The sequence below is a fragment of the Plecotus auritus genome, assembly GCF_963455305.1.
Source record: "Plecotus auritus genome assembly, chromosome: 1".
In the NCBI taxonomy this organism is placed as follows: Eukaryota; Metazoa; Chordata; class Mammalia; order Chiroptera; family Vespertilionidae; genus Plecotus; species Plecotus auritus.
In genome coordinates, this window is record NC_137770.1 from 116,322,616 (window position 1) to 116,382,589 (window position 59,974).

A 59,974-nucleotide genomic window follows, 5' to 3' on the forward strand; every position below is an offset into this window, starting at 1 on the left:
AAATTTATTTTCTCCTCTTAATTTGTCTTATGTCAATTTAATTTTAGACCAGCCAAGGAACCTAGAAGAGAAGAAGGGGAAAATTCTCTTCTCCTGCATGAATTATATGTCAATAAAGCTGTTATTAAAAAAGAGAAGGAAAGGAAAAAGGGCTGAGGCCCATGGGTGACTCCCATCCTTCCTTCTGCCTCAGCGTGCTGGTGTCTTCTTCACTTGATGGAGAAGCGTAGCTGTGCCTGGATATGCTCACAGTGGGCGTGCTTCATGGTCAGCCGGTAGATGAGGGTTAGGTCCACTTTCACGCCTGGTAGCACACTGACCTCCAGCTGCTGCAGCAAAATGGCCAGAAAAAGGAAGACCTCCCACTTGGCCAGGACCTCCCCTATGCCCCGGCTCTTGCCCATGCCAAAGAGCATCACCTTCTCACTCAAGGTCTTGTTGATGGCAGTGCCATCAGCAGTGAGGAATCGCTCTGGCCGGAACTCAGGTGGGTCCCCCCACAACTTCCTGCAAGAGAACCAGAGGAGCTGGCATCTTTGGACTGGGAAGCCCTGGGAGGACAGTCCTGGGTGGAGATGTCTGAACAGGCTTCTGTTGATACCACCAGTGTTAGAATAGATGGCAATAAGAGGAGAGTGGGGGAAAGGGACCAAACTGTACTTTAATGCTTGTTTCTTTTACATAGCTCTTTCTAAAATGATCAGCCTTGAAAATAGTGCTTTTTAATATTAAATTATCTTCATTCTAATTAATATAAAAGGGGAATCTATATGATATCCTGATTTGTGCTTATTGTTTTAGAGTAATTGTTTTTTAATTTATTAACTCTAGAGAGAGAGGGAGGAAGGGAGAGAGAGAAAAACATTGACTTTTATTGTTCCACCCTTTCATGTACCCACTGTCAATTCCTTTTTGTGCCCTGACCAGGGATCAACCCACAACCTCAGCAGATGGGATGATGCTCCAACCATCTGAGCCACCTGGCCAAGGTGGAGTAATTATTGATAACATCCCACACTCAGAAGTATCCCTGTTTGGATGGTAAATTATATGGTCCCCCTACCTATAGACTAAAGTGTGATTTTCCATACAGAGGTCGCTAAGCCACTCACATCAGAATCACCTCAATATTCCACCTTAGCTACCAAAGTGGAATCTTGAGGAATGGCATGCCATAATCTGTAACCAACATCCTGGTTAATTCTTTTTTTGTTGTTGTTGTTTTGTTAATCCTCACCTGAGAATATATTTTCCCATTGATTTTTAGAAAGAGTGGAAGTGAGGGAGAGAAGGAGAAAAGAGAGAGAGAGAGAGAGAGAGAGAGAGAGAGAGAGAGAGAGAGAAACATCGATGTGTTTCACATTGATTGGTTGCCTCCTGCATGCACCTGACTGGGAACAGGAATCAGCCCTGCAACCCAGGTACGTGCCCTTGACCAGGAATCAAACTGGTTGCCCTTCGGTGTTTGGGCTGATGCCCTAACCACTGAGCATACCCATCCAGGGCCCTTGTTAATTCTTATTGCACTAAAGTTTGAAAAACATAGACCTAAATTTTGTCACCTAGAGAAAACTATACAGCAATTGAGTCACCATTCCTTTATTATATAACCATTTCCTAGAGGGACAAACAGCCTTCCTGACTGCTGAACTGCATACATATTTTAGTGGGGGATGTGTACTCACTGATCATGATTGACGTGCCACTGGTTTATGAAGACATAACGTTCTTTGGGGATGTAGAAGTCATTCAGTGTTGTGTCCCTTGTTGTACTGCAGAGGAAAGAGGGCTCTGTCAGGCTCAGGAGCTAGAAAACCGGGGTACATCTCTGGGTGCTTCTTTTTTTTTTAATTTTTTTAAAATATATTTTATTGATATTTTACAGAGAGGAAAGGAGAGGGATAGAGAGCTAGAAACATCGATGAGAGAGAAACATCGATCAGCTGCCTCCTGCACACCTCCCACTGGGGATGTGCCCGCAACCAAGGTACATGCCCTTGACCGGAATCGAACCCGGGACCCTTCAGTCCGCAGGCCGACGCTCTATCCACTGAGCCAAACCGGTTTCGGCTCTGGGTGCTTCTTGATCCTACCTCTAGCCCACCCAAATAGCCTGCCCACCACTGGAAGGAAATGTCAGAAGGGAAGGGGGGAAATTATCCTCCCCCTTCCTTGGCTCCTGTTTTTCCACTTCAACAAGTGTGTACTACACTTCTGTTTGTGCCCAGGTATGCACTTGCCCATTCTCTGGAGTACTGGGGAGTTCCCAACCTGGCTGCGGAGCCAGGACTCTCACTCTGGGAATAAATAGATCAACATGTGGGCAGAGGAAGTGTTCACTATCTCTCTTAACATTGTTAAAATCCCAGGACACAATCAAGGACCAACGGCTGTAAGTCCTACAAGATTTCAGAAACAAAACTGCTCTAGCTAGATGATTCAAGAAAGGTTCTAGAGGAGAGGAAGTTTTGTCAGGATTGACCTTGGGCAGGGATAGGATTCTGGTAGCCAGAGAAGAGATTACAAGGCATTTCATGCAGAAGGCCCAGCATAAGTAAATTGGAGGCTGGCTAAATCATGCTTATAAAAGGGCCAGACTGGTTACATTGAGAGTACTTGTAGGGAGAGAATGTGAGCAGAGGTGAATGAGCGCTGAGGTCAGGAGTGTGATTTCCTCCTGAGAGCTGGGTAGTTTTATCATGTTTGGACAGAACAGGGGTAGACTAAGGGCCAAGAGCCTGTGAGGAACCTGTGTCATGGTCAGAAAGGAGATGCTGAGGTCTGAGCCAGGGCCAGAGCTGAGAAACTAGGAAGAGAAGTGGGAAGGCAGAATAGGCAGGCCTCACCTGTGAGGAATGGTGAAGGGGATGAAGGAGGAGTGTCGGAAGGTCTCCAGGATGAAGGCCTCCATATAAGGCAGCTGGGGTCTGTCAGAGAGCTGGGGACACTGTGCCCTGACTATCATTGTGTCTGCAGGTCACAGAGGACAGACAAGGCTTAGGGGCTACCCTGACTGCTCCATGGCGTCCCCTATTATACCAAGTGCCACTCAATGTGGTGTCACTCTATATCTATTTACATGTTGAGACCCACTAAACCTCCCCAGCACCTTCTAGACAGGGTGGACATCATTGTATGCACAAGGTTTGCACATAACAGCTATATGTAGATTGAACAAATGATCTGGGATCACAAGGCTTCTCTATCATACCCAGTTCCTGCTGGATCTTCAGCTGTATCTCAGGATTTGTCACAAGGTACATAAGGCACCAGGAGATGGCTGTTGTGACCGAGTCAAATCCTGGCAGCGTGGGGCAAGGTGAGGAAGGAACAAGAAATCAATATTTACCAAGCACTCACCATGTATGTAACAAGCATTATCTTCCTCTGTCTCCCTCTCCTGACCTCCTGCCCCCAACCTTGAGTCACTGGTTTCATAATTAGTTGCTGGAATTATAGGGGCCTAGACTCATAGGCCAGAGAGCCTTTTATTGTTCAAATGGGGAAACTGAAATCCAGAGGAGGAGAAGGACTTAGCCGAGTTTCCCCTGGGAGTTGGTGGCACAGCCTGGGCTCAAACCCTGAATATGGGCCAGGTCTCTATGTCCTGCACCATCTGGCATGTGGTTCAATAATTATTTGATGGACTTGGGTGCTGGGAAGTGCTGTGGGTGAACAGCAGACACTGATGGCTGGAGGGGCAGGGGCCTGGCTCCTACCAGCCCCAAAAATGTCTTGATAAGGTTGACAATCTTCTCCCCGGGAATGAAGCCACTACTGGGTCTGAAATCCTTCTCTCAGTGCTTGAACAGGGCACCTGAGATACCTGAATACTGTCCTGAGGGATCACAAGTTTAGAGGCACTCCCGCACTTCCAGCCAAAGGCTGGACCTTGCCCCCATCCCATCTGGCAGACCTCTAGTCATTGGGTTAGGCTCACAGCAGGAGGGCTTAAGGTATCATTTCATGCCCCATTGACCTTTCTTCCCAATAACCCCAGGGGTCCAATTTCAAAGGAAGAGGTTAGTGTGAGTAAGGGAGGCAAAGTGACACCTGAGCTGAGTGTCAGGGTTCAGGTTCCTGCAGAACAAAAGCCTTCTCTCTCTGTGGCTTTGAGCTGCTCTGAGAAAGGGGCTATTGTTATGAGGACACTGAGACCAGAGTGGGAGAAGGACTAATTAGTTTCAATTCACATAGCTGATCCCAGGTGTCCCAGAGCCTTCCTAGGCCTTGGCAACACATCAGCTGTGTGGGTACTTTGGAGCTGGGTGAGAGAGGGCACACCCAGGCTCTGCAGGGTGCCTCCTCACTACCTGTGTGCTGGGCTCACCTTGTCAAAGTTCCGATAGTGTTTCTGGATCATTATCTGCAGGAACTGCACGAGCCTCTGGTTGAAGGCCTTGAACCTATGCAGGGTGGGGTTGGGCAGATATTTAAGGATGGGGAAGAAGTCCACGGGGTTCCCAGTGGAGGCAGACTCCACGAACTCATGGCTCTTCTTCACAAGGCTGAGCATCTCCTCACTGCTGCCCAAAACACATGGCACCAATGACATTGGCCACTGACACCACCACCTGATTATAGGGATCAAAGCACCCAGCCCCTGCCATCAGCTCCTGGAACTTGCTGATGAGGGCCTCAGCCTCCTTGCTCACATGTTCCTCTAAGCAAGAAGTCAGATCTGAAGCAGTAGAGAAATAGAGTATGAAGAAAGTCATGGGGACTCAAAAGCACAAGTTCCTTGAGGACATCTGAAAGTAAGAACACAATTTGGGTATTAAAAAACTGGAGTATGTCTACCTGTTACTTTCAAACTCACAAACCCTTTTGGACTGACTAGTTGCAGTGTGGCAGCTGGAAAGTTTTAATGGGTCTAAAACTGTTTTAGCTCCTGACACTGGGAGAAATCATGTCTGATGCTCAATCAAATCTAGATCAGCAGAGTTACTAACCACAAAAGGGCCATCATTTAGATACTAAAATTTAAAACTATTTATTTGTATATTATTTATCCAAGAGAAGCATCATGAAGAAGTACACTGAGGGAAATATTTAATGCACATTATGTGTCTTCATAAAATAAACTGAAGAAACATATCAAGAAATATAAGTAAGGTTCCAAGTTCTTCAGATATAAGGAATAATCCTTAATCTACTTTTGTTTCATGATGCTAGCTGGACTGATTCTCATCCTCTAATCACGTAAGTGTCAAGCTCATGACGACAGGATAGAAGAGTCAGGGCATTTTGGGTTAGACGCTGGCGGGCAGCCACACCGGTCCAGAGTCTGGGTTAAAGGTCATGCTCTGGCCATCAGAGATGAGGGTGAAGCTGTAGAGGTCAGGCCGGCCCTTGAAATCATCACCCTGCCGCACCAGGGCCTGCCGGATGGTGTCCAGGCCACTGAGCACCAGCACAGGTGTGCAGCCAATGCGGATCTCTAGCACGTCCCTGTAAGGTCTGGGGCTGGGAAAGCAGGAACTTTCCCGATCCCACCCCCGCTGAGTTGGACAAGCCACAGCCGTGCTAGCACCCTGCTGGACAATAAATAACCACCCGAGACTTCTCAAGGATGGCCAGAGTGTAGCTGTACCAGCTTCCCGCTCATAAATCACCCGCCACAAACTACCTCAGATAAGCTACCTCGAATAAACCTGATTGGTTCAACAGCAGCATAAAGGAACTCTGCCAGGCACAGGTGGGTGTGACACCCCCGGCCTGTGCTCTCGGACCGTGGGACCTCACCTGAGAGCTTTCAATAAACTCGATCTTTCGCTTTTATCCTGCTTGTCTTGGTCAACTTATTGGCTTCGGTCAGATTAAATCTTACATCTTTGATTAAACCTTACAGTCCCCATAATGCAGTCTCAGCCGTGACAGCGCCAGGTGTGGGTTCTTCCCCAAGGTCAGCATGTGTCCAAGCAGGGGCCAGCCCCAGGGCCCTGGGGGGACTCTTCAAGCCTTTGGAGACCCAAGGCTTCCAGGCTCTGAACACCCAGAATACTAGGCAGAAGGTGGTGGAGGCCAGGAGAAGTTCTGTGGCCAAAAGGACAATGCCATCTGTACCAACTGCAGGAGAAGAGGAAACAGGAACCAGACAGGATCAAGATAGAGCCCTTCTTTCATTCCTACTTTCCTCCTTCACTCAGTCAATAAACATTGGCACATGTTCTGTGTTTGGCTCTCAGCTGGACACCAGAAAGACTAAGTTACATGTTGCCGAGAACCAATTCCAGCATGTAATAATTACAAGAGTTTTACCAAAAGGTTGGTGAAGCTTGGGGAGCTCAACAGGGTTGAGTCACATGTAGTTTACCTGTTGGAAATGGCTAAAAGGCACTCCCCGCAAACCTGAATGGTATTGTTAGCTGCCAGACAGCTCAGGGCATTTTATTGCCTCCTGTTGGCCAAACACCTGAACAGCTGTAGGCTATTCCCCAAACTGACAATGTTGCTGTATACCCTTTGATACCGTACCCTTTGAAGTGTATATTTCCACCTTGCCTTGGGACAAATTGTACTAATAAAAGCAGGTTCCTTGGTCAAGGTGAGAGCCTTCTAGCTCCTTCAGCTGGAAGCTCCTCTGACCCCCAATGCCTTTCAAAAATATCTTTCGTCCACGGACTCCTTCTTAATCATCTACGTGCAGCCCCTTTCTCCAGAATGCTGAACCCTTTGTAAGGCTGGGAAAAAGAACCCCGGCAATTGACACCCGAACGAGGGGCTCCAACAACATATACCATGGGTCCTGCATGCCAAGAACTCACCCTTAGTGCATCACAGAATCTGAGGGCTAGAAAGTGTCTGAACTCCCAGCCATAGCTTTCCCCTCTGCCAGTCACCTCAATTTCCAATTCTGAGGCTGGAGTAGAAGCAAGTGGCCACTTCACAATGGGGAAGCACCCCCTGCAAGCCCCCAGTGTAGGGTATGTGCTGAGCATTGTGTCAAAGGGGCCCCACCAGTGCTGACTTCCTGCTGATACTGCCTCATACTCAGGAAATAGAGAGGTGTTCCTATCCAGCAAAACTGAGGGGCCAAGGTCCCAGGATTGATACAAATGGCTTGTAATTCCCCTCTCCCAGAGTAGTCTTGATCAAGATCAAGAAGGTTGCCTCCTCCGAAGATGCCCCACCCCAGTCTTGGAAGGTGAGGTTGAGCTGCAGCCAGAGGAAACCCTCCCCATTTCTTCACTTCAATCACACTAAGGGTCCTTAGAGATGGCTTACCTAAAAATGGAGAAACTGAGGTCTGGAGCTAGGCAGCAAGGACTAGAACTCAGACCTCCTATACCTCACTGAGGTTCCCCTCAATCCCTCCACTTCCACTGTTCCCAAGATATATGGTTTGGGCGGGGGGTCCCAGAGACTGGGAATGAGCCCAAGAAAGGTACCTGCAGAGGCAGGTGCTTGAGATCAGCAGGGCTGTGGGACTGGTACAGAGCTTCTGGCTCCAGGTGATGATGCCTTTTATAAACAACTATGTTGACCCAGCTGTCCTGGTCACCTGATAGCAAAGTCACTGAATAAAGTTGGAAGGATCAGACAATGATCTCTTGGCTCCACCTACTACCCAGACCCAGGGGCAGCTCTTTCAGGTCCCAGGTTGGGGGTGATTATTTCTCTCAAGGGAAAGGCAGGGTGCTGGAAGTGAGAGGCGTCTGGACTAGTCCAGCCTTCTTTCCACTGTGCCCGCAGTGAAGGGCCCTGTTGGGCACTGAGTCCAGACCAGTCAGGAGGCTCACTGTTCCTCTTCAGAAGGGTGTTCTGTAGTACCCTTCCAGCAACCTGCAAAATCAGATAAGGAATAAGAGTGTTCCAGCCACCTCTGAATTTCAGTCCAAGTCCTTAATCTGAAACCAAGGGATGATGAGAGAGGCATTCTAAAGAGAGGCTCCTCATCCTCCTCCCTCCCAGTAAGAGATGGTAAAACTGAATGAAGAAAATCCATGCTGTGGGCTGCTCCTCATGGCAATTGTCTTACACTCTTCAAAATGATCACTGTCATTAAAAAAAAAAAAGGCAAGGACCTTTTTCTAAGCAAAGAGACTAAAGATACATAACCACATGTAATATGTGAACCTCGACATTTTTGGGACAATTTAAGACACACAAACAAGAACTGGAAATGACATATTACGGAATTAATGTTCTTCAGTCTGAACATAGTATCATTATGTGGGAGAATATTTTAGATCTTCTTAGTAGATTAATGCATACTATGGTGTTCAAAGATAAGGTGCCATGATTTCTGAAACATAGTTTTAAAGAATTCTGTTTTAAAATATATATCTAGCTGTATATCTATATAGAAAGGAGAAAGAGGATAGACATGACAAATGCCAGCTCTCCGTGAACATCTGTGAAAGTATGTGGGTGTTCATTGTATTTAGGTGAAAGGCTGTGGCTTGGTAAGGAGTCCCATAGCAGTTCTCTCCTTTCCCTGGGGAAGGAAGGAGGCACCTCCCCATCTCACAAAGCCAAGTGAAGGGAGTCCCAGGAGGCCCAAACTTTAAGAGTGGAATGCCTGCTGGAAGGGGACTCCCCAGTCTTGAGTCTAAGTGGGTGGGATGCTGGTGAGGGACACTGTGGCATGTGTGTATTTAGCACACACTTTATAGCGCTGGATACTTATGGGCCCGGCGTTGTTCTAAGAGCTTTATATATATTAACAAAACATATTCTTAGTAATCCTATGGGATAGAAATTAATACTATTATCATATTAAGTGAGATAATGGAGGCACAAAGAAGTTACATTAGCAGAGCATTAGAGTTGGGATGCCAACCTTTAGAAGAATATGCTTTGGATGATATACTATGCTCCAGCCTGACACATACCCCTGGAACTGGGGGAAATGTGTGGACATAGAGACTTCACGGAACAGCATGTGAAGGTGAGGGTATTGGAGGGCAGCCTGCATGGCCAGAGCTGGGTGGCTTATCAGGATATGAGTCTCCTGAGGGCTGGGTGTACATGCTGAAGGGAGCTGGACTTCAGCTGCATGAATGAGACTTCATTGCAGAGGGAAGGGATCACCAGCAGTGACAGACCATAGGGCAGGCCCTGTGGGAATGAGCTGAGGGCAGGCAAGAATCAGCTAGAGTCCAGCAGGTACTTTAGGAACTGTGTGATGTGGAGGACATTGTTGGCACTTAATGAAAAGCCGGCACTGGAAGATCCACTACACATGAGGGCAACTTTAGCTAACAGAAGATAAATAGCACCAACCAAATAAAAAGAGATTGGCTCCTTTTCCAGCACCCTCCCCTTCCCCCTCCCTGGTAAAGAGGCCAGCAGGGCAGGGGGGAAAGTCCTGCAGAAGTAGAGAGAGCATGCCCCTCCCCTTCCCACAGGGTCAGGTCTGTGAGGACGCTGGGGACAAACCTTAACCTAGATTTGAAAAGGAAATTTTGATTTAGATTGAACTGAGCTTTTATTTCCTAAAAATGAGAAGGCTATGGGCTCAACCTATGCTGGTGTCAAGGAGCCAGGTCGGGAACCTGACAGCACCGCAGAGCATGTTTGAAGACCACAGATGAGGGGAAAGGAAAGCTGCTTTCTGTCTGTAACTCCATTGGGTTCAGCTCACTCAATAATAAAAGTCAAGGTTTGAAGTTAGACTGAGTTTTATAGAAAAATGTTTTGACATTGCTTAGTAATCATGGGTGTTTTTTTATATATCTCCTCAGGTAAGGGGGAAAAAGAAAAAATAAGCAAGTAAATCAAACTACAGCAAAGGAAACCATCAACAAGATGAAAAGACAACCTACTAAATGGGAGAAGATATTCAATAATGATACATCTAAGGGGTTAATATCCAAAATATATAAGGAACTCATACAACTTAACATCAAAACAAACAAACAATCCGATTTAAAAATAGGTAGAAGACCTGAATAGACACTTCTCCAATGAGGACATACAGATGGCTAACAGACATATGAAAAGATGCTCAACGTCACTAATCATCAATGAAATGCAAAACAACTACAATGAAATATCACTTCATACCTGTGAGTATGAATATTCCTAAAAAAGTTAAAAATAGAACTATTTATCTGAAGAAATCCAAAATACTAATTGAAAAAGGCATATGCACCCCTATGTTCATTGCAGCATTATTTACAATAGTCAAGATATGAAAACAACCTAAGTTACTAAGTAAAGAAGGTGGTATAGCCCTGGTTTGTGTGGCTCAGTCCTGGGTTTGATTCCCAATCAAGGTCATGTACCTGGGTTGCTGGTTAGCTTCGTGCCCTTGGTTAGGGTGCGTGTGGGAGGCAACCACTTAACCCGTTGATGTGTCTCTCACATCGATCTTTCTCTCTCTCTCTCTTTCCTCCTCCCTCCCTTTCTTCCACTATTTCTGAAAAAGCAATGGAAAAGGTATCCTCAGGTGAGGATTAACAAAAATAATAAAAATGAAAAAACGAAGAGATGGTATATATACATAATGGAATACTAGCCAGCCATAAAAAAGAATGAAATCTTGCCATTTGCAACAACATGGATGAACTGAGAGGGTATTATGCTAAATAAAATAAGTCAAACTGAGAAAGATAAATACCATATGATTTCACTTAAATGTGGAATTTAAGAAAAAAATAAATGAACAAATAAAGCAGAAATAAACTTAGAGAATAAATTGATGGATGTCACATTGGGGAGATGTAAAGTACAGAATAGGGAATATAGTTAATCTATCCTATATAATAAAAGGCTAATATACAAATAGACCGAACGGCGGAACAACAGGAACAACCGAACAACCGGTCGCCATGACGTGTGCTGACCACCAGGATGTGTCGGCTGTGGCAGGATGGTGGAGCAGGTGAGCAGGGGTGCCAGACCAAGGTGGGGACCCGGTCGCTGTCATTGGGGCAAGCCTCTGGTGGTTACTGAAAATTCTTTGCTCCTGTGCGCCGCGGTCCCAGCGGTACTTGCACCTGCTGCCGGTGCCAGCCCCGCTCACATCCACTGCCAGCACTGGAGTCACCACTCGCACCCACTGCCAGTGCCCAGCACTGGCCCTGATCTCTTGGCACCATCAGTGGGTGGAAGTGACGGCTTCTGGCCCCGATTGCCCCTCAGGGCTTCTCCACCTCCCCCTACTCCTGAGGGGAGATTGGGGCCAGCAGCAGCCTCTCACACCCACTGCCAGCCCCAGCCCCACGCATACCCACTGCTGATGCCCGGCGCCAGTCCTGATTGCTCAGCGCCATCAGTGGGTGCGAGCAGCGACTGCTGGCCCAAATCGCCCCTGAGGGATTCTCCTCCTCCCCCTGCTCCTGAGGAGTGATCAGGGAAGCTGCTACAGCTTGCACCACTGATGGCACTGGCCCCGCTCACACCCGCTGCTGGCACAGGCCCCAATAGCTTCATACTGTCAGCAGGTGCAAGTGGGACCGGTGCCATCAGCATGCAGGAGTGGCGGAAGTGGGAGCGGGGCTGCCGGCAGACAGGTGAATGGGGACCACAGAGGGAGGGGCTGGGCAGGGACATGGAGGATGGGCCAAGACCTGTGCCTGTGCCCACTGCAGCCTTGCGGCCCACAGTTCCTTTCAAGGTGCATGAATTTGTGCACTGGGCCTCTAGTATATATATAAAACCTTAATATGCAAATAGACCAAATGGCAGAACAACCCAACAACCGAACAACCAGTTGCTATGACATGCCAGGAGGAGCATGCAGAATATGGTGGGTGTTGGCCATGGCTGGATAGTGGAGCAGGTGAGCTGGGGCACCAGACCAAGGCGGGGCGCTGGTCGCTGTCATCAGGGCGAGCCTCTAGTGGTTACTGAAAATTCTTTGCTCCCATGTGCTGCAGTCCCGTCCGGTACTCGCAATTGCTGCTGGCCCTGATCTCCCCTGAGGGCTTCTCCACCTCGCCCTGCTCCTGAGGGGTGATCAGGGCAGCAGCTGCAGCTTGCACTGCTGACGGCGCCAGCCCCGCTCACACCCACTGCTGGCGCCGGCCCCAATCGCTTCACACCGTCAGTGGGTGTGAGTGGGGCCCACTCTGTCAGTGCATGGGAGCAGCAACAGTGGTGGGAGCAGAGCTGCTGGCAGACAGAGGACTGTGGGCTGCAGCGGGAGGGTCCAGGTGGGGTGCGGAGGATGGGCCAAGACCCGCCCCTGTGCCCAACGCAGCTTTACGGCCCACAATTCCTTTCAAGGTGCACGAATTTGTGCACTGGGCCCCTAGTAAGCTATAATAATAAAAGTGTAATATGCTAATTAGACCGGACGTCCTTCGGATGACCTTCCGGACGAATCCAGGGCTGCGAGGGCAGCCCAGATTCTGGGTGCCAGAGGCAAACCATTGCCAGCAGCCGGGGGAAGGAAGGCCTACTCTTGCACGAATTTCGTGCATCAGGCCTCTAGTATTATAACTATGTATGGCATCAAGTGGGTTCTAGACTTATTGGGGTGATCACCTAGTAAGTTATATAATGTCTAATCACTATATTATACACCTGAAGCTAATGTAATACTGTATGTCAATGGTAATTGAAAAATAAAAAAAAAACTTTTAAAAATTTACTTTCCCTCACCTCTCTCTCTCTTTCTCTCTCTCATTTTAATGAACCAAATTCATACTTTATTCAGATTTCCTTAGTTTTTACCCAATGTCCTTTTCTGTGCCAGGATCCCACCAAGAGGATAACACATTACATTAAATTATCATGTTGCTTTAGGCCCCCCTCCCCCCTAGGTTTTGATGTTTCTCAGACAATCCTTGTTTTTGATGACCTGGACAGTTTTCAGGAGTACTGGTCAGGTATTTTGTGGGATGTCCCACTGTTGGAATTTTTCTGTTGTTTCTCTCATGGTAAAGCTGAGGTTATGGGTTATTGGTAGGAAGACCACAGAAGTAAAGTGTCATTTTCATCACATCATGTCTAGGGTACATACTATCAACCTGACTTAGGACGGTTGATGTTGGCCTTGGTGGAAGCAGTGTTTACCAGGCTGTGTACTTTCTTTTGGCATGGATTTTAAAACATTAATAGATTTTGTTTTTACAGCAGTTTTAGGGTTAATGGAAAATTAAGTGGAAACTCCAGAGAGCTTCCATATATCTCCATTCCCAGCATGGTTTCCCCTAGTATTAACATCTTGTATTAGGGGAATACATTTGTTACAATTGGTGAATAAATATTCACACATTATTGCTAACTAAAGTCCCTAGTTTACATTAAGGTGCATTCTTTGTGTTACACAGTTCTAAGACATTTTTCACTTTTTTTTTTATCATGGTAAAATATAAAACAAAATTAACCATTTTTAAAAATCCTCACCCGAAGACATGCTTATTGATTTAGAGAGAGGTGAAGGAAGAGAGAAAAACATCGATGTGAGAGAGAAACAACAATCGGCTGCCTCCCATAGGCGCCCTGACCCATAACCTAGGTATGTGCCCTGACCGGGAATTGAACCTGAAACCTTTCAGTGGACAACGCTCCAACCGAACCATACTGGCCAGAGCCCATTTCAACTGTTTAAATGAATGATCCAGTGGGCAGCATGCACTCCTGTATCTGGTTTCTGTCACTTATTCCTTTTTATGAGATTCATTCATAGTGGTGGGTGTAGTTGTAGTTGTTGTATGGTGTTTTGTTATAATATGAATGCACAACAGTTTACTTATCCATTCAACTGTTGGTTGATATTTGGGTTGTTTTCCATGTTGAGCTGTGATGAGCCTGGCTGCTCTGAGCATTCTTGCATGTGTTTTGTGTGTATTTCTGCTGTGTATAGACTCAGGAATGGAAATGCTGGGTCATAGGCAGGGCCTAGCTCAGCAATAGTAGGTTCTACCAAACAATTTCTCAAAGTTGTTTAGCCAATTTTATTCCCACCAGCTGTGTATGAGGGTTCCAGTTGCTTTTCATGCTCACCACCACTGGATTATTTTCGATCGTTTTCATTTCAGCTGTTTTGGAGTATGTATTGACCATTTCCCTTTTAAAAGTTCCTCGTGTTCCCCATAAATTTCAGGATAAAAACAAAACTCCTTTTCTTAGCACTTGAAAGCTTTAACAGCTCTTGCTCATCTCTCTGGCCCTGTGTGCCACCATGTCCTCCTTGTGCCCACCTCCACTGTCCTTCTCCATGTGTTGATCCCTTTGCTTGAAACCCTACCCTGTATTCTCTGGCCAACTCCTGCTCATTTTAAACCCTGCTTAGCTGTCACCACATTGACTGGTTCAAAATCCCTCTTGTGAGTTCGTTCAGGCCCCTCACTGCCCTCCTCAACAGTACCCATCATACTGCCTCCCTTTGGACTGTGAGCTCCCTGAAGGTAGCTTCTGCTCTCCTTCATATCTCTAGTCTCTAGCACAAGGATAACACATAGCTTGTATTCAGAAAAAGACTGTTGAGTTAATTGCTGTTCATAAGTAAGAATGCTAACCTACAGAGAAGCTTTGCCAAAACTCTGCTTCAGGCATTTCCTGTATTAGTTTTATGGAAATTGCAAATAATAATTCTTATAATTAAAATTTATTGAGCATCTACATTGGGCATCTCTGTTTTAGCTTCATAGCAACCCTATGAGGTACGTACTACTATTAGCCTCATATTGTAGTTGATGAAATGGAGTCCTGGAGATATTAAGTAATTTTCCTCAGAGCCAGAATGTGGGGGAAAGGAATTCAGTGGGCATGGTGCAGGAGAGAGACACATTCAGAATTCACTATTCAGAGGCGAGGAGCCCAGGGAAAGGCAGGGTGTGGCTAAGGTTAAGATGAGAGGAAGGGTGAAGGGCACCCCTGGGTCACTCAATATATTTATTCAGTGTACATTCATCAGCCTGGCCAGGTGGCCAGATTGCAGCAATTGGCAGTCCCTCCCTCTTTTTAGTGGGGTGAGTCCTCCCCTGTGCCCTTCACCATTCCATTCTTACCTCTGTCACAGCTAGTTTTGGGCTAGCCAATCCCTAACCCAAACTCTAATCAGATGGGGGGTCCCTTGAGGACAGAAGCTGATACACATTCATCTCAGCCCAGACCTGATAGAGAGGAAGGACATTCGTGCTGTGGGAAGCATAGGTGAAAAATTAGAGCTAGGAGTCTCACAATCTATTAGGTAGGGATCTGAACTTCCGTCCTGGACTTCCAATCACCCACTGCCTGTGTCAACCAGAGGCCCCCACCACTACATCCTCAATATGACCAAATAGTTCATTTCATTTTCTTGCTCAAACGTCTTCCCTCTGGGTCATCACCCCAGCCAGAAACCTGGGAATCCTCAAAGATTGCTTCTCTGTCACCTCCCACCAAATTATCAAGATTCTGGCTCCTAAATACTTCCTGAGTCTGACCCTTTCTCTCCATTACTGTGGCACTCAGCTTCTCAGATTCTCACTTCCCACCTGGACTTTTGCAGGAACCTCCTACTTGGTCTCACTGCCTCTAGACCAGTGTTGTCCAATAGAACTTTCTGTAATGGTGGAAATGTTCTGTTTGTGCTACCTGTGGTTGTTGAATGAAATGTGGCAAGTATAAGTGACATACTAAATTTTTAATTCTATTTCATTTTAAATTTAAGTAGTTTCTTGTGGCTACTAGCTACTGATTGGCCAGCATAGCTCTAGGAGCCCTTCCCACCTCATCCCTCTCTAAACCATGCTCCACACTGCCACACAAGTGAACTTTCTGAAATTGCATTCAAAACCAAATTCAAAGTCCTAAACTCAGCATGTGAGCCATTTCCTACTCCTCCCCCCTTTTCATGCATCTTTCCACCCATCAAAAGGAATATCTTTTTTTTTTTTAATTTTTAAATCTTTATTGTTCAGATTATTACAGTTGTTCCTCTTCCCCGCCCCCATAGCTTCCCTCCACCCGGAGCCCACCCCACCCCATGCCCTTCCCCTTCCCCCACTGTCCTCATCCATAGGTGTATGATTTTTGTCCAGTCTCTTCCCACACACCCCACACCCCTTTCCCCCAAGAACTGTTAGTCCACTCCCTTTCTAAGCCCCTGATTCTATTATATTCACCAGTTTATTCTGTTCATCAGACTTTTTACTCACTTGATTTTTAGATTCACTTGTTGATAGATATGTATTTGTTCATAGTTTTTGTTTTTACCTTTTTCTTCTTCTTCCTCTTCTTAAAGAATACCCTTCAGCATTTCATATAATACCGGTTTGGCAGTGATGAATTCCTTTAGCTTTTTCTTATCTGTGAAGCTCTTTATCTCACCATCAATTCTAAATTATAGCTTTGCTGGGTAGAGCAATCTTGGTTGTAGGTTCTTGCTGTTCATCACTTTGAATATTTCTTGCCACTCCCTTCTGGCCTGCATAGTTTCTGTTGAGAAATCAGCTGACAGTGGTATGGGTACTCCCTTGTAGGTAACTAACTGTTTTTCTCTTGCTGCTTTTAATATTCTCTCTTTGTCTTTTGCCCTTGGCATTTTAATTATGATGTGTCTTGGTGTGGTCCTCTTTGGATTCCTTTTGTTTGGGGTTCTCTGCGCTTCCTGGACTTGTAAGTCTATTTCTTTCACCAGGTGGGGGAAGTTTTCAGTCATTATTTCTTCAAATAGGTTTTCAATATCTTGCTCTCTCTCTTCTTCTGGCACCCCCATAATTCGGATGTTGGTATGCTTGAAGTTGTCCCAGAGGCTCCTTACACTATCTTCATATTTTTGGATTCTTTTTTCTTTTTGCTTTTCCAGTTGGGTGTTTTTTGCTTCTTTGTATTTCAAACCTTTGTCTTGATTCTTGCGATCATCTTTTCTCCTGTTGGATCGCTGTATATTATTTTTTATTTCAGTCAGTGTATGCTTAATTTCTAGTTGGTCCTTTTTTATATCCTTGAGGGTCTCACTAAATTTATCAGCCTTTTCTAGAAAATTCTTGAAAAACCTTATAACCGTGTTTTTGAACTCTTTATCCAGTAGTTTGCTTTTCTCCATTTCTTTCATTTGTTTCTTTGTCTCCACATTTTGGCTGCTTCCCTGAGTTGATAGAGTGGCTTTGCGTGCTAGGTGTCCTATAGGGCCCAGTGGCTCAGCCTCCCCAGTTACCTGAGGTGGATACACTTGGTGCACCCCTTTGTGGGCTGTGTGCACAGTCTTGTTGCAGTTAATCTTTGATTGTTGTTGGTATCACTGGGAGGAATTGACCTCCAGGCCAACTGGTTGTGAGGATCAGCTGTGTCTACAATGGGAGAACTTTTGTGCTGGAGACACCCTTATGGGGCAAGACTTGCTTCAGTGGGGCTTTGGTGCTAACTGAGTTTGCCCCCTGAGTGTGTCCCTTATGGATCTGAGGAGTTGTAATCTGGATGGTCCTACTCTGACCCCTGGTTAGTCTGGCTCTTGGATCTCCAAGGAGGTGCTAATTTAGCCTCTGCCTGAGGCAACCCAGCAGGAGCTACGGAGAGATCTGCAGATTCCTCTTCTTTGTTTGGGTTTTGGAGGTGCCCAGATGAGGCCCAGCTGTGAAGCAATGCAAACTGCTGTGGGGCCTTGGGCCTTCTTTTGGATGTTCTGGGTCTTTCTGACTCAGCTGCAGTTTGTTAGGTAAGTTTAGAATTCAAAGGACCAGGCCATTCATATGCAAAAGCCTCTGCGCACAGCTTGGATGGGGCGGAGTCTCAGGGCGGAACAAACAGCAATGGCTTCCCTTCAGCCCTGCCCTAAGTGGCCCCCGGGGTCTCAGTGTCCCGCGGTAATCACTGCAAGCACCTCTGAGAGAAAGCCACCCTCGAGTTTCACCTGCTGCCAGACAGTCCAGTTTCTCCCTGTATGAGTCTGGGTCCCCAGAATCTCACCCAGAACTGGAGTTCAGAGCAGTCGGGAGCTTGTGTCTCCCTGCAGATTGAAAAAGCCAGCCGAGTACTCAGTTGCCAGCCCTCTCCACATGCTAGCCTCCGTACCTCTGGACTTTACTTCTGCAGCTCCTCTGAGTGTCAGTGTGCTTTTCTCTTCCCTTCTAGTTGTAGAATTTCCACTTAGCCAGCCTTCCTGTGGTTCTGGATGATGTCCGTTTTGTCTTTTAGTTGTAGTTTTGAAATGGTTGTGTGAGGCAGCAAGTTCAGTTGTTTACCTATGCCACCATCTTGGTTTCTCCGGTAACCTCTCCCGGAGGCAGAGTGGAGGGCAGCAGCAGCAGCAGACACTTTGAGCCCGACTTCTCCAGAGGGAATATCTTTTTTTTTTTTTTTAAATATATTTTATTGATTTCAGAAAGGAAGGGAGAGGGAGAGAGAGATAGAAACATCAATGATGTGAGAGAATCATTGATTGGCTGCCTCTTGCACGCCCCACACTGGGGATTGAGCCTGCAACCCAGACATATGCCCTTGGCTGGAATCGAACCTGGGACCTTTCAGTCCACAGGCTGACGCTCTATCCATTGAGCCAAACCAGCTAGGGCCAGAGGGAATATCTTATAATTCTTCCAGTTTTCTGCCTTTGTGCATTCATACATGTTGTTCCCTCCCAACCACTTCTTCCCCATCCAACAAACACCCTGAAGGAAATACATTGCTTCCAGGTTAGAAATGCTAATTCATACTGCAGTACAATGATGCATTAATGACAAAACATTCTCATCTGTCCATTAAAGTAGGTCCTCCAAAAGTCAGCTCCAAGCCCATCTCCTCTGGAGTGTCCTGACCCCTTCTCTGGTTCAGATCCTCTTCCTTTGGGCATAGCTCTCTCATGGCACTTACACCACAGTGCCATATTGCTGTGTTTTTATTTCCACTGTTCTCAGAGGAAACTTACAGCAGTGAGTAAGACAGGCCTTGCTTTCAGGGAGGAGACTTACAACCAGCAGGCAGGCAGACGGATGAGGTAATTGCAGACCCAGGTTATGCTGATAATCCTCTACTCCCCCTGCTCTGTGCGCTGGGAGGCTGACCTCTGCAAACTGTGTCAAGGGGCTCCCCCATACTTCGGCTTCTTGTTGCATTCAGTCAATGGACAGCATTGACATGAGATGGAAGTAGGGGAGGAGAGTGAGGGTGGGATATTTTTCTTTAGACCCTCCCTGAAAAGTCACCATGGTAAGCCACAGCTCCTGCAGGACAGAGCTTCTCTTCTTACAGTTTCTCTCTCTCTGGGTTCTGGAACAGCTTCTTCCTCTTACCCCTTCAAGCCAAGATGGTGAGGGCTCCTTTCTGTTACTAATCATATGGTACCACACTATCCTGTCTTGGTTTCTCTATACCTTGCCCACACCTTTTAAATAGTCCCCTTATTAAACTCTCCTCAATGACCAGTTTGAATGGGACCTGTTTCTTGCAAGGACACTGAATAAAATAAACTGGTTCTTTGCAAATTTCTGCTCCACCGTCATTGGAAGGTCAGCCTTTCTCCCAGGCTGGCTCTCTTATGGCTACTGCAGTTTCTGCCATCACATCCAGACATGTCAAAGGCCAGAGGAGCAAGAGTGCATCTCTTGCAATGTATCCTTTGTAAGAGTGAGACCTTTCCTAAAAGCTCTCCCACCAGATTTCTCCTACATATCATTGGTCAGAATCATGTCACAGATCCAAGTTTAATCCAAACATCAACAATGCAACTGAGGCCACAATGACTGGTTCAGACCAGCCAGGACCCACTGCCTGAGTCTGGGGGTTTGAGGACAACCTCTGCACAAAGCACATAGCTCTAGAAAGGAATATGGAGGATACCTGGATAAAATGGAAGGGGGAAGAGTGTTGGGAGGAAGGAAAAATCAAGGTGAGGAGATGACTACTAGATGCCTACAAGTGGTGGAACAGTTGGGAGAGGGTCCCTAAGTTGGTTGAGTGGCCTGTCACTGGTTGGTGGGACAGCCAGGCTGTGTCCTGATAGGTCTAAATGACACCACCTCCTTGGCAGAGACTGGGGAAGCACATCCAGGAGCATTTGGCTGACAAAGTAGGTTCCTGAGAAACCCTGATTTGATGAGAGTTCAAGAACATTCACTAACAGCAAACCTCTGTGTTTAATATACAAAAGGGCATCTCTAACTTGGAACATTAGCATGGCCTTGAGCTTGCCCTTCAGGAGGTCAACATGTCCTGCAGGCCTGCTTTCACAACACACTGGCCTGGAAAACATTTCCCCAGCAATAAGGCACTGCTAACCTGAACACAATTAATCAAGTTCTGATATATAATATGGGTCTAAATCAATCAATTTGATAGTATTGAAGGAAGAAAAGAAAAAAGGAAAAAGAAGGTCTACCTTCATCTCTACTACCCTCCGAGCCAGCCCAGAACCTCTGGGCCACTCCTCTTCTCTGGGAAGTGTTCCAGGGTCTGTATCTTTGCAGTCCTTCCCACCCATCAACCCATGGAGGTCTCCTGTCTCAATCCTGCAGAGCCCTCTCTGCTGAGAGCATTTATAAAACCTGCTGTTTACTGATTATTGTTGTGGGGCCAGATTGTGGAGAGAGGAGCTGTAGCCTGTTGAGAGAAACCAGGAGGCTTTGGAAATGAGAGAGGTTGTAAATTTCTGGTGATTATGACCATGTGTTCAGCAGTGAGGCCTAGCTCAGATGCTGATCCTGGATAGCAGTGAAGGTGGTATAAGATAGGATGCCTAAGAGAAAATAAACAAATGGGACTACATCAAAATAAAAAGCTTTTGCACAGCAAAAGAGACCATCAATAAAACAACAAGAAAGCCCACTGCATGGGAGAACATATTTGTCAATGATATCAATGATAAGGGTTTAATCTCCAACATTTACAGGGAACTCATGCAGCTTAACAAAAAGAAGATAAACAACCCAATCAAAAAATGGGCAACTGACCTAAATAGACACTTTTTGAAAGAAGACAGAAGAAAGGCCAAGAGACATATGAAAACCTGCTCAAAGTCACTAATCATCAGAGAGATGCAAATCAAAACAACAATGCGGTACCATCTCACACCTGTCAGAATGGCTATTATCAACAAATCAACAAATGACAAGTGCTGGCGAGGATGTGGAGAAAAAGGAACCCTCGTGCACTGCTGGTGGGAATGCAGACTGGTGCAGCCACTGTGGAGAACAGTATGGAGTTTCCTCAAAAAACTAAAAATGAAACTCCCATTTGACCCAGTGATCCCACTTCTAGGAATATATCCCAAGAAACTAGAAACACGAATCTGAAAGGATATATGCACCCCTATGTTCATAGCAGCACAATTCACCATAGCTAAGATTTGGAAACAGCCTAAGTGCCCATCAGCAGATGACTGGATTAAAAACTGTAGTACATCTACACAATGGAATACTACGCTGCGGTAAAATGGAGTTTTTACCATTTGCAACAACATGGATGGAGCTGGAGAGCATTATGCTAAGTGAAATAAGCCAGGCAGAGAAAGATAAATATCACATGATCTCACTCATTTGTGGAATATAATGAACAACATAAACTGATGAACAAAAATAGATCCAGAGACAGAGAAACATCAATTAGAACGTCAAACCTCAGGGAAGGTAGGGGAGGGTGGGGGTAAAGGGGAGAGATCAACCAAAGGACTTGTATGCATGCATGTAAGCCTAATCAATGGACACAGACAACAGGGGGGTGGGGGTATGAATGGGAGGTGGGGGGTAACGGGGGAATAAGGACACATATGTAATACCTTAATCAATAAAGAAATTTAAAAATTTTTTTAAAAAAGGTAGGATGCCTAAGCTGGGCCAGGTTGTGATGAGCTTCTTAAAATAGGACTATGTCTGTCTTCCAGCAGCAAAATGACAAACACTCACCTAGCAGATGCCAAAGAAAATATCTGGGCTGACCCAACTTGGACACAGAATTTCACTAAGCCTCTGCCATGTCAAACCTGGTGTATTTTCCTATTTGGGGGTTTGACATGTTTCCATTCATTTATTTAATATTCATTTAGCATCCACAAAGTGCCAGCTTGCTATTGATAAAGGATTGATAAAAACAGGTGGAGCTTACATTCTAGTTGAGGGATATAGACCATATACAATATGAAAGAGTAAAATACAAGTATGTCTGAAGTTTGTAAGTGCTACAAATAAACATCAAGTTAAGGAAAGGGATAGAGACTATGAGTCAGGGTAACAGTTTTACATAGAATGGTTAAGGAAGGAATTTTGAAAAGGTACTATCTGAGGAAGCAAGACATGGGGATTTGGGGATAGTTTGCAGGAGGAGGGAACAGCAAGTGCAAATGCCCTGAGGCAGAGTACTAGATGTCTTCTTACTTACCTCTCCAGACTCGCTCTCTATCCCTCTACTCTCAGTCCTGGAGGACTGACTTCTTCTTCTTCTTCTTCTTCTTCTTCTTCTTCTTCTTCTTCTTCTTCTTCTTCTTCTTCTTTTCTTCTTCTTCTTCTTCTTTTTTTAACAGTAATTTTAAAAAATATGTTTTTATTGATTTTTTTTTAGAGAGAAGAAAAGAGAGGGGGAGAGGGATAGAAACATGGAAGAGAGCGAAACATTAACATCGATCTTGGTTGCCTCCTGCCTGCCCCCTGCTGGGGATTGAGCTTGCAACTCAGGCATGTGTCTTGACTGGGAATTGAACCAGAACCTCCTGGGGCATAGGTTGATGCTCAACCACTGAGCCACACTGGCTGGGCAGGATTGACTTCTTTGTATTATAGTAATGGCCTCCTTACCCTCTGGCTTCCAATTAGTTCAATCCATGGAAAGAAGGCACCAGTGGGACATCAGAGGGCATGAATAGAGTGTAGTCAGAGTAGGCTCTGCTCTCTCCTTGTAGGGTCTTTGTGTGCTAGCTGCAACTCTCTACTAAAGACCACAGCTACTCTCTATAGCCTCTCTGTGGCCACCTTCTCTGGGTTCTGCTTTCTATTCCTTCCTCTTACCACATCTAGCCCTGATGTTGCTAACCCTGGGGTGAGGCATTGTCCCTTATTGGTTTCTCTAAAACTTTCCCTTATCTTTGTAAATGGTCCCTTTATTAAACTCTCCTTAATAACTCAGTTTGAGGGAGCCTTATGTTTCCTGTAGGAACTGACCCTGACAGAGGCAAGTAGGGATCTGACTGGAGTATGTCAGGAACATCAAGGAGGTATTTGTGCCTGGAGAGGAGTGAACTGGGGAAGGGAGAGTAACAGGCAAGGAGGTCAGAGAGGTCATGGGAGCCACATCTGGAAGGGTCTTGCAGGCTATATTGTAAGGACTATTTCCTCATAAACTTCCTTCTGAAAATTTCAACTTCGTCCATACTGAACTTGGGAAAGGAATGGCATCTCTTTTTCAGAGAGGAGCTGGGACAGCAAATGGGGTACCAGGAACTTGGTGACAGCTGCTTTCTTCCTGGGCATCCCCTATCCAAGGAGCTCCCAGCAGACAGGGGGGTTGAGCTCTGCTTCCAGCACAGTCTCATCTGATAATCTCTGCTTCACTCAAGAGTTCTCTTCAGGCCATTACCAGCCAACAATTCTTCAACACCACCATGGGGTCTTCTGGAGATAAAATTCGCTTCCTGCAGGGGTATTGTTGGCATTTTTGGCAGACCAGTGGGAAGCAATCAAACAAGAGTAACTTCCTTCGTCTTCTGTCCAACTTCTGTCCAACTTGTCCAGGTTTTCTTGGGGTTGCCTCAGAGAGCACTGTGAGGTAAGCTTCTCTGGCCTGCAGGTTTGGGTTATAATTCTTTCAGTTACAAGTCCTCAAATCCAACTCCTACTAAAAGAAGAAGAAAAAGAAGAGATGAAGAAGGAAAGGGCGGGGGATGTGGTAAGGGGGGAGGTGGTGGTGATATTGATTCATGTAACAGATATGCTCTGTGGGTGAACCTCATTGGCCTCAGAAATAACTGGATCTAGGTGCTCAATGTCATCAATTCTTTCCCTCTCTCCACCTCCCCATTTTGCTTTCCTCTGAATGGGCACCATTCTAATGTAGGCTTTCTTTAAAGGTGGCCATTGGTAGGCCCAGACTTATTTTCAAATTAGCTTAACTACCCTGCAGAAAGAGAAACTCTCTTTTCCAACAATTTCAGAAAAACCCTTGTTGGGTTCTCATTGGCTAAGGGTAGGGGTGGGCTAAAGAACAGAAGTGGTGTTGCCAGAAGAAGAGAGAATGGTTGCTGGGCATACAATACCACTCAGATGTCCACTATTACTAGCATGACCATATAATCGATTGTTCAAGATAGGACTCTTTTGAGAGTGAAAGAGGGCACTTTTAATATTTACATCAGGACAACAGGCTTAGACCAAGTCTAAGAGCCAGGGAGCTGGGGTTGGGTAGGGGATTGGATCCTGCAAACCAAATATTTTTGGCTCTCCTACCTCCCAAGGTAAGGGAGAAGGTGCTTGGGGTCCAGATGTCAAGTGGGATAAAGGGTGGCTTGTGTGTGTGTGTGTGTGTGTGTGTGTGTGTGTGTGTGTAGACACATTGGGAAGCAAGTCCCAATTCTACACAACCACTCAAACTGTATTCTTCTCAAACAGCTTCACCCAATCTCCCACTCCCATGCTTTGCTCTTGTTATGAATGTCCTCTTGCCAGAAATGTCCTTCCTGTACTCTTCCTACTCCATAACTATTCTCCAGTCCCCCACTCTCCCAGAGTCCCTTTACCTGATCCCTCCAACCTAGCCAGCTTCTCACAGCTCCTGAAGTATTTCCAGATTCAGCATAGGTTGTGTTTGGGGTATGGGTCCTGCCTCCAACATGCAGTAGAGGTTTGTTGTGGGTTTTGCTCTCTCCCCATCCCCCTGCAACATAGCCCTCAACAGTGCTGACTGCAGATTCTAAGCTGGACCAGTCTGCTGGGCCAAGACCCTCAGCAGTCTCTATCCCTCCAGCTCAGAACTGTCTCTGCTCCCTACTGTCACCTGCTTCTGTTTTCCTGGTATTGATCGCCAGGGAATCAGCCAAAGAGCTTCTCACGCAAAGGCATGCAAACTTTGACCCAGAATTGTCTATTCAGCTCCTGGCCAAGGTTCTCTAACCTCCTGCCTGTCTCCCTCTTTCTTTGCCCAGTGCTCCTGAGCACCCCCGCCATCTGGGGAGCTGTTCTGTGGAGGTAGGACTTGGTGGGAAGTGCAACACTTTCCTAACCCTCATTGCACCGGACTTTTGTCCAGGAGTACAGGGAGATGGGAGCCCTGACCCAGAGGCTGAGGCTGTACCTCTTTGGCCTCCCAGGGTTTTGCTGGTACTCTGGGACAATAAATCATGGTGGGAAGAGCCCTGGCCTGGAAGCAAAGGCCTAGAGCTCTAGACTCTGCTTTGATTTGCCATATATCCTTGGGCCTTCTCCTTCTGGTATCAGTTTCTCCAGCTGAAAAGTAGGAAAGGAATTGGCTTAATTAGCTAATGAATTTCTTTGGGATCAAGAGTCCCTTAGATGCCCTAGTCCAGTGGTCAGCAAACTCATTAGTCAACAAAGCCAAATATCAACAGTACAACGATTGAAATTTCTTTTTTTTTCTTTTTTTTTACTTTATTTTAAAAAAAAATTTAATAAATCTTTATTGTTTAGATTATTACAATTGTTTCTCCTTTTTCCCCCCATAGCTCCCCTCCACCCGGTTCCCACCCCACCCTTTGCCCTTACCTCCCCCCACACTGTCCTCATCCATAGGTGTACGATTTTACTCGTCTCTTCCTGCACCCCCCAGACCCCTTTCCCCCTGAGAATTATCAGTCCACTCCCTTTCTATGCCCCTGATTCTATTATATTCACCAGTTTATTCTGTTCATCAGATTTTTTATTCACTTGATTTTTAGATTCACTTGTTGATAGATATGTATTTGTTGTTCATAATTTTCATCTTTACTTTTTTCTTCTTCCTCCTCTTCTTAAAGAATACCTTTCAGCATTTCATATAATACTGGTTTGGTGGTGATGAACTCCTTTAGCTTTTTCTTATCTGTGAAGCTGTTTATCTGACCTTCCATTCTGAATAATAGCTTTGCTGGGTAGAGTAGTCTTGGTTATAGGTTCTTGCTATTCATCACTTTGAATATTTCTTGCCACTCCCATCTGGCCTGCATAATTTCTGTTGAGAAATCAGCTGACAATTGTATGGGTGCTCCCTTGTAGGTAATTAACCGTTTTTCTCTGGCTGTTTTTAATATTCTCTGTCTTTTGCTCTTGGCATTTTAAGAAATTTCTTTTAAGAGCCAAATTTTTTAAACTTAAACTTCTTCTAATGCCACTTCTTCAAAATAGACTCGCCCAGGCCGTGGTATTTTGTGGAAGAGCCACACTCAAGGGGCCAAAGAGCCGCATGTGGCTCGCGAGCCGCAGTTTGCCGACCACGGCCCTCGTCAGTTTGGCTCAGTGGATAGAGCATTGGCCTGTGGACTGAAGGGTCCCAGGTTTGATTCCAGTCAAGAGCACATGCTCGGGTTGCGGGCTTGATCCCTGGTGGGGGGCTGTGCAGGAGGCAGCCGATCAGCAATTCTCTTTCATCATTGATGTTTCTATCTCTCTCTCCCTCTCCCTTCCCCTCTAAAATCAATAAAAAAAATATTTTTTTAAAAAAAGGGTCCCTTAGAGAATGTGAGCAAGACAATGCCTCTTCTATCAAACAAAGAGGTTTTCTGGGTCCTTGGTCAGGAGCCTCAGCAGATGGTCCTCTAGTCCTGATGAGCAGGTTGTCGTGATTCTCTAAAGCTTGGGCATTGGTGGGGACTCTGGGGAGCCGAAGGACAGACTGGGCTACAGAGCAGGCTGAAGAATCTGGGAGTGCCTTCCTCCTCACTTCCTTGCAGCTTCCATGCAGGTTCTTTCTCCTTCTGTGGCTCTTGCTCCAACTGGGATTGAAGCACAGAGCTCTATTGGGTATCATCATGTTCTGTGGGCTGAGCCATAGATGTAGAGGATGGGATGAATGGAACAATGCTGGATGAACTGGAAGCCCAGCAATAGTTCCCTTGTCTCCTGTCTGTTCTGTTGCCTAAATTCCACCATTATAGCATCAGTACTTTGGGCTCAGCATCACCCTGGTCATAATACAGTTGGATTTTTTGTTGTTGTTAACCCTCACCCAAGGATATTTTTTCCATTGATTTTTTTAGAGAGAGTGGAAGGGAGAGAGAGAGAGAAACATCAATGTGAAAGAGATATCGATTGGTTGCCTCCTGAATGTACCTCGATAGGGGCCAGAGATGGAAGCTGCAACCAGGTACGTGTCCTTCACTGGGAATCGAACCCATGACCCTTCAGTGCAAGGGCAATGCTCTAACTACTAAGCAGCACTGGCCAGGGCATAATACAGCTGGATTTAACGCCTTTACCAGTTATTAATATCTTGCAAGAAATTGGCTTATCAGATCAATTACCCACAGGCTGGCTTTCTGTGCTTGGGCATAGAGGAAGGAGTGACAGGTTGGGTTGGAGTCATAGCAAGGGTCAAGTGTTCTGAGAATTATCATGGAGAAGTGCTGGAAACAGACCAGGAGACACCTAACTTGCTGTGGAGAGAAGTGGTGTTAAGACTTAAACTAGATGAAATCAGAAGTAGCGGTTGATAGGCCTGATAGGTTCTGTTAAAGATTCTGTTTGTATCCAGATGGAAGCTAATGAAGGGGCAAGGTGGTGATGGAATGAGATTTTGCATTTTTGAAAAGACCACTTTGGATTCGACAGGATGGAAAAAGAATTGGGGGGAGTAAAAGGCAAATGGGAACTAGGTTTGGAGGCTGTTAGTACTCTAGGGAGTAATGATGAGGACGTACAAGACAATGTGGTAGTGGGGCTGGACAGATGTAGAGAAATGTGTCCTTGTCTATTCTCAGCACAGAAACCAGAGTGACCTTCATTGACTCAGACTCCACAATGTCTCCATCTCACACAGGAAGTTCCACTTTCTCAACAGGGTGCTCCCTGCACCTGGGGCAGGGATGTCCCATGAGCATCCCATCCCCAGGGGGCACTAAGTTTCAGCAGAACTTCCCAGTCACAAAACACTGTACATTTCCAGTACCCATGGTACTGCCCCTCCCTCAAGAACCACTGTGCAGGGCCTTTGAATGTGCTGTTCCCTCTCCAAGGTGCACTCTGCTTCCAGGTATCTGTGCACCTTGATTCTTGATTCCACACTTCTGTCTCTGCTCAGTGTCATTTTCTCTGTGAGGACTTCTCTGACCACACTATTTTCAACTACATTCTGCCCCCATGTGATTCCTACCCCTTCTCTGCTTTTTCTCTGTAGCACTTGTCACCCTCTGATATTCTCTGTGCCTTATCTGCCTCCCTCCCACCACCAAAATAGAATTTAAGTTCCATATGAGCAGGAGGTTGTCAGTTTGTTCACTTGCATATCAATCGCCAGCACCCAGACAGTACCTGGCTCAAAGTAGGCGGTTGGTAAAATGTCCGTGCAATGTATTAAGTGGCATCTGGCAGAGTGGGAGGTCGGGGGCCAGGCTGCGGCTGTTTTCTGGCCTGGGCCAGCACAGGGATGGCGGTGCCATTTGATGGGTTGAGGAGCACGGCTTGGGGGGAGGGGAGGGGAGGGGAGGGAGGAGGGCGGTATTGTGGTTAGTTGGGGACAGGTTGTGCCTGAACATTCCACATGGGGAGGATTCGGCAGGGGCCAGGGACAGCTTCGGAGGCAGCCAGACAGGCGAGCCGGGCGACGCGGGGGCTGCGTGTCCTGCCACAGGCGTAGACCAAAAATACGGACACACGCAGGCGCCCGCTTGCAGGCAAATGCCCAGCTCCGCACGCAAACCTGGTCCCTTTGCACAGCCCCACCTCCGCATCCAAGAGCACATCTGCCAGGCTCCGCCACTCCTCTCCCTCCACCCTTTAAGAGCCCGCCCCCGGCTCCCCTTTCCCCCCTCGCGTGACTGTGCCGGACCCCACCAGGGCCGCGACGTTGAGCTGCTGGGTGGCTGCGCGGGACTCCCAGGCTTTCTCACGCAACTGCCGGGCACTTCACCCCAGGACAAGTGGAGCGGGGGATGGGCCACGTGACCTCTGCCCCCTGGAGGGAGGTTCCAGACACACGCACGCTAGCCTGCGGAGGTGTCTGTGCCCCGCGCCCTGTCCTCAGTCTCTTGACCGCTCCCTTGCCTGGCCCCAGGGCCTCTCTCTAACCCCTTCCTCACACACCCGGAGCTAGCCAAGCAGAAGCAGTCACCCTCGCCGCCCGATTTTTCTGCCCGGCCAAAGCGCTAGCAACCCGGGAGCCGAGAGGGAACTTCGAGGGCGGGTGGGTCCCGGCTGGAGGTGGCCCCTAGAGGCGGTCCCGAGCGGCGAGTGAGCGCTCGGAGAGAATGCACGTTCTCCGTTCCCGCTCCCGGGGCAGGGAGCGCGGATCATTTTGCTACGTAGTTGCCGGGGCTCTGGGGACGCTGGGTCGGGGAAAGGGCAGCCCATCGGCGCCGCTGGCCTTCCGGCCCCGGTGACCTGGGGGCAGGGTCGCTGCGCTTCTCACGCGAGCCCGGACTCAGTAAACCGGGAAAAGGAGGTCACCACCCGGCAGCCCCGCCCCTGCTTGTTGGCCTCGGTCCGCTAGTAGTGAGGGGGAGGCACTTGCAGGTCTAGTGGGTAGAAAAATGAGGGTGAGGCGTCCCCATGCTCGGGTAGGAGGGTCCCCATACCCTCTTTTCGGGCTGTGCTGGGACTTCTCCCCAAACCCCCGCCTCACTTGGGCTCTGCGCTGTCCAAGGGGTACCTTGGAACTGGAGATCCCAGGTGTCCCCAGCTCTCACCCTTTTACCTGCAGGCACTTGGAAGAGACGTCCCCATAGTGGGTTCTTACCTGTCCATGTGCCTTCGCTCCCCCACTTCCCATCCACCCTAGAGCGACCATTCCCCCTTAGGCCGCCCCTCCCTTAGTTGCAACCCAGAGCCAAGGGGCGTGGCCACGCACAAGCTGCCTATAAAGTTGGTTGTGCCTTCACCCTCATCCTGAAGGTGACAGTTGCTTGGAGCCTTCCTTGATCTTCTTTGGGGTCCTGGCTTCTGAGACCACTCTTCCCAGCTCAGTTCAGCACCTCCTCACAACCACAGGTGAGTGCTGGGGACTTCTGACTTGCCCCTCCCCTCCCAATAGGAGGAAAATTTTGATGCCTCCAGGTCTTCCTAGGTAGTCACTGGTCTAGCACCTCAAAAAAGAAGGCTAGGAGTGGCCTTACTGACCAAGCAGTCCAGCTCCCTAAAGGGGCAACTGAGGCCAAGGTCAGGGCAGGACTTGCCCAATGTCCCACAGCTAGTATCAGAACTCTAGATCCAGATGGACCCCTTTCAGGCTCCAGGACCCAGACTCCAGCTTTATCCCCAATGGCTCTCTAAATGCCTTGGGCCTTCCCCATCAGAGTCACCTGGTTGTGTGGAATAAGAACACAGTTTACCTAAGTCAGGTGCATATATAGCCTCTCCTCAGGTTGTGTGATGAGGGGGGCTTCTCCCTGGGTGGTCAGGTGAATGGAGGGGGGCAGGTTGTGTTCTTACCAGCTGTGCCTGCCTTATCTAAAAGCTACCCCTGGCTGGCTCTACCCTCCCAAGGCATGGCTTGTCAGAACCAAGATGTGCTGACTCGGACAAGAGATCCGAGCAAGAGTCCTGGGCACTGCCCAGAGGCCTTCCCTATCCTGTTGACTGTCTTCTCTGGCGTCTGTTGGGGAGCAGTCTGTGAGGGACTGTCAGCTTCAGGGAGCTTGACCACCAGTCCTTGGTAACTCACCCGTTGCATATCTCTTGGGCTCCTACCATCTTACTAAGTATGGCTAGAGGTCCTTGGGGCACCCAATGTGTGCAAGGGACACCATGGCATACCAAGGCCTAGCAGTGTTCCCAGTTCACTTAGGGAGTCAGGACTTTTGTGTGTGTGCTTTGGGATCCAGCTCCTCCAGGAAGCCTCCCTACACAGACAGCTAAAGTACTTGAGGTAGGAACCATACAGCCAACCACCGCATCTTGAGTGGCTCTCCAGTGAGAATTGAGCCCAACAAAGACTCTGGCCTAGATTTCTGTGACTGGGACCTCAATCTAACTGGTATCCAGCTGCTTTTAAACAGAGAGCTGGGGCTGAGAGCCATGTGGCTTGGCAGTGGTCTTCTTATCCGCATTCCCTTCCCACCCTATTCCAGGTTCTGGCAGTATACCCTAGACCCTGGAGTTGAGCAGGAGAGAACTGAGGGTTCTGGGAACACTCTTCAAAGGGAGGTAGCTATGATAGGAGCTGAAAATCTCCCAGAGAACTTTTGCTAAGCGGTTTGAATCCTAGCTCAGTCACTGGTTGCTGGGTAACTTTAGCCAAGTCAGTGCACCCTCTGAAAATCAATTTCCCCAAATGTGAAATGAGGCTAAAGGAGTGGTTGATGCCTAGTTCTCCCAATAGCAGTGTTTCTTTAAGTGTGGTGAGTACTACTCAGGGGGATTTAGGTGATGCATATCAATTATGTGTTTATTTTAACATATGTTAGGGGGAAAAGTCAAACCTGTACTTTCGCACAGATATGTTTGGGATGATGGTAAGTGGGTAGATTTAAAGTTGATTTTAGAAAAATGTGAAGAAAGTAATAGTGCAGGTGTATATGGAAATCACATAGTGACAGATAAGAGAAGGTGTTCTGGAATTAAACAATTTGTGTTGGACATGTGGATCCAAAACTGCCTGGCTATGTGACCTTGAGCAAGTTACTTACCTTCTCTGAGCCTTACTTTAGCCTACCTCATAGGCTGTGGCCAGGACTGATTGAAGAATATGGAAATTCTTGGCACACAGTGGCAGCACCATAGCTTCTCCCACCTCCTCCTCCCCTTCATGCTCAGTGAGCAGTTCTAGATAAAGTTTTCTCTTAATCAGCATGCTGATACTTTAGGACATTGGTTCCTCCTATTCCCCTATATGATGTCTTGATATTTCCCTCTTGCCCACCTTTCAGTGGCCACCTTGCCATCTCTACGCTGATCATGCTTTCTGTGTTTGGATTCTCCATCCCCATCTCGGCCACAGAACTTCTCCTGGCCTCCACCACCTTCTGCCTAGTATTCTGGGTGTTCAGAGCCTGGAAACCTCAGGTCCCCAAAGGCTTGAAGAGTCCCCCAGGGCCCTGGGGCTGGCCCCTGCTTGGAAACATGCTGACCTTGGGGAAGAACCCACACCTGGCGCTGTCACGGCTGAGCCAGCATTATGGGGACGTGCTAGAGATCCGCATTGGCTGCACACCTGTGTTGGTGCTCAGTGGCCTGGACACCATCCGGCAGGCCCTGGTGCGGCAGGGTGATGATTTCAAGGGCCGGCCTGACCTCTACAGCTTCACCCTCATCTCTGATGGCCAGAGCATGACCTTTAACCCAGACTCTGGACCGGTGTGGGCTGCCCGCCGGCGTCTGGCCCAAAATGCCCTGAAGAGTTTCTCTATTGCTTCAGACCCGACTTCCTCGTCTTCTTGCTACTTAGAGGAACATGTGAGCAAGGAGGCTGAGGCCCTCATCAGCAAGTTCCAGGAGCTGATGGCAAGGGTTGGACACTTTGACCCCTACAGGTATGTAGTGGTGTCAGTGGCCAACGTCATATGTGCCATGTGCTTTGGTCAACGCTATGACCATGATGATCAAGAGCTACTTAGTGTAGTCAACCTGAGTAATGAGTTCGGGGAGATGGCTGCTTCCGGAAACCCAGCTGACTTCCTCCCTATCCTCCGTTACCTGCCCAACTCTGCCCTGAATATCTTCAAGGACCTGAATAAGAAGTTCTACATCTTCATGCAAAAGATGGTTAAGGAACACTATAAAACGTTTGAGAAGGTACAGACTGGGGAGAGGCAAGTGGATGGTGAGGAGCAGGTAGGGTCAGGGGTCAGGTGGTCAGTGATAACTGGAGCAGCATGAGGTTTGGCAGACTCTCAGGGGCCTTCACCCTGGGATTTTGTAGTCAGTAATAGACAGGACTCCATCCATGGGAGGGGAATAGAACGTTTTCTTGACCAGTCCTTTTATCCTTCAGCAATATTTACTGAATAACCAGTCCATGCTGTACCCTAGGCAAGTTATAGGGACTAGGAAGAATTAAAAAGTTAGTCTCCTGGCCTCATGGGAGAGAAAAGTGTAAAGAGGCCTGGCCGGTGTGGCTCAGTGGTTGAGCGTCGACCTATGAACCAAGAAGTCATGGTTCGATTCCCAGTGAGGGCACATGCCCAGGTTGTGGGTTTGATCCCCTGTGGGGGGTGTACAGGAGGCACAGGTGTTTATGGAAATCACAGAGTAACGTTGGGAAGCGCTATTGGTTCTCTCTCATCATTGATGTTTCTATCTCTCCCTTTCCCTTCTTCTCTGAAATCAATATAGGGTAAAGAGCACACACAAGGGTAAAGAGCACATCCAAATGATAATGGTACCAGACTCTGTCTGTCAGGTTTCCCTTGAGTTGGGGCAGGAGAGAGCCTTGGACAGGCAGAGAGAAGCTGGGATGGCAGCCTTGGGTGTGTGAGTGGGAGTGTCACCTCTTGAGCAAAGATACTAGGGATGGTAAGGGACCCGATCTGGATGGAGAGGTAGGTTTGGGTTTGAGATCTTGCTTACCTGTGGGCCTTCTGTACTCAGGGCCACATCCGAGATATCACAGACAGTCTGATCGAACATTGTCAGGACAAGAAGCTGGATGAAAACGCCAATATCCAGCTGTCAGACGAGAAGATCGTTAGTGTCGTCTTGGACCTCTTTGGAGCTGGTATGAGCTACCCCATTTGCCTTTCCTGTACTCAACTGCCCTACCCCATCAACTGCCAAACTTCTCCCTCTGTTCTTTTCTGGCCAGGGTTTGACACAGTCACAACTGCCATCTCTTGGAGCCTCATGTACCTGGTGACAAGCCCTGGTGTGCAGAAAACGATCCAGGAGGAGCTCGGTAGGTGGTGACCTCCTTCAAAGTGCTGAATGCAGGGGACCCAGCCATGGTATGGGAGGCACCTTCATCTGTCTGGTCCTTTGTGCCCTGCAGACACAGTGATTGGGAGGGTACGGAGGCCACGGCTCTCTGACAGACCCCAGCTGCCCTATCTGGAGGCCTTCATCCTGGAGACCTTCCGACACTCTTCCTTTGTTCCCTTCACCATTCCCCACAGGTGAGGCCCCATGGAACTACTTCTGTCTGATACTGGGCCTTACTTCAGTCCATGCACCTGATCAGGGCTGGTGGGAGGGACATGGTATGGGGGGTAGAGGGATCTCATTGTGGCCCTGAGCTTAACTGAGCTTCCTCCCTCCCCAGTACTACCAGAGACACAAATTTGAGTGGCTTTTACATCCCCAAGGGGCGTTGTGTCTTTGTGAACCAGTGGCAGATCAACCATGACCAGTAAGTTCATATGGGGCAGCAGAAACTCCGCCCTCTTCTGAGTTTCAGACTCTGCTGTCCCTGGCCATTTGCCTATCCCCTATTCTTGTGGGCTGGGGTGCAACCCCCTACATACTTCTGAGCTGCCTCTTCAGTTACTCACTCTGATTACAGGAAACTGTGGGATGACCCATCTGAGTTCCGACCAGAACGTTTTCTCACCCCCAATGGCACTATCAACAAGGCACTGAGTGAGCAGGTGATTCTCTTTGGCCTCGGCAAGCGGAAGTGCATTGGTGAAAACATTGCCCGCCTCGAGGTCTTTCTCTTCCTGGCCATCATGCTGCAGCAGGTAGAATTCAGCATGCCACCAGGCGTGAAGGTGGACATGACCCCCATCTATGGGCTGACCATGAAGCATGCCCGCTGTGAGCACTTCCAGGTGCAGGTTCGCTCTTAGGCGGCTGAGAGCCCTGCAGAGCCTTGTACCTGTAAAAGCCACTCAGGCTTGTGTCTCTGGTGGTACTAGATGGAGGTAAAGTCAAGCACAGGGCCACAATGAGATCCCCCTACCTTCCATATCATGTCCCTCTCACCAGTCCTGATCAGGTACACCGATTGAAGTAAGGCCCATAACTGTCTCCTTGGCCTGGCTGCCCAGACAGGCCAGGGGGATGGCCCAGGGAGGTCTAAGCTTTGGCTTGAAAACCACAAATACTGGACTGGCTCATATTCTACTGTCTGGCTGCAGGCAATCCTAAAAGATCGTGCCTATACCCCACCCTGGACTTTCCCCTCTGCATGCTGAATGCAGACAGTGGACACTGTAGGAGCTGATGGAGCCTTCTGATATAGTGCTTGAGCTAGGTAGTCTGATAGGGTTAGGAGGTTCTCAGCCCTCTGGGGCTCTTTGGAAGTCCCTGGGCCCAGCATCTAGCAGGCTTTCTGTGGGGGCTGACTGGCATGAGAAACATTTAGAACAAGCCTCACCAGGGCCTGTCCAAGCTCTTTAGCAATTGGGAACCATCAAAAGTGAAGAGAAGAGGCAGCTCAGGATACTGGCACAGAGATGGGCTCCCCACTTGAACAAGGCTGAAGAATCTGACCACATGAGCCTGGGACCACATGTGCCTGGGGGATTCCCTTCCTTTCTGCAGACAGGAACAGTGCTGCCTCCGGCCTTAGGTAGCTTCTGTTCCTATCCAGGAGGAGCTAGGGACTTGGGTCTTAGAAGAGGAAAGAGCAGGGAAAGTCCTATATCGAGGAACCAGGATCAGATCGGGAATTAGGGGATGATAATTCAATCACCTTCTATTGGTTTCCTTTCTCTATACCCTGTATTCACGTGTCTTTTTAAAATGTTTGTGTGCAAGGAACTTCTCATTTTAGCCTGTATTGTACTTGCTTGTTTGCATTTATTATATGCAAACGCTTAAAAACAACTTACTAAATGTGATAGAAAAAATTCATATCCACATATCTAGAAATGTGTAGGAAACATCTTCCCGAGCTAAATAAAGATATTGTGCAGAAGTCCTACAGTGGAGATTTTTGAATCTTGAATTCAACCATTGCTCATCTACATTCCCACCCTGCTCTCAATCTTGTGTCTAGTTTTACTGTAGGAGAAGAAAAGTAGGTGGTTAGGAGGTAAAGCCACTCTTCTCAGGCAGCTCACAATCTGGTTGGGGACAAAACACACGTTAATTAACAGCATTCTCTGGACCAGGCACTGGGCGGGGGGGTATAAAGTGAGTAAAACATGGCCCCTGCCTTTGAGAGCCTCCCAAGTTGCTGACTCATAAACACATTATCCTACTCATTGTGATCAGGCAGATATATATAGGTAGGTGAGGTTCAGAGCCTTGGGGTGAGGGATGTTGGGAAAGATTACTGGGTCCTGGGGACAACTGTGCATAGCCTTCCTTGAAGGTAGTCTCACTTGGGTAGGTTCTGGTCAGTGTGGAGAGAGAGAGAGAGGTTCAAAAGTTGTGGTCTATTCCTCACTAGTCATATCTGGCTCAGGTCCTGCAGCCATATTAGAACCCAAGACTAATCATAGATGGAGAACAAGGCCTTTGGTTGTCAGCCACACAAGCAGACTGTGGCCCAGATTTCTTTTTTAAAATATATTTTTATTGATTTCAGAGAGAAAGGGAGAGGGAGAGAGAGATAGAATCATCAATGATGAGAGAGAATCATCGATCGGCTGCCTCCTGCATGCCTCCTACTGGGGATCAAGCCCACAACCAAAGTACATGCCCTTGACCGGAATCAAACCCGGGACCCTTCAGTCCACAGGCTGATGCTCTATCCACTGAGCTAAAGATGCCCAATCATTCTTGTACTGATTCATTTTTTTACTTAAAAAATAACTTGTTTCCTGTGCTATAACACAGATGAGCCTGAGAACATCATGCTAAATGAAAGAAACCAGACACAAATGGCCACATATTATATAATTCCAGTTATATGAAATGTCTAGAACATGCAAATTCATAGAGACAGAAAGTACATTAGTGGTTGCCAGGGACCAGGGGATGAAATAACAGGGTTTCTTTTAGGAGTGATGGAAATATCCCAGAATTATATAATGGTGATGATTGTATAGCTTTTTATGCTATTTTTCAATTATAGTTTACATTCAATATTATTTTCAGGTGTACAGCATATACTAAAAACCACTGAATTATGCAGTTTAAACTAAAACACTAAAAAATGAAAGAGTTTGTCAACCATTTTTCTTAAAAAATAGTGAGAAAGGAATGGGGATAGTATATGCACAATTTATGTAAGTTCTCAATAATCATATTGGTAATAATATTAGTATTTCTATTTTGAGACTATATGGTAATTTCAGGGTAAAATAAATGAGCAATTAATAATGAGACTATTCTAATTCCTAATCCCCTGTATCCTTGAGAACCAGGATTTTTGGTATGGAAAAAAAGAGATACAGATGTAATATAGAAAAGGTTAAGTTAAAAGGTATATGTGTTGCCCAGCCAGTGTGGCTCAGTGGTTGAGAGTCGACCTATGAACCAGGAGGTCACGGTTCGATTCCCAGTGCATGCCGAAGGCAGCCAACCAATGATTCTCTCTCATCATTGATGTTTCTATCTCTCTCTCCCTCTCCTTTCCTCTGAAATCAATAACAAATATATTTTTTTAAAAAGCATAAAAGGTATATATGTTATATAAATACTAGAGGCCTGATGCACGAAGATTAGTACAAGAATGGGCCTTCCTTCCCCTGGCTGCCAGCACTGCCTTCGCTCCGGCCCGGAGCCACCTTTCTACCTTCCCAAACTGCCCAGAGGCCCAGAGCTGCCATGGCCCCACCCCCGGCCGCTCAATGCCTGAGTATGCAAATTAACCCATCATCTTCATTGGGTTAAGTTGCATACTCACTCCTGATTGGCTGGTGGGCGTCATGAAGGTATGGTCAATTTGCATCTTTCTCTTTTATTAGTGTAGACGTTATGTATATATATTTCTAAGTGTTAGAAACAATGACCAGGAGAGAAACCAAGATGGCGGCATAGGAAAGCACCTAAACTGCTGCCTCACACAACAATTTCAAAACTATAACTAAGACAGAACGGACACCATCCAGAACCACAGGAAAGCTGGCTGAGTGGAAATTCTACAACTAGAAGGAAAGAGAAAAGCTCACAGAGAATTGGAGGTACGGCAAAGGGTCTTTGTGCATGCAGAGAAGAAGGGTGGCTGAGAGCCTGGCTGACTTTCTCTGGTGGGAGGGGGAAGGAAGCCCCCAACTGCACTGAACCCCAGTTCCGGGCAAAACCCCGTGGACCCAGGCTCATACAAGGAGAGTCTGGACTGTCAGGTAGAGAGAAAGGCACCAGGAGACTCGGGAGACCCGGGGGATCCCCGGCGGGCAGGGGTCTGGAGGCGCGCGCACCAGTGTGCACAAAGACTGCAGAGGTTGCCACAGGCTTTCCCTAGCAGAAGGGAGTCGGAAGCTCCTGCTGCACTGAGCCCCAGTTCTGACTGCACTGAACCCCAGTTCCAGGCGAGCCCCTGGGGACCCACGCTCCTGCGGGGGGAATCTGGACTCTAGGGCGGAGACTAGGGAGCTGGGGAAGGCAGAGGTCTGGAGGCACGCGCACAAGGGCAAGGCTGAGGGGAAGCCAAGACTGTCTGCTCCGCCCTGAGACTCCACCCCATCCAAGCTGAGCACAGAGGCTTTTGCAATTTGGCAAGTCTAATCCTATAAGGCTGTCTCCAGCACCGAACTTCTCCCAGCGTAGACACAGATGATCCTCACAGCCAACTGGCCTGGAGGTCAATTCCTCCCAGTGATACCAACAACAATCAAGACTTAACTACAACAAGGCTGTACACACAGTCCACAAAGGGGTGCACTAAGAGTATCCACCTCAGGTTAACTGGGGAGGCCGACCCACTGGGCCATATAGGAAACCTAGCACACAAAGCTACCCTACCATCTCAGGGAAGCAGTGAAAATGCGGTGACAAAGAAACAGATCACAAACAAAAGAAATGGAGGAAAACAAATGACTGGATATAGAATTCAAAACCACGGTTATAAGGCTTTTCAAGAATATCCTACAAAAGGCTGATAAATATAACGAGACTCTCGAAGATATGAAAAAGGACCAACTAGAAATTAAGCATACACTGACTGAAATAAAAAATATTATACAGAGACCCAACAACAGACTAGAGGAACACAAGACTCAAGTCAAAGAATTGAAATACAAAGAAGCAAAAAACACTCAACTGAAAAAGCAAAAAGAAAAAAAAATCCAAAAAGTTGAAAATAGTGTAAGAAGACTCTGGGACAACTTCAAGCGTACCAACATCAGGATTATGGGGGTGCCAGAAGAAGAGAGAGAGCAAGATACTGAAAACCTATTTGAAGAAATAATGACTGAAAACTTCCCCCACCTGGTGAAAGAAATAGACTTACAAGTCCAGGAAGCGCACAGAACCCCAAACAAAAGGAATCCAAAGAGGACCACACCAAGACACATCATAATTAAAATGCCAAGAGCAAAAGACAAAGAATATTAAAAGCAACAAGAGAAAAACAGTTAATTACCTACAAGGGAGCACTCATATGATTGTCAGCTGATTTCTCAACAGAAACTATGCAGGCCAGACGGGAGTGGCAAGAAATATTCAAAGTGATGAACAGCAAGAACCTACAACCAAGATTACTCTACCCAGCAAAGCTATCATTCAGAATTGAAGGGCAGATAAAGAGCTTCACAGATAAGAAAAAGCTAAAGGAGTTCATCACCACCAAACCAGTATTATATGAAATGCTGAAAGGTATTCTTAAAGAAGAGGAAGAAGAAAAAAGTAAGGATAAAAATTATGAACAACAAATACATATCTATCAACAAGTGAACCTAAAAATCAAGTGAATTAAAAACCTGAGGAACAGAATAATCTGGTGAATATAATAGATTCAGGGGCATAGAAAGGGAGTGGACTGATAATTCTCAGGGGGAAAGGGGTATGGGGGCGTTCAGGAAGAGACTGGATAAAAATCATACACCTATGGATGAGGACAGTGCGGGGGAGGTAAGGGCAGAAGGTGGGGTGGGAACCGGGTGGAGGGGAGCTATGGGGAAAAAAAGGAGAAACAATTGTAATAATCTGAATAAAGATTTATTAGAGAAAAAAAAAAAGAAACAATGACCAACTCATAGCAATGAGCATTCCTAATGCCTATACTACCATCCAGGGTTTCTTGGAGAAACACTGGTTACAGATAAGGGTCAAGAAATGTAAAAGTTGAGCTTAAAACAGTTGTACATACCACAAAGCAAAGATGCCACAAGATGACCATAAGTGGATTAAGCCATTCAGGAGCCTATGGAAAAGGCTCCAACTGGCCAAAGATAGAACAATTTGAGTGTCATAAAAATATTTCCACTGATTAAAACCCATCAAATATGTTTGAATCCATGAGCTCATAAAAAATCAGTTGATTATCTTCAGAGGAACCAACCTACTATATTGAAAAGTGAAAAACCAAGGCAAAAAGCAAGCATTTATTCTACCATTTCTACATGAACTATACCTACAGATAATTAAAAAGAGATAAAAATATTAGTTGGTGTTCGCAGCCGCGGTCGCTCTCCAACGCCTCCAGCTTGCCGAGCTCCAGCCGAAGGAGAAGGGGGGTAAGTAAAGAGGTCTCTGGACCATGGCTCATACCAAGCAGACTGCTGGCAAATCGACGGGGAGGGGGGCAAAGCCCCGAGGAAGCAGCTGGCTACCAAAGCCGCTCGAAAGAGTGCGCCCTCCACTGGAGGGGTGAAGAAACCTCGTAGTTACAGGCCCAGTACTGTGGCACTTCGTGAAATTAGACGTTATCAGAAGTCCACTGAACTTCTGATTCACAAACTTCCCTTCCAGCGTCTGGTGTGAGAAACTGCTCAGGACTTCAAAACACACCTGCGCTTCCAAAGTGCAGCGATTGGTGCTTTGCAGGAGGCAAGTGAGGCCTATCTGGTTGGCCTTTTTGAAGACACCTACCTGCGTGCTATCCATGCCAAACGTCTAACAATTATGCCCAAAGACATCCAGCTAGCACGCCGCATAGTGGAGAACGTGCTTAAGAATCCACTATGATGGAAAACATTTCATTCTTTTAAAAAATTTCTCTTCTTCCTGTTATTGGTAGTTCTGAACGTTAGGTATTTTTTCCATGGGGTCAAAAGGTACCTAAGTATATGATTGCAAGTTGAAAATAGGGGACAGAAATCAGGTATTGGCAGTTTTTCCATTTGCATTTGTGTGTGAATTTTTTAAATATAAAGGCGGGGACATAAAGCATTAATGCAAGTCAGATGTTTCCGTGAACAAGTTTCAGCAGTTCAACTTTATAACAATATAAATAAACCTGTTAAGTTTTTCTGGACAATGCCAGCATTTGGATTTTTTTTAAAACAAGCAAATTTCTTATTGATGGCAAAAAAAAAGTATTTGTTAATAAAAGTATTCCAATTAATAAATTAAAAACAAATAACAGAATTAGAATGTCACTATTTTGCAGCCACCAATAAATTAATGAATCTGGGCCTAGCACCCAACAACTGCTAGCATAAAAACAGAGAAAGCCAGGCATGTGGTTCCTGATGAAAGAACCCACCACTACCTACCATATTTCAAGGGATTGAACTAGAGTCCGACCAAACCTCTGGATCCAGCTGCCAATTTTTAATAAATTCAGAGAATGAAGAAACATGCTGAATGGAAACATAAGTGTGTGATCAGTAAAATTCAGACTTCTGAGAACTCTAGTCTAAAGGCTTGGGTTCTTTAACAGAATAACTATAAGGAAAAGAAAGGAATGGAGGAAAACTTGTGGATTAAGCCTTGGTTGTGGTGGCTCAGTTGGTGGTCGTCCTGTACACAAAAGGTTGGCAGGTTCGATTCCCAGTCAGGGCACATACCCAGGTTGCAGGTTTGATACCCAGTTGGGATGCATGCAGAAGGCAACTAACCAATGTTTCTCCTCTCCTCCCTTCTCCTTTCCTCTCTCTCCCTTCCTCTGTCTAAAATCAATAAAAATATAGAGAGAATTAAAAGACATATCAAATTTTAGGAAATGAACAATACACAATTGGTGATAAATCTATAATGAACAAGGAAATTATTACTATAAGAGTCTAGAGCAGGGGTGGGCAAACGTTTTGACTCGAGGGCCACAATGGGTTCTTAAACTGGACCGGAGGGCCGGAACAAAAGCATGGATGGAGTGTTTGTGTGAACTAATATAAATTCAAAGTAAACATCATTACATAAAAGGGTACGGTCTTTTTTTTTATTTCAATAGTTTTATTCATTTCAAACATTTTAACAAGAAGAATGTAAACACTAATTATTATAATTTGAAACTTCAAAAAATGGAGGAATCATAGCACAATAACATACCTTATATTGAAGATGGCAAAGGCAAAATAAAATTGCCTAACAAAGGATAGGTACAAAAGCCTTTCAAATTAAACTTAAATATAATAAAATAATTTAAAACTAAAACAAATAGAAAAGAACAAAATGTGTAAACAGTAAATTAAACATTTTCTTTAGTGCAACTTCCAAATTATGCCCGGGACATAGATGTAGATGGCAATGTAGACTGGGTTGAAAGGTTTTTGGTCTTTAAAACATCAACTTCAGTGGGAACAGTGTTGTTGGTCTCCTTTTTTAGCTAATGCATCGAAGTCTGGAGTTAGTTTTGTTGTGGCTATTCTCAGGATAGATCTGAGGTGTTTGTCAGTTAAGCTGGATCTGTGAGGGGCTTTGTTGATGTTCATGACGCTAAATGTCTGCTCACAAACATAGGTTGACCCAAACAGCACCAGTATCTTCTGTGCCATCCTCTGGATGTTTGGAAAAGTGGCTTCATTAAGTGAAGCATAAAAGTCTCTTAGTTCAAGAGAGCTGAATTTCTCCTTTAGGACAAAGTCAGACTGAAGATCGATGAGTTCCAGTTGCACCTCTTCTGGTGCTGTTTCAGGGTTTTGTGACGAAGGACAGGCCACCAGTTGAAGTGACTGGTCAATTTTTTCAACATCAGAAAACCGACGACAGAATTCTGCATGCAGGTCATCCAGTGATTTGCTGTATTTCTTCACATTTTGGATGGTCTCCTTCTGTGTGGCTAGTGTGGCAAAATGAGTGAAGACTTTGTCTGAAATTTGTCTGGAAAAGAAAATCAGCTTCGATTTAAAGGCTTTCACATTAGTGCACATGTCATGTACATACTGATCTTTTCCCTGTAGCTTCACATTTAGCTCATTCAAATGTGAAAATATATCTACAGCAAATGCAAAGTCACACAGCCAATTCTTGTCACTCAGCTCAGTAAATTCGTCAGACTTCCCCTTTAATTTCAAAAATGCACCAGTCTCTTCTTTGAGCTCCCACACTCGTTGGAAAACTTTGCCCAAACTCAACCAGCAGACACGAGAGTGGTAAAGTAAGTCGTGGTGATCCGCATCAGTTTCCTCCAGAAACTTAATAAACTGATGGTGCTGAAGTCCCTTTGCTCGAATGAAATTAACAAGCTTTACGACTGAATTAACAACATGATTAAGTTGTAATATAGACTTGCACAATGATTCCTGGTGAATAATACAGTGAAGAAAAATAACATCTTGGTTAGGGTTCTCCTCTTTCACTTTATCCTGAATTCTTTTTAGCAGTCCCAACATTTTTTCCAGTTAAATTTGGAGATCCATCTGTCGTGACATTAGCAAGTTTACTCCATGGTAGCTTCATTTTCTCGATGACAGTAGACACCCGGTCATACAAGTCCTCTTCCCGTGTTTTTCCTTTCAGTGGCTTCATGGCTAGAAACTCCTCCGTAATTTCAAAATTGTCACTAATCCCTCGGATAAAAATTAAGAGCTGAGCAGTGTCCTTTACGTCATTACTTTCATCCAATGCTAGTGAATAAAACTTAAAGAACTCTGCTTTACTATTTAACTTGCTGGCCAAGTCTTCATCAATCAGTTCCACTCGACGAGTCACTGTCCTGCGTGATAAGCTGAGTTTTTCAAACTTGCCTTTGCTCTCTGGACACAAGAGACCTGCTGTCTCTATCACACATTCTTTCAAAAACTCGCCTTCAGAGAGAGGTTTGCTAGCTTTTGCTAATTTGAATGATAGCATAAAACTTGCTTTGGTAGTTGTCTCTTGAATTGCAGTTTGTCTGTGAAAGACATTTTGCTGAGCCTGTAATTTAGCCATCAACCTCTGTGCAGTAGCCTCCCGTTCTTGAGGTGACTGCTTGCTAGCATAGTTGCCATGCTTTGTGGCAAAGTGACGGCTGAGATTGTACTCTTTGAAGACTGCAAGTGTTTCCTGGCATATCAGACATACCGGCATTGATCGGACTTCGGTGAAAAAATATTTTGTTGTCCACTCCCTCTTAAACACTCGGCATTCACTGTCCATTTTCCTTTTCTTTGGTCCACTCATGTTTAATATTGGGCTAAAACCAACAGTACCATTCTTTTATTAAATTCTTTACTAAAATAAGACAGTAAAGTATAAAAACAAGTGATTAAATTTGCTCTACTATAACATTTTTGGTCTTCTAAAAATATATATATATAACAAAATCATCTGAAAAAGTTCAGACATGGGACAGAGGCACACCCTGACCATAGAGAACAACCCCTTTCCTCCATAGGAAACCTGTGTATCTTTCACACAGGCCCTTTGTTTATGGTAACACACATAGCTGCACATTGCTGTGTCTTCCAGACACACTTGTATGGGAGGTGCTAGGGCAGTGCAAAACATGGGTAACCAGTAGTTACCACTAGCACTTACGTTACTGGCAAAATACAGCCGCAGTGCACATAGTGTGAAAGAGCCCATTATCAATGTCAGATTGCATCCACTGGACTCTATAAAAACAACCAAGTGCCACTTTTAAATGCCTATTGCAACAGTTTTTCTTATTAAAAGGTGGAAATGGCAGGATATTTATATATATCCCCCTACTGTGACAGCCTGGCAGAGCATTACAAAGGAGAAAACCCAGCATCTGGTGATGTCCATAAGTACAAGACTTCAGGCTGTCATTACCAGGAAAGGGTTTCATCCAAGTATTAGATATGAACATTTGATTTTCAGTTTTTCATTTGTCCAATTACTTCTGAAACCCTGAAATTAAGCGTTTTGTGATAAAATCTTTAGTTCTTCACATTTCTATACAACCTTTTTGTTCAACCAACTGAATTAGGGTTCGTTCACACTAGCCGTGCTGCCGTTGCAGTGTGGTGCAGTACAGCAATGCAGCGCAGCTAGGGTACACAGGTTTCCATCATGTTTGCGTTGATGCTAATGTGCAGTGGTGCATGTTAACACAAATGCCCTGTAGCACGCATTTTTACAGGCGCAAGGGGGAGAAGCAAACGCAGCGCAAATTGCATTTGTTTTGCCGCTAACACATGCGGTTAGTGGCCACGGTAGCGTTACTGATACCGCATCCGTATCAGCAAAATAATGCAGCCGCAGCATGGCTAGTGTGACATGTCCTCTGTGTGTCTTTTTCCCTGTTGCGCGCGTCCACAGTGGGGAAAAAAAAACTGCAGTGGATACAAGCCCTAAAAGCTGAAAGTCTTTGTTGTTTTATTAACAAGTCATTGTGATGTACAGAATGTGGGAACAGGAAAAAATTGTGTTTGAGTAGAGCTCTTAATCTTACCTCAGAAAGGCTCTGATACTGTGCTCTCCAGGGTCGTGTCTCCCTACATCACCACGATAACGTGTCTACGCATTCCCAGGGTGATGTCAGGGGACACGTCCGCGGGCATTACAAGGAGCCTCTGGAAGATTGAGAGGTTGTTCCTTCTACTGAATGGGCGTATTTAATGGGCGGATATAAATCCGCCCACTCAGAGAAGGAGCTGCGGCCGTGTTTCCCGACGTTGCCATGTTAACACTGCTGCTGGTGAAGGAGCGGAGGGGAGAGCAAGAGAACCCTCCGCTTTTTCGGCTCCGCGGGCCGGATAGAACAGCCGAACGGGCCGGCGTGGCTGTAGTTTGCCCACAGCTGGTCTAGAGAATGGGTACTTTTGTGGGGAGGGAATGGGTTACAATTGAAATGGGACATGTGGAGATAAAGTTCTATTTCTAAAGCTGGGTGTGGTTACAAGAATGCTTACTTTATAAAATAAAGAAAAGAACACATGTATTGAGTAACACATGCAAAGAGTAACTTGTATTGCTCTTTGCTTTTTTAGAAATATAATTCATATATATTGTCAATGCCCTTCAGCCAAAGACTATGAAGAACAAACCGTTTTGGCTCAATGGATAGAGCATTGGTCTGTGGACTGAAGGGTCCCAGGTTCGATTCTGGTCAGGGGCACATGCCGGGTTGCGGGCTTGATCCCCAGTTGGGGGCATGCAGGAGGCAGCCAATCAATGATTCTCTCTCACCATTGATGTTTCTATCTCTCCCTCTCCCTCCCTCTCTGAAATCAATAAAAATATATATTTTTTAAAAACAGCCCTCCTGAAGTTTAGGCAAGTATTAATCAAAAGACCATATAGCCCTAACCGGTTTGGCTCAGTGGATAGAGTGTCGGCCTGCGGACTCAAGGGTCCCAGGTTCCATTCCGGTCAAGGGCATGTACCATGGTTGCGGGCACATACCCGGTGGGGAGTGTGCAGGAGGCAGCTGATTGATGTTTCTCTCTCATTGATGTTTCAATAAAATATATATTTTAAAAAAAGACCATATAAACTAGAAGAAAAAAAAAAAAGAACACACCTGTAGTTAAATAAGTGGTTTATTATTCATTGCAGCTAGGAAGAACACACACCACAGAAAACTGTAAGGTATCTCAATAAGAGGATATTAGGAAAAACTTATTATAGGATTTAGGCTTTGGTTGAAAGATTTAGGGGAGCATTAGCTCTAGATTGGATGCTGTCAGAAAATGGGGACAATTCTCTGATTGGATATTTAGTGGGTATCTCTGTGACCTTGCTTTTACCTGTGCTTAAACAAAACTATGAAGTGGTCTTGTTTTTTTTTTACATTTTTTAACTTTTGGTAAAGTATACATAAAATTAACATCTTAACCATTTTAAGTGTACAGTTCATGGTATTAAATATATTCACAATATTATGCAATGGTCACTAACATCCATCCCTACAGCACTGAAACTCTATACCCACTAACAATAACTCCTTATTCTCCTCCCCACATACATTCTGTCTCTATGAAAGTGGCTTTATTTTTGTTTTATCATCTTCTCAAAATAACCTTGCATGAGAAAAAGAACTGAGAACAAAGTGGCCAATGAGCATCAGGCCACCTTATAAAAATACTGAGGTCTAGCTGCGAGCATCAGATCAGTTCCAGCAATTAGGGTCTGTTCTTTTTCAGTCCTCTTTTTTGGTCAAGTACAAACAAAGTTAGGCCTCAGAACATTCATCCAGATTTTCATCATTGCCAAGATTTTGCTAAGATCACGCTGCTGATTAAGAAGAGCATACACTTCTGTAATTGACTGTAGCCTATAATTGAACCAGGGTTAATCTTTTCTTCTTCTGTTGCAGGATGTTATTGGACCATCTGTTGTGACAATGGCTACCCCACTAGTAGGGCCTACCAGTACTTAAGATTCTAGACAGGCTATATTGGCCAATTGTAACATAAGCAATTATCAGAATCAAAATGACTATTAGTATTTTGATAGGCCTGGAAGCCAAGGACCTAAACTATTAAAACCCAGGCAATGAAAACATGTTCCAGAATTCATTTGGGCCTATTGTAGGGAGTCAAGTGGCTTTTTATATTTTCCTTGGATTTATTTACATAGTTGCGGCAAGTAGTATTTGCTATAGCCCAGACTTCCCCTTGTTTTACCAAGAGGAAATCACAGACTGTATGATTGTCTGACAACTTTAGTCAATGAATTTAAACTAACTTGTTGGACTTTAGAACAGAAGTGGGATCATATGTTACTTTGGTAGGTCAGAGACAACTTTGAATCTTTTCTAGTTGTGCTGTTCCCACTGTGAGAATTGTAGCTGCAGAGTACCCATGAAGATGGAATCAGTTATCCCTCATGGAAGTTCTCATGAATAATCTGTGTTTGCCTCATTTTGGAGGCTTCTGAGTGTCTTTTTAAGGAAGCATGATATACTTTAGTGTCTGCAAAAAGAAACACATATATTACTGTGGAAATGTAAAATGATGTCGATGCTTTGTAAAACAGCTCCTCAAAAGTTTAAATATAGAGTTACCATGTGACCTAGAAATTCTACTCTTCGATATACAACCAAGAGAATTAAAACATATGTCCACACAAAAACTTGCTCATAAATGCTCATAACAATGTTATTCATAATAGCTAAAATAATAGAAATAACTCAAATGTTCATCACCTAATGACTGAATAAACAAAATGTGTAATATCCACAATGGAATATTATTCAAACTTAAGAACAATGAAGCATTGATACATACTGTAACATGGATGAACCTTGAAAACATTATCCTAAGTGAAAGAAACCAGACCACATATTATATGGAGGAATGGAGAATACCTGCTAATGGGTACAGAGTTTCTTTTTGAGTTGAGAAAAACGATCTGGAATTAGTGGTGATGGCTGCACGACTTCATGACTATAGAAAAGAAAACACTGAATTAGAGACTTTAAAAGGGTGAATATTATGGTATATGTATTATATCTCAATTTTAAAAATTACATCAGGGACCAGGAGGCCAGGATAAACAAGTCTTATAGAATGTTGAAGCTGTTCATATTTGGTCTACGGGCCAATTAGAATCATCTGTGCATACTAAGTGTAATATATAAAACTGGCTAAAGGGTTATTTGGGAAAGACTGTATTTCCAAATAAATGCAGGTCTCTATTGCTTGGCAAGTTTAATAAATTCATTTCTGTCTTTCAGTTAGTCTCTATTTTAAATTTTCTTCAAAATGAAGGCCCCACATGGTGGCAATCCCACAGGACCCTCAATTCTTGAGCACTCAATGTTGACCTACTGTGTGCCCATTATTGATAACTTCCACTTTGCTGCTGGGTATATCTCAAGGACAATATTGATTTTCAAGTATTTCTGCTGAGTCTCACTGCTGTATTTTGTTATCCTAGGATCTACTAGGCTCCTTTGTTGTTCTCTCTTTTATTAACACTTTAGAGAGTTCATTAAGCAATCCTTTACTAAACCTGTTTATCATGTCATTGTCAAATGATTTTTTTTCATTCCTTAGTAATTTTTTTAATTACTAAGACGAAGGGAGGGGAGAGAGAGAGAGATAGAAACATCAATGATGAGAGAGAATCATCGTTTGGCTGCCTCCTGCATGCCCCCACTAGGGATCGAGCCCACAATCTGGGCATATGCCCTGACTGGGAATTGAACTGTGACCTCCTGATTCATAGGTCAACATTCAACCACTGAGCCATGCCAATTGGACCATTCCTTAGTAATTTTTGTTTTGATTGTTTTAAAGGAGCATTTTTTAGGGAACACATTACAGCACAGATCTAATAAGTCCCTTTCCAAGCTGGCCCTCAAGAGCTCTAATAACTTTTTAGTATAAGTATGTCTCATGCAATATTTGGGACATACTTACATTAAAAACAATTTAATTGTTTATCTGAAATCCAAATTTAACTGGACATCCTATATTTTCATTTGCTAAATCTAAAAATCTAATGATATCCCATAAAGATTATATCATCTTCAAACAAAGACATTTTTACTTCTTCCTTTCCAATTTCCAGTACTATGTTGAGCAGGAATGGTGAAAGTGGGCAACTTGTGATGTTCTTGATCTTAAAGAAAAAGTTTTTTACCTTTCACCATTGAGTATAATGTTAGCTGTAGGCTTTTCATATATGTTTTTTATTATGTTGAGGTATGTTCCTTCTATAGTCAATTTGTTGAGTGTTGTTTTTTTTTATCATGAAAGGATTTTATATTTTGTCAATGCTTTTCTGCATCTATTGAGATGATTATATAATTTTCATTTTTAACTTTGTTAATGTGGTGTATCACATTTATTGATTTGTATATATTAAACCATCTTTGTGTCCTAGGGATAAATCCCACTTGATCATAGTATATGATACTTTTAATGTGCTCTTGAATTCAGTTTGCTAATATTTTTGTATTTTTAAATCACAGTTGATGTACAGTATTATATTAGTTTCAGGTGTACAACCCAACGATTAAACATTTATATAACTTACGAAGTGATCACCCTGATAACTGTAGTGCCCATCTGACACCATATGTAGTTATTACAGTATTACTGACTATATTCTCTGTGCTGCACTTTACATCTCCATGACTATTCTGTAACTACTAGAGGCCCGATGCACAAAATTCGTGCAAAGGGCTGGGCCCTCAAAGGCCTGGCTGCTCGGCCCTCGTAGCCCCAGCTGCCTTGCGGCCCTGTGGCCCCATCCCCCGCCCACTGGTCGTCCCGGAAGGTCGTTCTGGAAGGTCGTTCTGCCCTCTGGTCTAATTAACATATTAGCTCTTTATTATATAGGATTAATTTGTACTTCTAAATATCTTCCCCTTTTCACCCATCCCCCAACTCCCCTCCCATTTAGCAGCCATCAAAATGCCCTCTGTATCTGTAAGTCTGTTTCTGTTCTACTAGTTTGCTTATTTTGTTGTTTAGATCCCACATATAAATGAAATTATCTGACATTTGTCCTTTTCTGACTTATTTCACTCAGCACAATACCCTCTAGCTTCATCCATGTTACTGCAGATGGCAAGATTTAATTCTCTTTTATGGCTGAGTAATATTCCATTATACATATGTACTACATCTTCTTTATCCATTCATCTATTGATGGACATTTAGGTTGCTTCCATATCTTGGCTACTGTAAATAATGCTGAGATGAACAGATGCATATGTCTTTTTTTTTAAAAATAAATCTTTATTCAGATTATTACAATTATTTCTCCTTTTTCCCCCCATAGCTCCCCTCCACCCAGTTTCCACCCCACCTTCTGCCCTTACCTCCCCCCCACTGTCCTCATCCATAGGTGTATGATTTTTGTCCATTCTCTTCATGAACCCCCCATACCTCTTTCCCCCTGAGAATTATCAGTCCACTCCCTTTCTATGCCCCTGATTCTATTATATTCACCAGATTATTCTGTTCCTCAGGTTTTTAATTCACTTGATTTTTAGGTTCCCTTGTTGATAGATATGTATTTGTTGTTCATAATTTTTATCTTTACTTTTTTCTTCTTCCTCTTCTTTAAGAATACCTTTCAGCATATCATATAATACTGGTTTGGTGGTGATGAACTCCTTCAGCTTTTTCTTATCTGTGAAGCTCTTTATCTGACCTTCAATTCTGAATGATAGCTTTGCTGGGTAGAGTAATCTTGGTTGTAGGTTCTTGCTATTCATCACATTGAAAATTTCTTGCCACTCCCGTCTGGCCTGCATAGTTTCTGTTGAGAAGTCAGCTGACAGTCGTATGGGTGCTCCCTTGTAGGTAATTAACTGTTTTTCTCTTGCTGCTTTTAATATTCTTTGTCTTTTGCTCTTGGCATTTTAATTATGATGTGTCTTGGTGTGGTCCTCTTTGGATTCCTTTTGTTTGGGGTTCTGTGGGCTTCCTGGACTTGTAAATCTATTTCTTTCACCAGGTGGGGGAAGTTTTCGGTCATTATTTCTTCAAATAGGTTTTCAGTATCTTGCTCTCTCTCTTCTTCTGGCACCCCCATAATTCTGATGTTGGTACGCTTGAAGTTGTCCCAGAGTCTTCTTACACTATCTTCAACTTTTTGGATTTTTTTTTTGCTTTTTGCTTTTTTGGTTGAGTGTTTTTTGCTTCTTTGTATTTCAATTCTTTGACTTGATTCTGTGTTTCTCTATTCTGTTTCTGGGTCTCTGTATAATATTTTTTATTTCAGTCAGTGTATGTTTAATTTCTAGTTGGTCCTTTTTCATATCTTCGAGGGTCTCGTTATATTTATCGGCCTTTTCTAGGACATTCTTAAAAAGTCTTATAACCGTGGTTTTGAATTCTATGTCCAGTCGTTTGTTTTCCTCCATTTCTTTCGTTTGTGATCTGATTCTTTGACCCCGCATTTTCACTGATTCCCTGAGTTGGTAAGGTAGATATTTGTGCTAGGTTTCCAATATGGCCCAGTGGGTCTGCTTCCCCAGTTAACCTGAGGTGGACACTCTTGGTGCACCCCTTTGTGGACTGTGTGTACAGCCTTGTTGTAATTAAGTCTTTATTGTTGTTGGTATCACTGGGAAGAATTGACCTCCGGGCCAGTTGGCTGTAAGGATCAGCTGTGTCTATGCTGGGAGAAGTTCGGTGCTGGAGACAGCCTTATAGGATTAGACTTGCCAAATTGCAATAGCCTCTGTGCTCAGCTTGGATGGGGTGGAGTCTCAGTCTTGGCTTCCTGTCAGCCTTGCCCTTGCGCGCATGTGCGCTTTCAGTCCTCCGCCTTCCCCAGCTCGAGTCTCCGCCTGAGAGTCCAGACTCCCCCCACAAGAGCGTGGGTCCCCAGGGGCTCGCCTGGAACTGGGGTTCACTGCAGTCAGAACTGGGGCTCAGTGCAGTCAGAATCCTCTGACTCCCTTCCACTAGGGAAAGCCTGTGGCAACTTCCGCAGCCTTTGTGCGCACTGGCGCGCGCGCGCGTGCGCACTTTCAGTCCTCCGCCTTCCCCGGCTCCCGAGTCTCGCCCGAGAGTCCAGACTCCCCCCACAAGAGCGTGGGTCCTTAGGGGCTCGCCTGGAACTGGGGTTCACTGCAGTCAGAACTGGGGCTCAGTGCAGTCAGGATCCTCTGACTCCCTTCCACTAGGGAAAGCCTGTGGCAACCTCCGCAGCCTTTGTGCGCACTGGCCCGCGTGCGCCTTCAGACTTCTGCCTTTCCCAGCTCGAGTTTCTGCCCGAGAGTCCAGACTCCCCCCGTAAGAGCGTGGGTCCCTAGGGGTTCGCCCGGAACTGGGGTTCAGTGCAGTCAGAACTGGGGTTCAGTGCGGTCGGGGGCTTCCTTCCCCCTTCTGCCAGAAATGTCAGCCAGGCTCTCAGCTGCCCTTCCTCTCTGCATGCACAAAGCCCCTTTGCCGTACCTCCAATTCTCTGTGAGCTTTTCTCTTTCCTTCTAGTTGTAGAATTTTCACTCAGCCAGCTTTCCTGTGGTTCTGGATGGTGTCCGTTCTGTCTTTTAGTTGTAGTTTTGAAATTGTTGTGCGAGGCAGCAGTTTAGGTGTTTACCTATGCCACCATCTTGGTTTCTCCTGCATATGTCTTTTTTATTTCATGTTTTGGGTTTCTTTGGATTAAAAACCCAGAAGTGGAATTGCTGTGTCCTTCTTTGTTTCTTGTTATAGCCTTTAATATATATATATATCTCCTATCTAATAAAAGAGTAATATGCAAATCGACCATACCTCTGCTACACCCACAAGCCACGCCCACCAGCCAATCAGGAGCGAGTATGCAAATTAACCCAACCAATATGACTGCGGCCACGGAGTGAGCAGGAGGTTTGGGTTTCCCCGGCAATGGAGGAAGCCAAGTTTCCCTGCTGCCCTGGCTGGCCCAGGCCTACACTCAAGGCTACAAAGTTTCAATTATAGAAGATAAATAAATCCCAACAAAAATGGCGGCAGCCATGGAGCTGGAGAGAGCAGGAGGCTTGAGTTGGCCCCGGCGATGGGGGAAGCCAAGCTTCCCTGCCACCCTGGTTGGCCTAGGCCTCCACTCAAGGCTACAAAGTTTCAATTATAGAAGATAAATAAATCCCAACAAAAATGGCTGCGGCCACAGAGTGAGCAGGAGGCTTGGCTCTGCTCAAGGCTACAAAGTTTCAATTATAGAAGATAAATAAACCCCAGATACCAGGGCCTCTGCTTGGGTAGCCAGGGGTCATGGCTGGCCTGCAAACCACCACAGGCCCCTCGCCCAGGCCACCCCATGCCCCAAGGGAACCCCCACCCTGATCCGGGATGCCCTTCAGGGCAAACCAGCCAGCCCCCACCCATGCACCAGGCCTCTATCCTATCTAATAAAAGAGTAATATGCAAATTGACCATCACTCCAACACACAAGATGGCTGCCCCCCATGTGGACACAAGATGGCCGCCACAAGATGGCCAGCAGGGGAGGGCAGTTGGGAGGGACCAGGCCTGCAAGGGAGGGCAGTTAGGGGTGACCAGGCCAGCAGAGGAGGGAAGTTGGGGGCGATTGGGCCTGCAGGGAAGGGAAGTTGGGAGGGACCCAGGCCTGCAGGGGAGAGCAGTTGGGGGGGACCAGGCTTGCAGGGGAGAACAGTTAGGGGTGACCACGCCTACAGGGGAGGGCAGTTAGGGGCAACCAGGCTGGCAGGGGAGCAGTTAGGCATCAATTAGGCTGGCAGGGGAGTGGTTAGGGGGTGATTAGGCTGGCAGGCAGAAGCGGTTAGGGGCAATCAGGAAGGCAAGCAGGCAAGCAGTTGGGAGCCAGCAGTCCTGGATTGTGAGAGGGATGTCCGACTGCCTGTTTAGGCCCGATCCTACCTGGTAGGATCGGGCCTAAACGGGCAGTCGGACATCTCTTGAGGTGTCCCAGATTGGAGAGGGTGCAGGCTGGGCTGAAGGACACCCCCCACCCCGTGCACAAATTTCATGCACCGGGCCACACACACACACACACACACACACACTAGAGGCCCGGTGCACGAAATTCGTGCATATTGAAAGAAAATTAATTAGAAGAAATATTTTAGAGGCTGGGGAGGGACCAGGGGGAGGGCTCCAGGGTGTGTCCAGCCCATCTCACCCAGTCTCAATCAGCTGGACCCCAGCAGCAAGCTAACCTACTGGTTGGAGCATCTGCCCCGTGGTGGTCAGTGTGCATCATAGCGACTGGTCTAGTGGTTGACCAATCAGTCGGTCACTTAGCATATTAGGCATATATATAGAGATAGATAGATAGATAGATAGATAGATAGATAGATAGATAGATTGTCTGGTATAAGTATTGCTACCCCAGCTTTTTTCCCCAATTTTTATGAAATATTCTTTTTTGTCCCTTTACTTTTTCAGTCTGTGTGCTTTTCAATCTAAAGTGAATCACTTGTAAACAGCATTTGTAAGGGTCTTTTTTTAATTATCCATTCAGCCATTGTATGTTTTTTGATTGGAGTATTTAATCCATTTGCATTTAAAGTAATTATTGATAGATATGTATTTATTGACATTTTATTATTTATATTTTAAAATGTTTTTATTGATTAGAGAGAGAGAGAGAGAGAGAGAGAGAGAGAAACATTGATATGAGAAACATCAATCATTTGCCTCCCATATGCACCCCAAACAAGGATCAAGTCTGCAACCTGAATATGTGCCCTGACCAGGAATTAAACCAATGACCTTTTGGTGCATGGGACAATGCTCAGTCAACCGAGCCACACCAGCCAGGGCTAATCACATTTGACCTTTTCTTCCTTCTTCTTCTTAAAGAAGACCTTTTAACATTTATTGTAATACTGGTTTGGTGGTGATGAGCTCCTTTAGCTTTTTCTTATCTGGAAACCTCTTTATCTGACCTTTAATTCTAAATGATAGCTTTGCTGGGTAGAGTAATCTTGGTTGTAGGTCCTTACTTTTCATCACTTTGAATATTTCTTACCAATCCCGTATGGCCTGCAAAATTTCTGTTGAGAAATCAGCTGACGGTCTTATGGGTGCTTCCTTGTAGGTAAATAACTGCTATTCCCTTGCTGCTCTTAATATTCTCTCTTTGTCTTCAACCTTTGGCATTTTAATTATGTGTCTTGGTGTGGGCCTCTTTGGGTTCATTGTTTGGGATTGTCTCTGCTTTCTGGACTTGTATGTCTATTTCCTTCACCTGGTCAGGGAAGTATTTCCATCATTATTTTTTTAAAATATTTTTATTGATTTCAGAGAGGAAGGGAGAGGAAGAGAGAGATAGAAACATCAATAATGAGAGAGAATCATTGATTGGCTGCCTTCAGCACGCCCCCACTGGGAATGGAGCCTGCAACCTGGGTATATGCCCTGACCAGAAATCTACCCCTGACCTCTTGGTTCATAGGTTGATGCTCAACCACTGAGCCACACCGGTTGGGCCCATCATTATTTTTTTCACAAAGGTTTTCAATTACTTGCTCTCTCTCTTCTCCTTCTGGCACCCTCATAGTGTGAATGTTGGTACACTTGAAGTTGTCCCAGAGACTCCTTACACTATCTTCATTACTTTTGGTATCCTTTTTTGCTTTTTTGATTTTCTGATTGCATGTTTTCTTCTTTCTGATCTTCCATATTACTGATATGAGTCTGTTTCACCTACTCTACTGTGGATACCCAGTAATGTATTCTTCATTTCAGTTATTATATTCTTCACTTCTGACTGGTTCTTTTTTATGCTTCCTATCTCCATTTTTATGTTTCCTATCTCTTTGCTGAAGTTCTTACTGAGATCATTGAACATCCTTATAACCAGTGCTTTGAACTCTGCATGTGGTAGATTGCTGGTCTCCATTTTGTTTAGTTCTTTTTCTGAGGTTTTGTTCTGTTCTTTCATTTGGGACATGTTTCTTTTCTTCCTCATTTTGGCTGCCTCCCTGAGTTTGTCTTTATATATTAGGTAGAGCTGCTATGTCTCCCTGTTTTGGTAGAATGACCTTATGTAGTAGGTGTCCTGTAGTGCCCAGTGGCACAGCCTCCCCAGTCACCCAAGCTGGACACTCCAGGTGCCCCTCTCCCTACCTGCCATGGGCTGTGTGTACTGTGCTGTTGTAGTTGAGCCTTGAATGCTGTTGGCACTTCAATGGGAGGAATTTACCTCCAGGCTGATCAGTGCCAAGGATTGGAAGTGACTTCCTGTGGAGGATCTGTTGTGCAAGCACCAACCCCACAAAGCAGAACTCACTTCAGCAGGGCTCAGGTACCCGCTGAGTTCACTCCTTGAGTGTGTCAGTCATGAAGGTGGTTGGGTGGTGCTTCAGTGTGGTCTGAAGCTGTCCATTGAGTTCACAGGCTCTGGGGCCTCCTGGGAGGTATACACCAAGGTCAGTTTCCCCCTGTGCCCAGCCTGGGGCTACCAGGCATGAGCTACAGAGTTACCTATAGGTGGCTGCTACTTGTGCTGGGCTTGGAGGTGCCTGGAAGAGGCCAAGCTGCCAACCAAAGCTGGTTGCCTCTAGTGCCAAGCCTGGGCCACTTAGCAAGAGGTATGGGGTACACAAAGGCCAGATACTGCTTGTTTGACAGATTTTAGGGAAGTTGCAGCATGAGCCAAGATAAGCTATTGGTATGGAACAGCCACTGGAAAGGGTTTGGATGGGGCCCACAGGTTGGGTGGGGCAGCGTTTCAGGGAATCACCACGGCGGGTGAACAGTGATAGTCAAGTTGATAGAGACTCAGATATGGTGCCCTGCTGGCTGTGGGGAAAGGGGGAAAGCTCAACAAAGGAACAGTGGTCTCTGCCAGCACTCTGTCTGGGAGAAAGCTGTCCTTCTAGTTCTCGCCCTGATGCCAAACAATTCAGTTCCTCCTTGTATATCTCTGGGACCTTTGGAGTTGCTGTTCCAGCACTGAAACTTGAAGCAAGTGAGTTCAAATAAGTCCATCTGGGCCCTTTAAGAGAAATGCCTGGGACTCCAGGATCCCTCAGTCTCACTCAGCCACAATCTCTGCTTGTTTTTACAGCCAGAATTATGGGGACTTCTCTGCCTGGCACTCAGACCCTTGGCTGTGGGGTTTGGTGTGAGACTGGGCCCCCTGGCTCCTCAGGGTATGGGACCAGACAGTTTGGCATCTCTGCCCCTCCTATCAGTCTCAGTGTGGTTTCTTCTTTATATCCTTAGTTGTAAGACTCCTGTTCAGCTAGATTTTAGGCAGCTCTGAATGATGGTTGTAATTTTGATGTGGTTGTGGGAGGTTCCAAGTACCACTTTTACTTATGCCACCATCTTGACTGGAAGCCCCAGTTTGTTAATATTTTTAAAAGAATTTTTGCCTCTATATTCATCAAGGATATTGGTTTGTAGTTTTAGGTACCAGGGTAATGTTGGCCTGATGAGTTTGGGAGTGTTCCCTCCTCTTCACTATTTTGGAAGAGTTTGAGAATTGGAGTTAATTTTTCTTTAGATGTTTGTTAGAATTTGCCAGTAAAACCATTTGATTCTGGGCTTTTCTTTGTTGAGAGGTTTTTGTTTACTGATCCAATCTCTTTATTTATTATTGATCTATTCAGATTTTCATGATTCAGTCATGGTGGATTTTGTATTTCTAGGAATTTCTCCATTTCTTTGAGATTATCTTATTTCTTGCATCTAATTGGTCATTGTAGTCTATTATGGTCCTTTGTATTTCTGTGGTATCAGTTACAATGTATCCTCTTTCATTTCTGATTTTATTTATTTGAGTCTTCTCTCTTTTTTCCTTTGTGAATCTAGCTAAAGATTTGTCCATTTTACTTATTTATTTATTTATTTTTAAACAGCTCTAGTTCCGTTTATCATTTCTGTTGTTTTTTGGTCTTTGTTTCACTTATTTCTGCTCTGATCTTTGTTATTTCTTTTGCTAACACTGGGCATAGTTTTTTCTTTTTTCTAGTTCCTGAGGCATAAATTTAGGTTGTTTATTTGAGATATGTCTTTTTTGTTGTAGGCATTTATTGCTGTGAACTTCCTTCTTAGGACTACTTTTGCAGCATCACATAGGTTTTGGTTTGGTATGTTTCCATTTTTGTTTGTTTCTAAATATATTTTTTCACTTCCCTTTCATTTGTTCTTCTTTTTTTTAATTGTCTAAAGTTTTACATAGGTCTCCTTTTTCCCCAATTGACACCCCCCACCCCCAGTCATTCCCACCCTGGCAAGCCCCCATCACCCCAGTGTCTGTGTCAATTGGTTATGCTAATATGCATGCATACAAGTCCTTTGGTTGCTCTCATTTGTTCTTTTGTTGGTTGTTCAGGAGTGTATTGTTTAATTTCCACATATTTTTGAATTTTCCATCTTTTCTCCTTTTAATTATTTCTAGTTTCATACTATTGTGTTTGGAAAAAGGTAATTGGAATTATTTTAGTATTCTTAAATTTGTCATCACATGTTTTGTGACCTATTATATGATTTATTCTGGAGAGTATTTCATGGGCACTTGAGAAGAATGTGTATTCTGCTGCTGTTGGATGGAATATTCTGTTAAGTTTATTTAGTCAAAGCTTTGGTTCAAGTCCAATATTTCCTTGTCCAATAGTTTCTCTCTAGATGATCTATTTATTGTTAAAAGTGAGATATAGAATCTTCTACTATTATTGTATTGCTGTCTATTTCTTCCTTCATATTTGTTAGTATTTGCTTAATATATTTAGGTGCTCCACTGTCAGGTACATATATAGTATATTTATAATCATTACATCTTTGTAATGAATTGACCCTTTTATCATTATGTAATGATGTTCTTTGTCTCTTGTTAGTGTTTTTGGCTTAAATTCTATTTTGTATAACTATCCAAATATCTTTTTCCATCCCTTAAGTTTGAGCTTACCTGTGTCTTTAAAACTGAAGTGAGTCTCTATAGGCAGCATATAGTTGGGTCTTTAAAAACAACAATTCATCCATGTCTTTGAATTGGAAAATTCAATTCATTACATTTAATTATTGATAGGTAGGAATTGTTATGTAATAATGGCTAAAACTGTAAAAAAATTTTATGAGTTTATTTGAGCCAAACTGTTGTCAATGTAAAAACATTTTAGAGAATTTTTTTACATTGACAAACCTGTAGAGAATTTTATTTAACCAAACTGACAACATACGCCCAGGGAGCAAGATTTTGAATTCCCCAGAGAATAACACTTTTGCAGCCTCTTTTATGCATTTGAAATTAAGGAGAGAGCATATTACATGGAGGTAGGAGAAAACAAGGTGGGGATTGGATTACAGGATAGTTAACAAGATTGTGTGCTCCCTTGAGGGTGGTTACATCTTACAGTAAAACCTTGATATAACAGACTAATTTGGACAAGGGGGTGTCGCTTAAAACCTAAAGTCCATTATATAATAAAACTAGTAGCCCTGCACACGAATCTGTGCGTGAGTAGCTCACTGCCGCTTGCCTCAGGGGGCCACCCGGCCCACCACCACTCATAGCTCTCTGCCCCCTGTAGCTCGCTGCCCCACCCTCCTGTAGCTCTCCACCCACTGCCCTGGCCTCCTGTAGCTCTCCACTGCTCATAGCTCGCTGCC

The 59,974-nt window shown here is 45.2% G+C and overlaps 1 protein-coding gene and 2 pseudogenes across 6 annotated transcripts; 2 read left to right on the forward strand and 1 right to left on the reverse strand.

The window, feature by feature from the left end:
- Positions 1–209: 209 nt before the first annotated feature.
- On the reverse strand, positions 210–6,991 carry LOC308240896 (cytochrome P450 1A2-like; annotated as a pseudogene). The gene is made up of 9 exons: positions 6,961–6,991; positions 5,850–6,069; positions 5,223–5,440; positions 4,331–4,681; positions 3,720–3,838; positions 3,212–3,301; positions 2,847–2,970; positions 1,686–1,772; positions 210–507 (listed from the first exon to the last, which is right to left on the reverse strand). The product of its transcript is annotated as a cytochrome P450 1A2-like (transcript).
- A 2,897-nt stretch (positions 6,992–9,888) lies between these two features.
- On the forward strand, positions 9,889–35,741 carry CYP1A1 (cytochrome P450 family 1 subfamily A member 1). Of its 4 annotated transcripts, none has more exons than XM_080687829.1 (7): positions 9,889–10,013; positions 31,811–32,675; positions 33,471–33,597; positions 33,685–33,774; positions 33,868–33,991; positions 34,138–34,224; positions 34,378–35,741. In XM_080687829.1, exons 2-7 carry the CDS (start codon positions 31,839–31,841, stop codon positions 34,661–34,663), a joined length of 1,551 nt encoding a protein of 516 aa, XP_080543955.1. In that variant the 5' UTR covers positions 9,889–10,013; positions 31,811–31,838; the 3' UTR covers positions 34,664–35,741. The 4 variants fall into 4 exon arrangements, with proteins under 4 accessions (XP_080543955.1, XP_080543954.1, XP_080543957.1 ...); XM_080687828.1 differs by lacking the exon at positions 9,889–10,013 and adding an exon at positions 28,938–29,933; XM_080687831.1 differs by lacking the exon at positions 9,889–10,013 and adding an exon at positions 29,502–29,933 and having other exon boundaries at positions 31,882–32,675.
- Positions 35,742–40,407: 4,666 nt separating this feature from the next.
- On the forward strand, positions 40,408–40,822 carry LOC308253323 (histone H3.3A-like; annotated as a pseudogene). Its single transcript has one exon. The product of its transcript is annotated as a histone H3.3A-like (transcript).
- Positions 40,823–59,974: the final 19,152 nt, after the last annotated feature.

What these genes read in the sequence shown, in the direction of transcription:
- CYP1A1 (XM_080687829.1), top strand. Translation starts at nt 31,839, where the DNA reads ATGCTTTCTGTGTTTGGATTCTCCATCCCCATCTCGGCCACAGAACTT. An exon ending in ACTATAAAACGTTTGAGAAG is followed by an intron (nt 32,676 to 33,470) that starts GTACAGACTGGG and finishes TTCTGTACTCAG; the next exon opens with GGCCACATCCGAGATATCAC. An exon ending in TGGCAGATCAACCATGACCA is followed by an intron (nt 34,225 to 34,377) that starts GTAAGTTCATAT and finishes CTCTGATTACAG; the next exon opens with GAAACTGTGGGATGACCCAT.